Source organism: Acomys minous (genome assembly GCF_964271855.1).
Source record: "Acomys minous genome assembly, chromosome: 19".
Taxonomy (NCBI): Eukaryota; Metazoa; Chordata; class Mammalia; order Rodentia; family Muridae; genus Acomys; species Acomys minous.
Genome location: NC_140499.1, coordinates 60,857,935 through 60,909,303, shown reverse-complemented (window position 1 = coordinate 60,909,303; position 51,369 = coordinate 60,857,935). Strand labels below are relative to the sequence as shown.

Genomic DNA, 51,369 nt, shown 5'->3' with positions numbered 1-51,369 from the left:
AATAATACTAATACTGCTAATAATGAATAACCGTCATATCAGAAAGCAGACACTCACCGAATAAGACAGGAGGCTAACATATTACCCAGATTCTCCCCGCTAATATCCCACTATATCTGTTTTGAATGTACCTCAGGTATAGAGCATTTACGCAGTGTGTGTGAATGCCTGGGTCTATCTCCAGCAATGCAAAGAAAAAAGAGCACCCCTAAGCACCCTATGTGGCTGCAAATATCTTTATAAATGTTTGTATCTCCCTGATGGAATGCAGGGTCTACAGCCTAGAGGAAGGTGCACTCACATAGCTAACACCTGTCCGCCTTCATCTTTTCCAGATATATGACAAGAAATGACCACACACCCAGTCAGTTTGAAGCACCCTTGCCGCTTTGCAGGCAGCGTCCCTCTCCCAGCCCTCATCACCCAGACAAAGAGGATACGGGGCAATCCGGTCCCATTTGACGTTGAGCATACCAGAGACGATACCGAAGTCTTCAGGAGGGAAGGAATCATCAGATAATTCCACATCCAGTGCAGCACTGGAAAGCAGAGGAAACAAGGAGCGAGGGATATGCAACTAAGGCAGTTAGCCAAAAAAATCTACCCGCTGCTCAAAAGAAACCCCCAGGGTAACCCGGGTCTGCCTGGGTTTCCTCGCTCAGAAACACCAGAATCCCCAAATATCCTGAAGTGAATGTGCCCAAAGCTGTTCCTGCTTTAATTTCTGGATAGGGAGGTAAGATGAAGATGGAAAAGAAAAAGAAAAATGTAAGAGTAGCAATAAAAGTGCTCATGGGATCCAGGCGGTGGTGGCACAGGCCTTTAATCGAAGCACTCGGGAGGCAGAAGCAAGCGGATCTTTGTGAGTTCAAGGCCAGCCTGGTCTACAGAGAAGAGTCCAGGATAGTCAGGACTCTGTGTAACAGAGAAATCCTGTCTCGAAAAACCCAAAACCCAAAACAAAACAACAAGCAAACAAAAAAGTGCTCACGGGTGAAAGAATGAAGCTTGGAGTCTGCCAGAGGGAAGAGAACTGCCCGGCACATGCTGCGTCTGCACTCCCTTCCCCACAAGCTGAATTTGTTCCTGCCTGTTTGAAGCCCTTCCGGGCCCCCAAAGCAGAAGACTGGTTTATTTTTGTTTGTTTTTTTTGTTTTGTTTTGTTTTGTTTTTGTTTTTCGAGACAGGGTTTCTCTGTGTAGCCTTGGCCATCCTGTACTCACTTTGTAGACCAGGCTGGCTTCGAACTCACAGCGATCCGCCTGCCTCTGCCTCCCAAGTGCTGGGATTAAAGGTGTGCACCACCACGCCTGGCTTTTGTTTGGTTTTTTGAGACAGGGTTTCTCTCTGAAGCCCTGGCTGCCCTGGACTCACTTTGTAGACCATGCTGGCCTCGAACTCACAGAGAACCGCCTGCCTCTGCCTCCCAAATGCTGCGATTACAGGCGTGCGCCACCGCGACAGGCTTTGAAGACCGTTTCTTGTAGTTCACCAAGGATGCCTTCAGATTCAAAAGGCAACCCCGCCAAAAGTGAGTCCCCCATACATACACAGGCGTGCATTCACTCCCTCACTCACGGCACCCAACGCTGGAGAATTCACTCCCCAGAAAAATGTTCTCCAAGCCTACACGGAAGCTCAGAATCCAGAAAGAGCCATGCGAATCCCAGGCCGTTACCTGGAGCCAACATTGTAGATGTTATACTGCAGGGTCAGGTCCCGCCCTTCCACGGCGTATCTGTTCAGCAGTGATTTGGAGGCCAAAAGCCTGGCTCCTTCTTCTGCATGACTGACAGCTAACAGAGCCAACACCACAAACGCCAGCGACCTCATCTTTGAAAAAAAAAAGAGAAAAGTGAGCAAGTACGGAAAACACCGGCAGGCAGGCAGGCACGTTGCGCCGCCCCACACTCCGGCCCCAGCGCCACGTCCGCAGCCGTGGACCGGGGGAAGCCCAAGCCAGAGCAGTGGGCACCTCGCTTCCAGGCAGACCCGGTTACCGCGGACCCCCAGCACTCGTGCGACTGCAGGACTCACCGTGAGCACCCTAAAGGCCTCCCTGGGCCCCAGACAACCGGAAAACAACGTCAGCGTCCCATAGACCGGAAACGGATCTGGCCGGAGGCGCTGATGTCCGGCCCAGTGCCTTGTGGATGTTGTAGTTCTGGAACAAGCCCCACCTTCCCCTTTGTGGTGGCTGCCACCCCAAACGAGGGAGTTACCTAGAGTCCTAGGTTCTTTGCTCTGTGTCCTGCATTCTACTCCATCTCTCCTCTCCTCTCTCCTCTCTCTTCTCTCCTCTCCTCTCCTCCCCTCCCCCTCCCTCCCTCCGCCCCCCCTCCCCCTCTGCATCCCCCATGAATGCATAGGAAACCCTATGTTTATATAAGTAAACTAAACTTGAATAAACTGCATAGGTACCTTTTGTTTTTTGTTTTTTGTTTTTTGAAACAGGGTTTCTCTGTGTAGCCTTGGCTGTCCTGGGCCTGCTTTGTAGACCAGGCTGGCCTCAAACTCACAGCGATCCACCTGCCTCTGCCTCCCGAGTGCTGGGATTAAAGGTGTGCGCCAACACGCCCGGCTGTGCATAGGTACAATTTTTAAAATATATTTTATTAATTTATTCATATTACATCTCAATTGTTATCCTATCCCTTGTATCCTCCCATTCTTCCCTCCCTCCTATTTTCCCTCCCCTATGACTGTGACTGAGGGGGACCTCTTCCCCCTGTATATGCTCATAGGGTATCAAGTCTCTTCTTGGTTGCGTAGGTAAATTTTAAAGTTCAAAGACACTTTCCTTGCATTCTTAGGTTTCCAAGTCGGCTGCTCACTGCCTTATGTAAATAGCAGTTCATAGAGACAGCTACTAAACAGGGCCAGAGACACCACTCAGCAGATAAAGGCATTTGCCGCTAAGCCTGCCCCCCTGAGTTCAAACCCATGCACCCATGTAATAAGAAAGAAATGACTCTCGTAAGTTGTCTGTGTGCACCGCTGTATGTGTGTGTGTGCACAAGCCTTTATCTCAGTACTGGGGAGTCAGGGGCAGAATTCTGTAACTTCCAAGCCAACCAGCACCACATAGTGAGGCCTGTCTCAGAAAGAGAAAGAAAAAAATAATAATAATATCGAGAGCTATATAAAAAGATACCCTGGGGCTGGAGAAATGGCTCAGCGGTTAAGAGTCCTGACTGTTCTTCCAGAGGTACTGAGTCCAATTCCTAGCAACCACATGGTGGCTCATAACCATCTGTAGTGAGATCTGATGCCCTCTTCTGGCCTGCAGGTGTACATGCAGGCAGAGCACTGTATACATAATAATAAATAAATAAATCTTTTAAAGAAGATACTCCCCAAAAGATACTCAATATTGACCTTTAGCACCAAATGTACATACATACACGAACACACGAATATCACATATGCAAAAGAATTTTGTTCTTCTGAATCCTGTTTGATTTGCTGGGAATTGAACTCAGGACCTCTGGAAACTCTTAACCACTGAGCCATCTCTCCAGCCCCACTTTGCAGCACTCTTGCACCCAGTATGTGTTTACTGTGCCCTGGCACTGCTCTAGGTGCTGGGGAACTGATGTCAGGACAAGTAAGAATCTTAGTTACCTTCTTCCCACTGCACCACTTTTATACCCTGTGTGGTTCTCCCGGGATGCCCTAGGGTTGTTTGTTTGTTTGTTTGTTTGTTTGAGACTGGCCTACTCCTTACAGATATACCCTGCTTCTGCCTCCCAAGTGGAGGTGAGATTAAAGGTTTATGTCACTAAGCCCAACTCTGACTTCCCCCCCCCCCCCCCGACTTTTGGAGGCAGGGTTCCTCTATATACTAGAACTTGATTTGTCGATCAGGCTGGCCTTGAGCTCTGAGATCTGCCTACCTCTGCCTCCCAAGTGCTGGGATTAAAGGCATGTACCACCTCTGCCCAGAATGATTGCCTTCTTTTTGTTTTGTTTTGTTTTTCTAGACAGGGTTTCTCTGTGTAGCCCTGGCTGTTCGGGACTCTATTCTAAACCTGGCTTAGAACTCACAGCAATCTGCCTGCCTCTGCCTCCTGAGTGCTAGGCTTAAAGGCGTGCGCCACCACCACCCGGCTCCTAACACACTACCTAAACTGTATGTGGGGAGTGGGCAGTGCAGTAAGGCTAAGGGGAAGGGATTATTTTTTTTAAGATTTTATTTATTTATTTATTTATTTATTTATTTATTGTGTATACAGTGCTCTGCCTGCCTGCATGCCTACAGGGCAATTATAGATGGTTGTGAGCCACCATGTGGTTGCTGGGAACTGAACTCAGGACCTTTGGAAGAACAGTGGAACGGTCAGTGCTCTTAACCTCTGAGCCATCTCTCCAGCCTGGGATTATTATTATTAAACAGAGAAAATATCCAGAAGCATCCAGAGCAGGAAGAGAAAGAAATAGACTGGACGGGGCTGGAGAGTTAGCTCAGTGGTTAAGAGCACTGTCTGCTCTTCCAAAGGACTGGGTTCAATTCCCAGCACCCACATGGCAGCTCACAACTGTCTGTAACTCCAAGATCTGACTCCCTCACACCAATGCACATAAATTAAAAGAAAAAAAGAAAAAAGAAATAGACTGGCCATGGCCAAGGCTATCTGTGAGAGAAGGGGAAATGAAGAGACAGTTAGTAGTGAGCATGGCTGGGTTATAAAAGGGATGAATAGCTGGGGGCGGGAAGCCCCGGAGCTGGAGGGGGTTCAGGCGATGTGAGGAGGGGAGGAGGTTGTAGCTATGAGCACGGACCTTGACATGTGTAACAGTGACTTGTGATACTGAGGGAGCCTGGAGGCCAGCATGAGCTAACACGCACCACAGGTAGCCATGAGTCCCTCAGCCAGAGGCAAGGAAATGGTTTGTTTTGGCTGACTGTTGGGGGGTAATCTTGTGTGCACCGTGTGTTCAGATGCTGGTTTCTGTACCCCGAGATCTGGTTGCAGTCCAGACGTTGGCCCTGTCATTTCTATGAAGCATCTCCTGTCTCAACGTGGTGTGAAAACTGTTCTCCATCACTTATGCTTGGTTAATAAAGAGCCCAACAGCCAATAGCTGGGCAGGAGAGGATAAGACAGGAGCTCTGATTCCAGTGGGGGGGGGGGTTCTCAGGTGGAGGGGGGGGCGGGGCGGCGGGAGCGGAGTTAACATGAGGGATTCATTCGCGATGAGGACACAGATGAAGGAGGAACTACCAGAGTGAGACTCAGATGGCAAGAACAGGCCATGTATGTGCCTGGGAAGCACAGCCGTCGGGTTAGAACAGCACACCGTCCGCCCAGCTGTGGTGCCTGAAGCAATTATTAAACACAGCAGGTCTCCATGCCAGTATTTGGGAGCAAGGGCGGCAGTAGAAAAAAACAAAAACATAGTTTTACATTTGGCATCCAACATGGAAGGATTCTAATCCAAACTTTGGCATCCAACATGGAAGGATTCTAATCCAAACTTAGAAATCCAAGTTTAGAACGAAAGATTCAGGTGTTAGATAAAGTCACAGAGCTGGGACAGTGTGTGTGGTGGTGGCGGGGGTGGGGTGGGGTGGGGTGGGGGTGAGGGGGGGTCCCTTTAAGAGAGTGGACCTGGTGGTGATGCACACCTTTGATCCCCAGCACTCTGGCGGCAGAGGCAGGCGGATCTCTGTGAGTTCCAGGCCAGCCTGGTCTATAGAGAGAATTAAGGACAGCCAGGGATACACAGAGAAACCCTGTGCGGAAAAACAAAACAAAACAAAACAAAACAAAACAAAAACAAACAAACAAAAAAAAGAGGAGTGGACTAGAGTCTCAGGAAAAACAAACAAACAAAAACTTACCAAAGCTGCAGTACAAAAATGGGCCTGGGACAAGCTGTAGCAGATCACAGAAGCACGCCAGCCTCGTGGAAACCTCCTGCTGCACAAAGCAGCTCTAGCCAGATTGGGTGATAGGCAGAGTGCCTGAGCTGGGCAAAATCAGCAGCCCGTTTGAGGCCAGCTGCCTCCCGCTGGCACCACCTTCCCAGAGAGGGTGGAAGGTCAGAGGCGCTGGCCCAGCCCCGAGGAGCACGAGAGTGGGCACAGGACAGCCAGCCTGGAAGACTGAGTGGCAGGCAGAATCGCTTTCCCGTGAGCAGAAGGGCTGGGGCGAGGCCAACAGGCAGTGTCAGGTGCTAGCTGAAGAACAGAAAAGGCCTGGACCACTCAGAAGGCAGCAGGGCAACAAAAACAAAACAAAACGAAAACAAAAAACAAAAAAACTTGGTATGGCAGAAGGCATTCAAACAAAAGTACACAAAAAGAGTTAAGTAAAATTGAAAAGAATAAGCCACATAAAGATGGGAAAGAATTTAGAGAAAAGTAAATACTAAGTTAAAAAATGGTAAGATAGAGATAAATAAATGCACATAGAAAGTAAAGTCTCCAAAGAAAGGAGAGAGAAAGAAAAATAAGAAAAACTGTTCTGTAAATGTGCATAATAAAGTAAAATTTTTGAAAAAAAGGAGAGAGAGAGAATAAAAAGTAAAGTATTTCCTACGTTAAAAAATGAAAAACACACTGACAGGGCATATGAATCTCATGTAACTTTGTTACTTTAATCAGCATAGAAATGATTATATCTTCAGTTATGACTGCAATTTTACAGATCTTCTTTAAGAGAGATCAGAATAAAGCAAACTTAAGAGAAGACTAAAAGAAAGTAAACGCCAGACTGGAGGCCTGAGAACAGAGATTAGAGGAGTCTTTAAGTCAGAATTAAGAACTTTCAGAAGAATCCAATTGGAGCCTACAGCAGCAACAAAAAAGGTAGTTCCAGATGAGAGAACTCCACAGAGGCCGGAGGAATTAGAATGGCAAACCCGGGGCTGGAGAGATGGCTCAGAGGTTAAGCGCACCGGCTGCTCTTCCAGAGGTCCTGAGTTCAATTCGCAGCAACCGCATGGTGGCTCACAGCCATCCATAGTGAGATATGATGCCCTCCCTGGCTTGCTGGCACACATGCAGGCAAACCACTGTAGACATAATAAATAAATAAATCTTTTTAAAAAATAAATAAAAGAATACAGATTCTGCCAGGCATGGTGGTGGCATGCCTTTAATCCCAGCACTTGGGAGGCAGATTTCTGTGAGTTCGAGGCCAGCCTGGTCTACAGAGGAGTCCAGGACAGCCAAGGCTACACAGAGAAACCCTGTCTCGAAAAAACCAAAACCAAACCAAACCAACAAAAAGTGTTAATGTAAAAAATGTATATTACCTTTAAAGTTTATATGTGTGTGTATATATATATATTTTTTTTTGGGGGGGGGGAAATACTTTTGTGTGTGCTGCCTGTGTTACGCCCCTACAAGAGGTTACTTGGCTTATGCTTCCCTTTAGCATGGTCCCCTCTGTACACTTCAGGTCTTGTTCTTTGATTCCCCAAGTAAAAGGATTGCAGTCCTGCTGGGTCCAAAAAGCAAGGTTTCTCAGCATGTAGGGATGAGGTGGAGGGAGGAGGAAGGGAAAGGAGGAGGAAGAGGAGGAGGAGGAGGAGGAGGAGGAGGAGGAGGAAATGTATTTTGTAGTCCCTTAGGCCAAAACATGCAATGCTTACCCATCCACCACGTCCTAACCTACTCATGGAGCCTCTGAGCATCTTGGAAAGTGACTCCATCTGTGCTCCGATGAGCTCATGTGTCCTGCTAGAGCTTATTGGGTCTCATCAATCCCCGAACAGCTTGCTGCCACATGGCACAGAGGTCCAGAGGAGAAAGTAAAGCCTCAGGAAGAGAAGGAAGGCGAAGGGCCATTCAATCCAACGCTCCATCACTGGTTCGCGACCCAGGGATCCTTAGATACCTCCAGTGAGCTAGAAATGACAGTGTAATCCTTCCATTTCTTATGTGTGTGTGTGTGTGTGTGTGTGTGTGTGTGTATGACATATAGAACATGATGATTGCCAGTTTTCTTCTTTTTGGATATGTATTTATCCCTGCTGCATTTATCTGAGGGGCTAGAGAGATGGCTCAGTGGTTAAGAGCACTGTCTGTTCTTCCAGAGGACTTTAGTTTAATTCCCATTTATCTATCCGAACGTTTCCTAATTTTTTGTTTTTGTTTTGTTTTGTTTTTTTCTAGACTAGGCTAGCCTCGAACTCACAGCGATCTGCCTGCCTCTGCCTCAGTGTGCCACCGTCTTCCTACTTTTATAAGGACCAGACAAACTCCATTTTGAAAACAACTCAGCCGGGCATGGTGGTGTGTAGCTCTGTTTTTTAACAATTAAACTTTATTATACAATCCAACTGGCTTACACAAGAGGGAAAAAAGGTTAAAGGAAAAAAAGAGTGAACCTTCCGGTATCCGTTTCACAGGATGGGTCCTTAGGTGTCTCTGGCCTGCGTGCTGGTCCAGCCTGTTCACTGATCCCTCCAACCCGGTCTCAACCTGTTGTTCTCTCCTCTCCGCCTGCCTGTGTCATGTGCAAAGGGCGGTCCTCTTCTCCCATTGAAGGTTGATTAAAAAAAACAATAGTCCAGGTGGAGTCCCCAGGTCTGCTTCCTGAATTCCAGGCCCAGTATGGCTCCACTTAGTCTGTCACAAGGTATCCATGGGGTGCCCAAGGGTAAAGCCTGCCAAGATTGCTTTTACCTGTGACAAAGTTTACAGTCTTTCCCACAGTGGCACACGCCTTTAATCCTAGCACTTGGGAAGCAGAGGCAGGCAGATTGTTGTGAGTTCGAGGCCACCCTGGTCTACAAAGTGAGTGCAGGACAGCCAAGACTACACAGAGAGATCCTGTCTCAAAAAAAAGAAAGAAAAAGAAAAAAAGAAAGAAGGAAAAGAAAAAAGAAAACAACAACAACAACAACAAAAATGCATGCCTTTAATCCCAGTAATCCCAGAACTCCGAAGGCAGAGGCAGGCTGATCGCTGTGAGTTCGAGGACAGCCTATTCTACAGAGCTGACCAGCAGATGGTCTGGCACATAGCAACAGCCAATTAGGAGAAGCCAGGCCACTCTTTTCTATAGGTCAACTTGCCCCTATACCTATTACCCAACCATGAAATGCCAAGATTTGTAACTCTCTGATTGCAGCTTTTCTGCCCAAATGTCATCCAATCAGATATTGTAAAAACCATTTCTTTGTCTAAAACTTATAAAAACCCTTCTCAATTGAGACTTGGGGCCACTTCCTTGCATCTGCTGTGTCAGTGCATAGGAGGTGTGGCCTAAGCTGGAGCTTGCAATAAAGACTTCCTTGCTATTGCATTTGGACTCAGCTCTTGGGTGGTCTGTTCGGGGTTCTCTCGTGATTCGGGCATAGCGCTTGCTAACTAAAATTTTGTTTATTTATTTATTTAGACAGGGTTTCTCTGTGTACCCTTGGCTGTCTTGGACTTGCTTTGTAGACCAGGCTCACCTCAAACTCATAGTAATCTGCCTGCCTCTGCCTTCCCAGTGCTGGGATAAAAGGCATGCACCACCATGCCTAAACTTTTCTTTCTTTCTTTTTTCTTTTTCTTTTTTCAAGATTTATTTATTATTTATATAGTATTTTGCCCACATGTCAGAAGAGGGCACCAGATTTCATTATAGATGGTTGTGAGCCACCACGTGATTGCTGGGAATTGAACTCAGGACCTTTGGAAGAACAGACAGTGCTCCTAACCTCTAAGCCATCTCTCCAGCTCCCTAAACTTTTATTTCTAATAAGCATGTTCAGTATTTTAAAAGAAGATTTATTTATTTATTATGCATACAGTGTTCTGCCTGCATGTGTGCTTGCACGCCAGAAGAGGGCACCCAATCTCATTATAGATGGTTATGAACCACCATGTGGTTGCTGGGAATTGAACTCAGGACCTCTGGAAGAGCAGAGAGTGCTCTTAACCGCTGAGCCATCTCTCCAGCCCCATGTTCAGAATTTTTTGTTTCATTTATTTTTTGAGACAGGGTCTTTCTCCATAGGCTGGGCTATCCTGGAACGAGGAAATTTCAGAAATCCACCTGTCTCTGGCTCCCAGTGCTGATTAAAAGGATCTGCCACCATCTTGGCTTTTGTTTGTTTGTTGTTTTTTCAAGATAGGGTTTCTCTGTGTAACAGCCCTATCTGTCCTGGACTCGCTTTGTAGACCAGGCTGGCCTCACATTCACAGAGATCCTCCTGCCTCTGGGGGTTTAAGGCATGCACCACCAGGCCCAGCCTTTTTTTTTTTTTTTTTTTTTTTTTTGGTCTTTTTGAGACAGGGTTTCTCTGTGTTATCTTGGCTATCCTAAACCCTCTTTGTAGACAATGCTGGCCTCGGACTCACAATGATCCGCCTGCCTCTGCCTCCCAAGTGCTGGGAGCAAAGGCGTGCACCACTACGCCAGGCTTAATTTTATTTTTTGAAGCATGTCTCACTATGCATAGTTGGATGCATGGCCTGAAACATGGTAAGTAGCGCAGAATAGCCTTGAACTCATAGAAATCCTCCTGTCTCCTCCTCATTGCTGGCTTAGTTTTAATGTATGTGGGTGGTTTTGTCTGCCTGCATGTCTGTGCACCACATACGTGCCGTGCCCGAGGAGGCCAGAAGAGTGTTTAGGGTCCCCTGGAACTGAAATTACAGACAGCTGTGAGTTTCCACGCAGGCGCCGGAGCTGAATCCAGGTTCTCTGGGAGAAAAGTCTGTGCTCTTCATGGCTGAGCCCCCAGGCTGCTGTTTTCAAACCACTTTCTTATTGTTCCACCTAAAAGACACTCCAGCCAGTCTGTTTGCTTCAGTCAATCATTTCTCCAAAAATAAAAATTAAAAAAAGTTCCTTTCCTCCAGGAACTAAGCTCAGGGCCTTGTGAAGGTTAGGCAAATACTATCCACTATCCCCTTATCTGGAGAGTGGGTTTTAACCTTGTCTCTGCTTCTGGGTGCTAGGACTACAGGCCCATCCCACTGTGCTCGGCCTGTTCTAACACTTCCCAGGTCAGGGATGTAGGCTGCTTCTTACAGACACTTGCTTACTTTTACCAAGCACACACTAATACCTGGCCTTCTGATCTAAGCTCAGGTTAAGGGTCGTGGGGCTCCCTGAAGTTGGAATGTGGCAGAACACGCCAGCTGACTCTCAGTTCACCCAGCGTGAGTGCTGCATGTAAAAAGGCTCCTACTTCCTTTTAGCTCCCAGCTCCAGCCCTTAGGCCACAGCTCAGGCTCTCGAGATGACTTCCCAATTGTGAAATCTTCCAAGTCAAAGGCAGCACTTAGGACCAGCAATATGGTGCAGTAGGTAAAGATGTTTTGCAACCAAGCCTGATGACCCAACAAGTTTCTTTCTTTAAAAAAATTTTTTTTTTTAAATTTAGTTTTAATTTATGTGCATTGGTGTAGGGGTGTCAGATCTTGGAGTTACAGACAGTTGTGAGCTGCCATGTGGGTGCTGGGAATTGAACCCAGGTCCTTTGGAAGAGCAGGCAGTGCTCTTAACCACTGAACCATTTCTCCAGCCCCAACCCAGCAAGTTTCAATCTTTAGTATACACATGATAAAAGAAAAGAATGTAGCCGGGCGTGGTGGCGCACGCCTTTAGTCCCAGCACTCGGGAGGCAGAGGCAGGCGGATCGCTGTGAGTTCAAGGCCAGCCTGGTCTACAAAGTGAGTCCAGCATAGCCAAGATTATACAGAGAAACCCTGTCTCAAAAAACCAAAAAAAAAAAAAAAAGAAAAGAAAAGAATGTCCTCAGACCTCCACCTCCATATGTGCTTGACAACACACTTGTATATACACATGCCCACATAAGTAAAAATAACTGCTTTTCCCCCCTCTGAGACAGTTTCTCTTGTAGTCCTGGACTCACTTTGTAGACCAAGCTGGCCTCTGCCCCCCGAGTGCTGGGATTAAGGGGTGCACCACCATGGCCAGCAGGCATACAACTGCATTTTTAAAAAGGTGGCCTTTAAGAGCCTAGTTTCAAGCCAGTCTTCCGTGCTCCTTGATGCTTCCGAGCCTTTTCTTTTCCTTTACTGGCATTAGAATCTGCACTGGGAGCCGAGTGTGGTGGTGCACGTCTTTAAATTCCAGCACTCGGGAGGCAGAGGCAGGCAGATGGCTGTGAGTTCAAGGCCAGCCTGGCCTACAAATTGAGTCCAGGGCAGACAAGGCTACACACAGAGACTCTGTCTCAAACAAAAACAAACACAAAAGCAAAACAAAGAAACAAAAAGAATCTGCACTGATGGGCTAGAGAGATGGCTCAGAGGTTAAGAGTACTGACTTATCTTTCAGAGGTCATGAGTTCAATTCCCAGCATCCACATAGTGGCTCACAACCATCTATAATGAGATCTGGTGCCCGATTCTGGCCTGCAGGTGTACATGAAGTCAGAGCATTGTATACATAATAAATAAATAAATCTTTAAAATAATCTGCACTGAGAACTGGCCTAAAGCAGTGTCCCATTCTCCCAGAGTCTACTCAAAGTTTCACTGCCCCAAAGATAAGGCAAGTGTGGCAGCTCGGCCTGCAATCCCAACACTTGGACACTGATGCAAAGGGTTGCCGTAAGTGCCAGGCCAGCTTGGGCTACAGTGACACCGTCTCACAGCACCAAACCCAAGCCAAACCTCAGGCCAGTGGCCTCGCCTTCAGCCGGATTCCTCCTCCAGAAAACAAACACCACCACCACCGTAAACTCACAACAAAAATCACATTTTTTTATTTACAAAGGCCAGGGTGGGTGCTGGGAATAAGAGAGGGAAAGGGCAGGCATGTCTGAAGTATCGGGCCCTTCCCCGCCTGGAGCAGGATTCCTTCCCTTGCCTCCACCTCTCAGCCAGGGTCCAAGCAGCTGGACCACAGGGCAGAGAATGTAGTGAGAGCCTTCTCTCTCAACTCTGTATCAAAGGCAGCAACCCTCCCCAGCCCTCCCTCAGATAGAACTTTCTGGCCTACAGGGTACCAGCAAAGAACCAAAGGGCAGCAGCTCTGGAAGAGAAACCTCACTATGTTTTCACTAAAGCAGTAATGGTAGCAAGGCACCAGTCAGAGCCATCATCTTTAGAAATACCCAGGATGCTTTTTGGTTATCCAACACCCAGAGACCTAGGGGGCCCGGCTCTCTAACTGCTATATTCTTCCACTACTCTGGCCCTTGTACCCACTCATCTGTGTTGTCAAAGTGATGAGCCGGAAATCAACAATGAACACACACACCCCCAACTTGCACATGTGCACATAAACACATTTTCTATACTGCTGAGAAAGATCTGGAGCCATCAGATATTCTGGGGGAGTAGGGCTCAAAATACTGGTGCCTGAATATATAGGTAGGTTCTGGGTTCTTGGAAATGCGTATGTGTGCGTGCACACGTGTTAGAGGCAACCTGGTTCCTCTTAGTCAGACTGTTGAGCTCCTTTCTTCAATTCAAAGTTCATCAGTCTCTCTCTCTCTCTCTCTCTCTCCTGTCAGGCCTGGGCCTGGGTTCTCCAACCCAAAATCTAGACCCCAGTTGTCAATTCAAACCGCCAAGCCTTCAGCTCAGGCTGCCCCCCCTCCCCCAGTCCTGGCTTCCTCAAAACTCTCAGCTCTTACTTTTCAGCACCAGCCTCCTGGTCTTGTCTGTCCCTGGAACTCCTGCCAGTGCTGCTCACGGCCCCTCTGGACAAGAGGACAAGTTATCTTTCTGCTGCCTTAGAGTCCCAAAGGAGCCCATGGAAAAAGTGCTGGATGGACCGGAATAGGGGCAGAGAAAGAAAACCACTGGCACTAGCTCCTCTCCAAAGAGCGACATCCAAACACTGCTGGGGCTGAGGTGAGGGGAAGGCGGGGAAAGGAAGAGAGTAAGAGGACATGTAAGGCAAGCTAAACTCTAGTGGTACCGATGGAAGACTTCCTGGAAACCAGACGGGCCCTTCTCTCAGTCCCTGGGAGAAGGCTGCACACTGCCAAGGTACTTGTGGGCAAGGGGGGTGGGGTTGGGGTGGGGGACAACGGACGCAACTGTGCAAACTAAATAGCTCTGCTCAGAGAGGACCAGGAGAGAGGATTTCATGAGACAGTGACAAAATCAAACTCCTTGGACAGAGCTACGGGTTGAGCCCGCGCCTCTGAAGTCACCCTGCTGTTTGGAGAGGTCAAAGACAGGCTATGGAAGGTAGGGCTTGACAGAGGAGCCAAAGGCTGGCGCTGAGGCGGGGAAGGCAGGAGGCATGGGCCCAGGGATCAGGAGAGCTGAGACCCCAGGAGTCTCTCAATAGCTGCGTTGATGTCCCCTCCTGTGGCAATCAGGGCCTGCAGGTTGGCTTCACGGTTGACAAAGCCCATGGAGTTGAGCTGGTCCAGTTGCTGCTGAAATCTCACTTCTGGCATCGGCACCTGGAGGAGGCAGGCCATGGCAGGTGGGCATGGCCCCGTTCTAGGGCTAGCCCCTTTCCTCCTTCCTTTCTTTTTGAGAATATCTTGGTATGGCCTAGACTTGCAATTCTCCTGCCTCAGTCTCCTGAGTGCTGGGATTGCAGCAGGCATATAACACCATACTGTTATGCCTCCCAGAGGGACAGTTTGAAGTGTTCATATGATACCAATAGGTCCCAAATACCCCCATGGCCAAGGATGGCCCTAGTAACCTTTTATGTGTCATCCTGTGCCCCCTCCCCCTTCCCCCTCCCATTCCTACCCCCACCCCCATCACAGAGTCTTGTGCTTGGAATGAGGAAAGGTGAACTGCAGGATGAAGGGCAGGGAACCCCAGTTCCCAAGCTCGTAAATAACTAACAATAGGACAGACAACATTCTTCTTAGACTTTTTAAGTCCCTGGTATGCTAGGGTCAGCATGTTCCTAACCCTTCCCAGGAGATACTAGGCACACACTTGCTGCCCAGAGACACATGCAGGTAAAAAATAAATAATTAGGATGTATGCTAAACAGACCCCTCCTGACAGTCTTCACACAGACATAGTAAAGGTGGGAAGGGCCCCAGGAAAGACGGAATCTGCTTAACCCACCAGGAAACACAATTACTAACAGAAAACAAGCCTTTTCTTCCCACACAGTCATATAAATATCTCTTGGGAATGTTTTCCTGTAGGATGTTTGGGAAGCACATGGCTTATTACGACCAAGACTCTGCAAAAGGACTGCCGGTGCTCACTGCCCACAGTGTGACCTCGTGTGGGGCTACAACTGGTTTCTCTTGTCATGGAATTTGTACTGGAGGAGCCTTGGAGATCAGCCTGGCCCAGCCCTCCTGGTGTTTTACACAAACTTTTGTAGAATGATGTTTCCAGAAGAGTCACCGAGGTCAAAGAGACCCCAAGTCATCTCTGTGCCTGCCTAGGACTCCGGCCTTCCCTTTTCATCACCTACTGGCCATGCAAGTGAGCAGCCAGCTAACCTCTCTGCCCCATCTCCCTACCTGTAACATACTGATTCGGTGACAGCCTCCTGGGGGCAAATGAGCTCTCCTAGTCAGAGCATTGGGCATGGCACCAAGCACATGCTAAGTGCTGTCACTATTCTTACCCTACAAACTGCTGGGTGAGGGCGGCACACGTCACATCAGGGAGGCAGAGGCAGGCTGATCCCTGTGAGTTGGAGGCCAGCCTGGTCTACAGAGCAAGTTCCAGGATGGCCAGGGATACACAGAGAAACTGTCTCGAAACAAAACAAAAAGAAACTGTAGAAACCGAACTTGGGGACATATGGTACCTTGGCCAGGGATAATGAGGAGGCTAGGCCTCCTGCTGCCTCTCCTCCAATACTGATGCCTCTCAAGACGCATGGGCTGCTGCCGCCATGTACCTGTGAGCTTCCACTGACGCTACTCAGGATGTGTGGGCTGCTGCCACGTGTACCTGTGAGTTTCCACTGACGGTACTCAGGATGTGTGGGCTGCTGCCGCGTGTACCTGTGAGCTTCCACTGACGGTACTCAGGATGTGTGGGCTGCTGCCGCGTGTACCTGTGAGTTTCCACTGACGCTACTCAGGATGCATGGGCTGCTGCCGCGTGTACCTGTGAGTTTCCACTGACGCTACTCAGGATGTGTGGGCTGCTGCCACGTGTACCTGTGAGCTTCCACTGACGCTACTCAGGATGTGTGGGCTGCTGCCACGTGTACCTGTGAGTTTCCACTGACGGTACTCAGGATGTGTGGGCTGCTGCCGCGTGTACCTGTGAGCTTCCACTGATGCTACTCAGGATGTGTGGGCTGCCGCCGCGTGTACCTGTGAGTTTCCACTGACGCTACTCAGGATGCATGGGCTGCTGCCGCGTGTACCTGTGAGTTTCCACTCCCAGCCAAAAGCTGGATCATCTGCTGCATGAGCTGCTGCTGGGTGCTGGAACCCGCTGTGGGCGGAGACGTGGCTGGCATGCCCGGGGAAGAGGTGGGGGCCTCGGCCGCAGACCCAGAGTTGCTGCCTGCCGAGGGGACCGGAGTCCGGGATGTCCCAAGGGAGCCAAGGCTGGAGGCAGGAAGAGAGCAAGACTTAGGAGATGGCAGCCTAGAATAGGATGGGGAAACGGACATGGAGGGCAATGCTCGGAATCTCAGCACTCGGGAGGCACAGGTAGGCAGACCATTATGAGTTCAAGGCCAGCCTGGTCTATAAAGTGAGCCTAGGAAGACAAGGCTACACAGAGAAACTCTGTCTCAAAAATAAATAAATAAATAAATGGCTGGAGAGATGGCTCAGTGGTTAAGAGCGCTGCCTGCTCTTCCAGAGGTCCTGAGTTCAATTCCTAGCAACCACATGGTGGCTCACAACCATCTGTAATGTGATCTGATGCCCTCTTTTGGACTGCAGGTGTACACGCAGACAGAACACTGTATACATATAATAAATAAATCTTTAAAAAATCCCCCCAAAAATAAATAAATAAAATAATAAAATATAATAAAAATTAAAAAAAAAAAGAAAGAAAGAAAAAGAAAAGGAAAAGAAAAGAATGGAAAGGTGAGATCCAGAGGAAAAGCAGTCGAAACAAAACAGGAAAGCGGACCAAGGGACAATGGTGCAATGGTGCGCGCGCACGTGTGTGTGCATGTGTGTGTGTAAGAGGGGGCGGGAGAGGGAGAGAGAGAGGGAGGGAGGGAAAGAACCTCATTACCCCTCCTTACCTGGGTACCAGCCCAGGGGCTTCAGTCTGGAGTGTCTGCAGTCCCTGCTGGATCTGCAGCAAGGCTTGCATGGCCCGGGGATTGGTGAGGATGGACAGAGACTCTGGGTTCTGCATCTGTGGGGCAACAAGCAGAGAAGGGCAGCAGGAGACAGCAGGACAGAGCAAGTGAGTGCCCCCTTACTCGCGAGCCGTCAGCCTCCCACGTCCCCCTCTACGCCCCTCACTCACCTGTTGCAGAAACACGGGGAGCTGCAGGCGGAGCTGTTCCTGAAGTTGTGGATTCCCCGCAAACAGCGGAACGTTCACCATCATCTGCCAGGGCCAAGGGAGTAGGGAGGCCGGGGTCATCCTCCCTACACACGGTCCCGCAGCCCCATCCCTCCTCACACCCTCCCACTACTGCAAGAGATCTGACCAGCATTTCAAGAACTCTCAGAGTACTCCAAAGCCCATGTGGGACAGTGAGAAGAAATGGAGCTGTGGGGCTGGAGAGATGGCTCAGCAGTTAAGAGCACTGACTGCTCTTTCAGAGGACCCAAGTTCAATTCCCAGCACCCACACGGCAGCTCACAACTGTCTATGACTCCTGTTTCAGGGGATCTGATACCCTCACACAGATGTACATGCACTCAAAACACTAATGTATATAAAATAAAAATAAATATCTTTTAAAAAAAAGAAAAGAGGGCTGGAGAGATGGCTCACAGGTTAAGAGCACTGGCTGTTCTTCCAAAGGTCCTGAGTTCAATTCCCAGCAACCACATGGTAGCTTATAATCATCTATGATGAGATCTGGTGCCCTCTTCTGGTGTGTAGGTACATGCACAGAAAATACTGTATAATATATATATATATAAAAAAAGAAAAGAAAAGAAAAAGAAATGGAGCTGTGCACCAAGCAGTAAAGTGCGGAATAGTCACTGGAGCTACCTCCTAGAGTAGACAGTGCCTCCCCTGTGTGGTACGAGGCATGAGCTCCTGCAGCCCTCCAGCCAGTGGGGAAGGAACCGTGACTACCACCATGTGCATGAGAGAAGATCAGGAGGTTAAATAACTGGCTTAGCTCACACAGCTGTGGAGGCGCAGGCAGAACTTGGAACATGAACCTAGGCAGCCTGGCCCCAGAGACTTCCACTGCCACTACAAAGTGCACTCCCGTACTTCCTTCAGCCACCTTCATACCTGAGCAGCAAAGTCAGGGTTCTGGGCAAGCGTCTGCATCATGGTGCGCATGTAAGGGGCCGAGATCACGTTCTGCATGAGCTGGGGGTTTTCAGAAATCTGCTGGAGGAGCGCCTGCATTTCGGGGCTGTTGAACATCCCTACAACAAAAAGGGAGAAACAAAACAGGAAGAAAGGGGTCCAGATGGAAACCCGACACCTCACTTAATCTACCTTTTTCAGACACTGAGTGGTCAGGAAGCAGACAGGCCACAGTCAAATGGGCGCCTGTGCGAGGCTCCAAGTGCTCCTCAAGTGTAAGTGAGCTGTCCCATCAACCTGGCTAAGTGCTAACTGGCTAGAAACCAAGTCTCAGTAACGTCCCCCTGGTCTGTGCCTGCAATGGGCTCAGACACAGTGTGAGCTGGAGAGAACCAAATGCCGTGGAGAGCCATGGCTTTTAAACCTCCTTAGCAACAGATGCCTGTTTCGCAAGCCAAACCCCACTCAGGTACGGCTGTGGTAAAGCGGAGGCTGGGACAGGAGGCAAGGAGCTGCTGCTATCTTTTGGGTCTCCCTCCCCTGGAGATGGTCCGTGTCCCCCAATACTTAGACATAGTGTTAAACAACAGATCAAGAGCTAACTCTCCCTTAATAAGTAAGGGAACCAAAGCACACTGAAGGAAAAGGACTTTGCAATTTAAGTAGCTTCCAGGATGCAGCTCTATCAGGGGACCTACCAAAGGCTATCTCCAGAGCCCGTGTAACCTGGGCTCACACTGCACATCTTCCTCTTCTAATATTACATCTGGCTGCCTCTGGCTGCGTCCTGATCCTTCTGCAACCCCTCCCCCTAATCCTCTTCTCCCACTCTGACCCATTTACACTGGATGCGGAAGTGTTCATGGAGCTGGGGGTGTGGCCTGTCTTACCCATGAGGGATATGGGGCGTGGCCAGAACAAACCTTCCTCCTATGAAGGGCAGGGCCAGTTACCCCAGGCTGCTGAGGCCTTCTGTAGGTGTCATTCAGTCTCACCTGGAGCAGTGTGGCCCCCACTCAGTCCTGGGGCAGAAGGGCTGCCCTGGCATGACCCCACTAAGGTCCTTCTACCCTAGGACATACCTGACCCCAGGCTAGCCGCATTGATCCCAAAGGGGTTCGAGACTGTCGGGTGCACCTGGCTGGTCCCCGATCCTCCGGTGCCCTCCCCACCGGACCCGGGGGCCTGGGAGGTGGGGGGCGAGGGGCTCCAGGGGTTAGGGAGGGGCTCTCGATTCTCAGTCCGAAGAGGTTGGGAGGATGAGTTCTCGGAGTTCCCGGCCAGGGAAGAGAAGGGGTTGTTGCCAAACTGGGAGGAGGGAAAGGTTTCGGGTTAAGGACTGTAACCAATCAGGGGCAAGGGAGAGGCTCCCTCTCTGCTCGCACCTAAGAGCCTCCCCTCCCCAGGGAAAGGAGAGACAGGGCATCAGACACCCTCATCTATTCTCAGGGTTAGAGTTCCCAAAGGGCTAGCTCCGCCCTCACCCACGGCTGTGGAGGGCAACTGGCTGATGCTAGTGCTGGGAGCCAAAGCTCCATCTCCTCTGCTTGCCGCTGTGACCTACAGGTGCTCACATGCCTCTATCCTGTCCTGTAATGAGGTAGTTTTGCTCTTAGGGTAGTTAAGGGACAGAGGCGATGTGGGACTCACCTTTTCACCCTCTGCCCTACACCAGAAGGTGCTCAGTCAGGGTGCAGGCTCTCAGACCTGGCTCTCTCATTTGACTCCAATCTGTGCCCTAGTCACTCTGTTGGACACTTTGGCCTAATCCTAATCCCTAGACCTCTCTTCCCCATTGGTCCCGAGAGGCACGTGAGCCAATCAGGCACGTCATGACAGCTCCCGCTAAGGATTTGCGTTTTCTCTTCCCCTTGTCCGTTGGGTAGACACCCCCACCCCCACCGCCAAGTCTATCTCCCTCTTCCCGGACTGTACCTCATCAGATGATATGTTGCCCAAAGGTACCACCAAATCCTTTCTCTCCATGCCACTAACAACCAGGACAGCGCCCTGCCCAGAGCCCTGTATGCCCAGGGAGCCATGTGGGCCAAGGACTCCTGTACCCTCCTTCACCTGCTCAATTTCAGGGGCTCACTTCAGATCTTGAAGGAGGAGACAAATGAATACCTTAGCCCCTCCCACCTTTCCTGTTATTCAAATTGGGTCACAGGCTGACCAATCACGTCCCTGGAGCTGTGGATCCCAGACTTTTACAGATGCAGCTGGCCTCACAAAGCATGGCGGAATCTCTACTGATTTCAGATGACATTCTTGCAACCAGCCTAGTGTCTCCATCCCTTCCACGCTCTTAACCTGCTCTGTTCTTCCTGGTGCACCTACAGATTAAATCTTTCCTTGAACTACCAGAGTGACTGCGCCTGCCATTTATTGAGCACCTACTGTATACCTGGTGCATTTATTCTAATATAATATCCCTTTAATAAATCGGTTCCCAAAAATATGGCCCTATGACCCCTTGAAAGAACAGAAAGTGGCCAGCTGGACGTGGCAGCACACTCCTTTAATCTCAGCAGAGGCAGAGGCAGAGGCAGGCGGGACCTCTATGAGTTTGAGGCCAGCGTGGTCTACACAGTGAGTCCAGACAGCCAAGGCTACATAGAGAAACCCTGTCCCCAAAACCAAAAAACAAAACAAAATAAATAAAATACAAATAAAAAGCCAAGTGTGAGGCTGGGCGTGGTGGCGCACACATTTAATCCCAGCACTCGGGAAGCAGAGGCAGGCATTTGGCTGTGAGTTCAAGGCCAGCTGTGTCTACAAGTGAGTCTAGGACAGCCAAGTTTACACAGAGAAACCCTGTCTCAAAAAACCTAAAACAAACAAATAAATACATTTTCTTTTCAAGTGCATAATCTTGCCGACCATGATGACACAGTCCAAGACTTGGGAAGCTGACTTGGGAGAATAATTTCAAGTTCTGGGATGCCCTGGGCTATATAGTGAGACCTTGTCTTGAAAATATAAAAACAAAATCAGGGCTCACTGAGCATTTAATGAATACAGAGGCAGGAGGATCTCTGAGTCAGAGGCCAATCTTTACCTGGAGAGTTTCAGGCCACCCAGGCCTACACAGTGAGATCTGTCTCAAAAACAAAGACAGAGAGACAAAACCAAAGTCTGCAGAGACTGACTGGATAAGCAGGCCTAGGTGAGAAACCTCATTATTAATGGTCCCCTGAGCGATTCAGATATAGATGAGCCATGGACAATGTCTGAGATACACTGTACTGGGGTTAGCCTTTGACCCTAGGTCAGCCCCCTAGCCTTTGAGCCTCTGATGCCAGAGTGTATCAGAGCACTGTCCCTTGGACACCATCCTCCCCTTCCCTGGGGACCCCTGTTATAGTCTGACCTCAGTGAGTTGGCTGTCTCTGGATCTGTTCTGTTGGAAATGCCTTCAAAGCAAGGCCCACCCCACGGGAGATTGTGCGGGTGACCCGGTGTAGAGAGCCCCAGGGGTGCCTAGGTTGGGAGAAGGGAGTCCTGAGCCCAGCCGGCCCTCCTGTCGCTTGCCTCCTGGCCCCACCTGTTCCCGGGCAGCAGTAAACATGGGCTCCTGGATGTCGGTGTACATGCGGCGGAGCGCGTTATACCCTCCCGGGACACTCTCCAGGTTGCTGAGGGCCCGGTCCTGGTTCCGCATCATTTCCTGCATCATGGCTGGATTCCGAGCAAGCTCCATTGTCTGGGGAAGGGAAAAATATGAGATGGGGCCTGGAACCAGAGGACCACCAAGCTAGGAGGGACCTGAGGAGGGGGTCTGCCTGAGGAACGCAACAGTGGCAGGGAGCACAGCAAACAGATCCCCTGCCTCCACTCTAGTCTGGACTTCATCCCTGCCTCCCTGTGGCTTTTTTGGTTGGCTTAGGGATAGGGGTCCCAAATGAGGTTAGGGTAGGCAGCAGTTTAGCCCTCAGGCTCAGGGGATCCACAGAGGTGTCTGAGAGCATAAGAAAATGGGGATGTGAAGGGATACTGGGGTCCCCCCTGAGCCCACCCACCCCTACCCCCCACCTAGAAGTGTACCTGTTCCATAGTGGTGACTAATACTGGACAATAAATTATAGGACAAGAGATCAGAGTCCTGTAAAGCTAGGTCTAGAGCAGTCTAGTAAGGTGCATTTAAAAGACTGGAATGGAGGCCAGGCGTGGTGGTGCATGCCTTTAATCCCAGCACTTGGGAAGGCAGTGGCGGGCAGAGCTTTGAGTTTGAGGCCAGCCTGGTCTGCAAAGTGCGTCTAAGACAGCCAAGGCTACACAGAGAAACCCTGTCTCGAAAACAACAAAACAAAAATAATAAAAATAAAAAATAAAATAGGCCGGGTGTGGTGGCACATGCCTTTAATCCCAGCACTCAGATCGATGTGAGTTCGAGGCCAGCCTGGCCTACAAAACGAGTCCAGGACAGCCAAGACTACACAGGGAAACCCTGTCTTGAAAAACAAAACACCGCCACCCAACTCCCCTCCCCCCAAAACTCCACAGAAATATTGAAGAGCGTGCTTTTGTTTTAGTTTCAGGTGTAGGGACGTGGGGCTGCTCTGGACTGCCTACAGCAGGTGGCCATAATTTGCCTTGTGCTCTAGCAGAAGTGCGGTTTTGCCAACTGCAGATAATTTCTGTGATTGTGTGATGGTGGAATTCTGGGAACTTTTCAGAGGGTACCTAAATGCAAAGTCACCGAGAGGTGGGGTCCTGGCTGTTGGTCGTTTAGGGGGTTGTGGTTTGTTAGTAGCTGTGGTCAAAGAAGAAACAAAAGGAAAGAAATTAGATTCAGGGGGTTTCCTAATTCCACTCCTTGATCCTTATTTCTACATCTAGTGTTAGGGGGTGAAAAAAGAAGAACCCACAAAGCTATATTGAGGGGTTCCCTGGTCTTGAACATTATTTTTCTTTCCTGAATAACCCACTGTCTTCCTTTTTTTCCTTTAAGGATTTATTAATTCATTTTATGTATATGAATGCTCTGTCTTCCTGTACACAAGAAGAGGGCATCAGAGCACAGACATTTGTGAGCTGTCACATGGTTGCTGGGAATTGAACTCAGGACCTCTGGAAGAGCAGTCAAGTACTCTTAACCACTGAGCCATCTCTCCAGCCCATCTACTGTCTTCCTTTTGAGTCTTAGCTTACTGATACTTCTAGAAGATCTTCTATAAGAACCATAGTAGGGAGCCGGGCGTGGTGGCGCATGCCTTTGATCCCAGCACTCAGGAGGCAGAGGCAGGCGGATTGCTGTGAGTTTGAGGCCAGCCTGGTCTACAAAGTGAGTCCAGGATGGCCAAGCCTACACAGAGAAACCCTGTCTCAGAAAAAAAAAAAAAAAGAACCATAATAGGGTCATAAGCCCTTCCTTATTATGACACTATAGGCTTTTGGCATTGTCCCTTGGGTCATCTGGCATTGCCTGCACATCAGTCCTATTTCCCTTAGGTTGGGGGATGGTCTGATGTATTTTGATGCTAATTAATAAAAAACTATCCCACCTGGGCAGGGCAGAGGAGATAGGTGTACCAAGTACTAAGGTACCAGGGCTTAGAGAGAGAGGGGGTGGGCGGGAGAATCCTGGGAAGAAGAAAGACCACCATGAGGAGGAAGGAGAAAGACCCGAGGAGAGGAGGAAGGCCGCCATGGGTTAGATGGAGGAGGAGCACATGGCCGGCGTACATGGGGATTTGGCCCAGATGAAGAACATTAGCAAGTGTATGCGATTATGGATGGGAGGTAGCTGGATAGAAGTTATAGGGAGCAGATGGCATGGGATTGAGACAGGGATCCAATGCCTGCCCCGCTATGGGAGGTAGTCTGAAGGATTAATGTCTGCCCTGCCCCAAGTTAACTAAGGCTATTTTAAAATATAACGAGTGTCTGTGTCTTAATTGATTGCTAGCTGGCATACTGATAATATAGGTAATCTAAAAACAACACCTCAGAGTCAAGGAGCTGCTGGCCTCTGTCTGTTCATCACTGTAACAAGTGCTCAAAAGAGCTGCTCAAGTGAAAGAACAGAGGAGTGAACAAACAATAAGCGAGGGACGGCTGACACCAGGTCCCTCCCCCCACCGCCAGCATTCTCTCTACTCACCTGCCTCATGAGCTCAGGGTTGTTGAGCATGTGGCTGATTTCGGGGTTCCTCTCCATCAGCTGTTGCATCTGGGGGTTAGCCATGATCATGTGACGCATTAGGTCAGGGTTGGACATCATATCCTGGACCAAGGGGTTCTCCATGATCTGGGACAGCATCTCAGGGTTGGACATGAGCTGCCTCTGCATCTGCTGCTGTAGCTCCATGAAGTTGGCAGAGCCCAGGCCCAAGCTGCCCAGGCCAAGGATGCCCCCGAAGCCAGCTGTGGGAAGGAGCGCAGTCAGAACCCACCTCTCGAGCCCTTCCGAGAGCCAGCAGAGCCTGTGCATTTGGGTCTCCGGGACAGGCCCTGACTGCTTCTCACATGTCCCTCTTCCACTCACTCCCACAACACTAGCAAAGAGCCCTCTATAAAAGGCAGCGGCCCAAGCCTGGCGTGGTGGCTCACGCCTTTAATCCCAGCATTCCGCAGGCAGAGGCAGGCGGGTCGCTGTCAGTTCGAGGCCAACCTGGTCTACAAAGCGAGTCCAGATCCAAGACAGCCAAGGCTATAACAGAGAAACCCTGTCTCGAAAACAAACAAACAAAAAACCAACCAACCAAAAAAAGGGCAGCAGCCAAGCTGCGTACCACTGAAGAGAGCAGTGCACCAGCCACCTGCCTTTCTCTACTCTTCCGCCAGGACTCCCCAGCCCATCTCTTCTTTCACCCCTGAACTTGATTCCACCTCCCAAATCCTGGAAACCATCACAAACTGGTCCCCTCCCCACACTTTTGCTTAAGCACCAGCGTAAGACGACGTGCCTGCTTTCGTGGGACTTTGATCAGGGACCATCTATTTTCTTTATCTCTGTGCACCCCACTCCCCTGCCCAGTACAAGACTATGCTCTCCCCCCTAAAGGCTCACAGAGAATTGATGCAGTGGCACTTGGGGGCCCCTCTGCAGCCACTGGGGTGCCCCCCCCTCCACTGCCGGCATCAGCCGCACTGCCGGAGCTGCAGGGCTGGGCAGGGGCTGCGGGCGAGGCAGGTGTGGTGGAGGGTGCGGAGGCGGAGTCTGGAGTGGACGGGGGAGAAGCCGTAGCAGCCACTGGATCTTGTGCCCTGAGGACAGAGAGTGAAGAACCCTGCTTGGCGTCTGGTGCCGCTGCAGCTGGCTCAAGCCACCTCCAGAGCAGCCTTGCCCTCACCCTACCCCGAGGATGCAGGGCGGTGGGGTGTATCCAGGAGGGGAGGGGCTGGTGTAGCACTAGTCTTTAAGGCAATCTGCAGGTATTCAGTCAGGTTCACCTAGAGTAATTTTTATCTACCCACACCAGGCCTGGCCAACAGCATCTAGGCAGTTGAACAGGCGAGAGGAAAGCTGAAGCAGAGAGGTCAGCTCCTCCGTTCCTGACTTACTTCTGAGGGGTCTTGATGACCAGATGGACCGTGAGTCCATCCTTGATGCCGTGCTGGTTCAGTGTGTCTCCATCCTTGAGGATCTTGCCTGCGAAGATCAGGACCAGCTGATCCTGCTGAGCCTTAAACCTCCGGGAGATTTCCTCCTTGAACTGTGTGGTCAAGAGGCAGAGATCACTGTGGAGGCTGACTGTGCTCCACTGCGGGTGGGGGTGAGGGATGGGGGTTGGGGGGCTAGGGGATGGGGGGAGGGGGGCTCTATTCTCAACTCTACCCCTCTAGCTACAATAAGCGACAGTGAGATGCATCTGCTTTTTCCATTAGTTCCACGCTACAGACTCCCAACCCTAGAAAGCAGCTTCTGTGTGTACATACGTATGTATGTATGTATGTATGTATGTATGTACGTACGTACGTACTGACAGGGTCTATGAAGCTCTTCTTGTCCTGGACCACTCTACATAGACAAGGCTGGAGATCCGCCTGGTCTCTGCCTCCCAGTGCTGGGATTTTAAAGATGAGTATCAGAGAGTGGGGTAATGTATCCCGGGGAGATAGAAACTCAGGTCTGGACATCATTGTCTCTACTAGACACACTCTCACTCAATAAGAGCTGTTTTCCAATTCAGCTTTTCCGGGAGTACTTCAAATTCCTGCACGGGACAGCAGCAGGGGTACCAAAGGCTACACTGGGGCGAGTCAGGCTCTCTAGATTGTATCAGCTCCTCCAAAACCAAAACACAACACATACTCTAATTATAAACAGTGCACTTGCTAAGCAAAAGATCCCTGTCTTCCAACCAGATGGCCTATCCTAAGCCCCGCCTATGTGCAATTCTGGAGCAGCTTCGAGCAGTGGAGAACAGGGGCAATAGTCCCTCACTCATTCAACATTATTTTGTTGAGCACCTATTACGCTCAGTAAAATCCTAAAGAGCAGAAACCTGAACAACACAACCGTTTCGACTTGTGAGCAGGAAGGATCTATGCGGGGAAGAGAGAACACCCCGACCACGCGACGCTCCCGGGGGAGCACAGCCGCAGCTCGCTTCGGGCCGCACTGTGCCTGGGCGCCTGGAACCAGTCACCGTAGCGTACACTCCCTTCAGGCTTAGAATCCTTCCGGCGCCCGCAGGCAAGGTGTCCCTTCCCTCAACTCCCCCACCACGCCCCCAGCCCCGACAGCGCGGCCAAAGCCACCACCGCCCCCCCAACCCGCGCCACGCTCCCTGGACAAGCCACGGCAGGGCGCCCCCTACCCGCCTCTCCTGCCCTCGCGCCGCCCGGATTCCCCCCCAGGGCTCCGCCCCGGCCAGGGGCCCCGTCCACGGCGCCAGGCCGTCCCTGAGGTCTCCATCTCTGCGCTGACCTCACGGTGCGCTGCTCCCGCCCTCCTCCCTCCCGCGCCAGCCGTACTACCTCCTTCACCGAGGCTCGATCGCAGATCACGATCTCCTCCTTGTCCTTAGGGGTCTTGACGGTGACCCGAATCTGGGGCCTCGTCTCGGCCCCGCTCGGCTCCGCCATGCCGCCGCCCGGCCGCCCGCCAGCCCGCCCGGCTCCTCCTCCTCCTCCTCCTCCTCCTCCCGGCCCGCCCGGCCCAGCTCGGCTCCGGCGCCTCCAACTCCCCCTTCCCGCCCCTCCCAAAGGCTCTGTCGCCCCCTCCGGACAGCCGCAGCCACAGCGCCCCGGGCGGCCTGGGGGAGCACTGCAGCCGGGGCGGCCCAGGCCGAGCGGCGTCTGCAGCTGGCCCGGTCCTTGCTTGCTCGGGAGCCGGCCGAGGGCTCGGGAGGTTCGCACAAAGGACTTTCTGTGTCGCCGCCTCGTCTCCGTTCCCTTGGGGGTAACTTGGTTTTCTTGGGAGACGGAATCTCTGCCAGGCCTGGGGGTCGTTCCTGGGCTCAGGACGTCCCTAAGACCTCTGCAGATTCGAATAGCCGTGGCCTCCCAGGAGCCGTCCCGAGGGAGCCATTGCGGGCCACTTGGACCTGGAGTTTGCCTACGTGGCTTCTCTTGAGCCTTGGGTGTCAAGACAGCAGGACCCCACAGAATTGTGACTAACGTGCAATACTGCTTTTTTAAAAATGGCCAAGGATGAGCCTAACAGATACAGAGCTTTATTATTACTATTGAATCGCGGATTGGCCAGTAAGCACGAAGGCGCCCTTTTCGTCGAAGAGGTTAAAAGTCCTTCCAACGTTCCCACTGTCCTTGCATTCTTGCTCCCAACCCCCGCCCCTCCAGCCGCGTGGTCTAACTGGAAAGCTGGAAAAGTTCCCAGAATTCCTTGAGAGGTCACAAGAAACTACGTTTCCCAGCACCGCACCGCCCGCCCCCCCGCGAGGGGCGGGAATTGGGCGCGAAGACTACAACTCCCAGGCACCTCGTTGCTGAGCTTCGGAGCCACCGGAAGTGGCTGGTGTAGAGCAGCTGGCGACGGCTTGGAGTGTCTCGGTGCAGGTCAGGGTTAAGAGCCGCAGGCATGCTGCGCCCCAAGGCTTTGACACAGGTGCTAAGCCAAGCCAACACCGGAGGAGTCCAAAGCACCCTGTGAGTGCACTACAGGGACCCGAGCGGCGAGCGCTGGAGTGGGGCGGCGCTCGGCTGCCTGCTGTAGGGTAGGGCAGGAGTCTTACACCAGGTGGCTAGTGAGGCCGGCTGCAATTTCGGGAACCCTGCGTGCGTGAGGGCCCCGGGCCCCCCTTGGAAAAGGGAAGTTGACGAGTGCTTAGCTGGATAGATCCGCCTCAGACCCTTGCTTCCTAAAAGCGCCTGTAGCGGGAATTGGGATAGGAGCTCAGGCCTTTCACTCTTCGTGAGTTTGTTGCTATCCTGCTCCATCCTTGCCAGGCTGCTGAATAATGAAGGGTCGCTGCTGGCCTACTCCGGTTATGGAGACACAGATGCCCGGGTCACCGCGGCCATCGCCAGTAACATCTGGGCCGCGTACGATCGCAACGGGAACCAAGCGTTTAATGAAGACAATCTCAAATTTATCCTCATGGACTGCATGGTATGGAGTAAAGTAGGCTGCCCTCGAACTTGCAGCGGTCATCCTGCCTCTGCTTCCTGAATGCTGAGGTTGCAGATGTGCATCACTGCACCTTGCCAAATAAGTAAAACATAGATATTTTTTAAAAAGAAGGTGGGGGGGGGAAGGGAGTAGGGTGCAGGCATATGTGAGGGTTAATCTCACTGAAAAGGTGACATTTGCTATATCTGGAGGAAGATTGGAAAGGAGAAGGTGATAAGCCATGCAGTGGTCTGTTGGGGGGAATATTTCTAACAGTGCCAGACATGGATTATGCCTCTCGTCCCAGCACTGAAGAGACTGAGCAGATGGATCTCTGCCAGTATTTCTGACAACAGCAATTGCAAAGTAAAGATGGAGGATATCACAGAACGGGGAGAGGTTGTAGGTGATAGGTTTAAAGAGAGACACCTGGTTCTGAGCCTTCTGGACAGTGATGGTCCAAGTCATTGGTCCCCAGGGTGACTGCAGCTCAGAACGTTCTCCGTTGTAGTTCAGGCAGACCATTCCTTCTCCTCTCCTCTTCTTCCTCCTCCTCCTCCTCTTCCTTTTAGCATTGGAGTGAGGGTGTCGGAACCTTTGGATTTAGAGTTACGTACAGCTGTGAGCTACTTTGTGGGTGCTGGAAGTTGAGCCTGGGTTGTCTGGAAGAACAGACAGTGCTCTCTTAATCCTCAAGCCGTGTTTCCAGACCAGGCAGCCCGTTCTTTATACCCCTGCCCACCATTGCTGACTTCTACTGGGTGACAAGTCTAGGACCTGTGCAACAAGGCAGAAACGTCAAAGCCATTAACTACCGCCCAGCCATAAGAAAAGTATTTTACAGCTGAGTGTGGTGGTACATGCCTTTAATCCCAGCACTCGGGAGGCAGAGGCAGGTGGATCTCTGTGAGTTCCAGGACAGCCAAAGCTGTTACACAGAGAAACCCTGTCTTGAAAAACAAAACAAACAAACAAACAAACAAAAAATTGTGTGGAGCTCAGTGGTAGAGTGCTTTGGGGGTCCTAAGATCCAGTCCCAGAAAGGCACAATTTTTCTTGGTTTTGTTTTGCTTCAAGACAAGGTTGTTCTGTGTAGTCCTGGCTGTTACGGAACTCACTCTGTAGACCAGGCTGTCCTGGAACCCGCAGAGCTCCATCTGCCTCTGCCTCCTGAGTGCTGGGATTAAAGGCGTGCGCCGCGGCTACTCGGTGCAGGGTTTGAATCAGAACCTCGTGCACACATTGATACAGTAGAAGAAGCTTCATGAGGCTTTACTGCTCTTGCTCATTTGATGTATGTCACCCCTATGGGAAAAGAGGAGACATGGAAGTTGGGTTGTTTGGGGTTTTTTTTTCTTTTTTCTTTTTCTTTTTCTTTTTTTTTTTGGTTTTTCGAGACAGGGTTTCTCTATGTAGCCTTGGCTGTCCTGGACTCGCTTTGTAGACCAGGCTGGCCTCGAACTCACAGCGATCCGCCTGCCTCTGCCTCCCGAGTGCTGGGATTAAAGGTCTATGCCACCACGCCCGGCGGAGGTTTTCTTGTTATACTTTTTAAATGGATTTATTTTATTCTGTATGTACAGGGACTCAATGCCTTCTTTGAGTTTCCATGGGAGCACCGTGCATGTACACGGTGCACACATACAACACTGGGCAAAACACTCGTACATACAGAGTTAACTTTCTGTGAGCACAGTGTTGGTGTTGGGAATCGAACCTAAGTCTTTAGCAAGAGCAACACACAAGTCGGCTTATTGGATCTGGTCACTCACCTGTTCTTGGCATTAGAGAGAAAGCCCCCTGTAGGCTCTGTTTCTTAACAGTTAAACTTTATTAGACAACCCAACTAGCCTACACAAGAGGGAAAAAAGGTTAAAGGGAAAAAAGAGTAAGCCTTCTGGTATCCATTCCACGGGATGGGTCCTTAGGTGTCTCTGGCCTGCGTGCTGGTCCAGCCTGTCCGCTGATCCAGGATAACTTGGTTAGGAAGTGGCTGTGCAGAGCAGGATCCAGTGCCAGACCCCCGTGTCTCAAGCGCTGAGCAGTGCTTCCCCGTTGGATTCCTGCTCTGCCAGTCGTGGGAGACAGAGTGCCGGGGAAGGCAGGAACTAAGGCGTCAAGCGGAATGCCCCGGTGTGTCGTGTCGTCCCTTCCAGGAGGGCCGCGTAGCCATCACCCGCGTAGCCAACCTTCTACTGTGTATGTATGCCAAGGAGACGGTAGGCTTCGGCATGCTCAAGGCCAAGGTGAGTATATGCTTCTGGTCCAACCTTTCTGGGCTCAGCCCTAGTGTCTGTTGACTGTGTCCACTCCCTCCCTGCATGTGCCCCTTTCTGGAGTTCTCATATCTCACCTCCGTCCGTCCGTGTCTGGGAAGGGCCAGGGGCTGGGTGTTTGCTAAGTGCAGGGTGGAGAGCCAGCCTGGTTTGAGGGTCCCTCTCACCATACGCCCGGCATGGTCTGACTTGTGCTCTTACATCCCTGCAGGCCCAGGCCTTGGTGCAGTACCTAGAGGAGCCCCTCACCCAAGTAGCAGCATCATAGCAGTGTCACGGAAGCTGGAGTCAAAATGGATGGCGGTTGGGAGGGGCAGGGCCCTGGAAACACCTTACTGCACTGGGTACAGGAAGGTGTGAGTTTTGCTTTTTTCCAAATAAATTTCAACTCTTGCCTTGTGTCTCACTCAGCTGCTTTCTTAGGTGGAGGGACTCAGGATGTAGGAAGGAGTGGGGTATTCTGTATTCTGCAAAGCTGGGCTCCCTCATCTCCCCATCACTAAGTCTCCCAGTGGTTCTTGGCAGAGCGTCCCAGGGCCCTTAGCTTCTCCAGTGCTATGCCTCACCTAACTCCTGCTCCTGCTTTTCTTTTCTTTTTAAAACATGTATTTATTTTTATTTTATGTGTATTGGTGATTGGTGTTTTGTCTAACGGTGTTACAGAGAGGTGTGAGCTGCCATGTAGGTGCTGGGATTTGAACCCAGGTCCTCTGGAAGAGCAGTCTTAACCGTTAAGCCATCTCTCCAGCCCTGCTTTTCTTTTCTTTCTTTTTCATGCAGATTCTTCACCATTACATTTACTAATTTATTGTATGTGTGTACATGATAAGGTACATGTACATATGTGGGTAGGTATGTCCTACAGTATAAGCACGGCAGTCAGGAGACAACTTTTAAAAAAAGATTTATTTATTATTTATACAGTGTTCTGCCCGCATGTGCACCTGCCTGCCGCAAGAAGGCACCAGATCTCATTATAGATGGTTGTGAGCCACCATGTGGTTGCTGGGAATTGAACTCAGGACCTTTAGAAGAGCAGACAGTGCTCTTAACCTCTGAGTCATCTCTCCAGCCCCTTTATTTTTTATTTTTGTTTTGTTTTGAGATAGAGTTTCTCTGTGTAGCCCTGGCTGGCCTGGACTTGCTTTCTAGACCAGGCTGGCCTCAAACTCAGAGATCCACCTGCCTCTGCCTCTGTCTCTGCCCTGCTAGAAGATAGCTTTCATAAGTTGGTTCTTTCTACCATGTGGAGCTCAAGGAATGAACTCAAGGTAGTCAAACTTGGAGGTATCTTTATGTGCTGAGCCATCTCACTGGTCCTAAATTTTGTTTGTTTGTTTGTTTTTTGTTTTTCGAGACAGGGTTTCTCTGTGTAGCCTTGGCTGTCCTGGACTCACTTTGTAGATCAGGCTGGCCTCGAACTCACAGAGATCCGTTCACCTCTGCCTCTGGAGTGCCGGGATTAAAGACATGCGCCACCATACCCAGCTCCTAAATATGTTTTGTATTAAAATCATTCATTGTGTGTGTGCATGGAGGCATGCATGTGTGCCACAGTACATGTGTGGAGGTCAGAAGAGAACTTGGAGCAGATTCTCCCTCCCACCCTGCCAGTCCTGGGGCCAAACTCGGGTCACCAGGCTTTGGAGGAAGTGCCTTTACTCACTGAGCTATCTTGCTGGCCCCTAGTTAGGTTTCAAGAGGTAGGGTCTTGTTATGTGGCTCAGGTTGGCCTGGAATTCAACATAATGCAAGCTGGTTTCCAACTTTCAGCGGTCCTCCACCCCAGCTCCCCGGAGATTACAAGGCCAACCAGCAAGCCTGGCACTCCCTTGCAAACAAGGCGCCTTGCTGTAAGGCTTCAAGTCCTGACAAAGAGCTGAAGACCCCAGAAGGCCTCGGGGTCTTCATCTTCAGAGTCTGCACCCATTTGTCAACATTTTTAGCTCTTTCGGCCCTGTCTGGGAAGGGAGCAAGTCTGTGTACCTTATGCAGAGAAGAGTCCCGGCTCCACCTGAGTGAGAAATGCTGCCTATCCCTGGCCCAGGGCAGTTAAGGAGGGGCTTGAAGCTGCATGCTGGTGCAGCTCCCACAGATCCACACTGTGGAGAGATGCTGCATGGGAGATGCTGCACCCAGCTTGCATTTCTTGCCCCTGATGCCCCTAGTATGCGTTCTTACCAAAGACCGGAGAAGGGACAGCTGGAGGCCACTAGGTTTCTGGCCCGCCAGGTGTCTGTTTCTCTCAGTCCAGTGCCAGCTCCCCTTTTTCAAGCCCCAGAAACCCAGCAAAGTGCACTCAGCCCTCAGCCAGCAGCCTCACCCACTGTTACCTCTAGGAGCAGGCTCTCCCATTTGAGGGAGTGTGGGCACCTAACCTGTCTAACCTGTCTGACGTCATTGTAGCTCCACCCACCTGTGCCCCAGGTCCCCAGCCGAGCTGGCTAGCTCTTCCTGTTCCCAGCTTCCGTCCTCTCAGCTCTCACAGAGTAGCCTAACTTACCAGAACTGAGCCTCCGGGGCTCTTGCGGGCCTCTACTCCACCCTGTGTCCCTCACCCCAGTGAGTGGGGAGCTAGGAGCAGGTCTCTGAAGAGTTGAGAGTTGAGGCCAGTTAACCAATAAACCGACTTGTGACTTCTGCACCTGCCAACACTTTCACTTCATGCTGAGCCAAGATGGGGAACCGAAGAGACGAAGATTATAATTATGTCTTCAAGGGTAAGTTGGGGTTCTTGAAAAGGGAGAAACTCGGAGAGAGTGGGACAGAGGCTATTTGCAGGGGAGACAGGGGTCTCTTGGCCTTTGACCTCTTCCTTGGAACCCACCCCACCCCACCCCGAGCCCACTCGGATTCAGCCGTCTTTCTAGGAGAGAAAGGCTCCGAGGCGTATGGCGGGTCTGGTTACAGGTGCAGGTGCTCTCTATAAAGATGCTGATCATTCCTTCCTGTTGCCGAATGAGGTTTCCCTGCCCACTCCCTAATAGATGCTCAAATCCCTGGGAATGCCAGTCGGCGAACGAAGCCCAAGAGATAGGAGTCAGACATCAGAAAAGGCCTTGCAGAACAGAGGGAGAAAGTCATCTTTCCCGGCAGGTGCACAGAATGGAAGGGAAGCAGAGATGGAGCCATCTTTGGGAGTTGATACATTTGGAAGAAAACTGAGACAGTGTGATGATTCTGGGGCAGTGTGTGGATTCCACAGGACCCCTAGGCTGAAGTCCTGGCAAGGGCCTTTTGCACCGTCTTTGGACACAGATACTAGGTGCTGTGTTCACCGGGCTGCCCCTGAGAATGAGCATGCGTCCTTCCTGCTCTCTTATTCTCCACTCCTAGTGTTTGGTCCCTCTGAGGGTCTCCAGGCCACCTCCTTGAAGGCAAGGTGACCTGGTGGCACTCTCCTTTGCACCACACCCCACAGCCTCTCCCAACCTCAGCCCCACCCTGGGCCAAGCTGGGGAGCCTGTACTCCTGGCATTTTTCCAAGGAAGCTGGTGGGGCTGTGGCTGTGGTATAGAGACTCCCATTTGGGGAGCCCCTAGAAGGTTCCGTTCTCACAAAGTCATCTTTACATCCCTGGTGCAGTCTATCATTTTGAGTTGTCACATGGCCTCTCAGGCACTAACCTGTTAACACAGTTGGGGTGCCAGGGCCACTCTGGAGAAGTCTGGGATATTCTGTGCTGGCTATGGGTCACCATATAGGATGGTAAGCAGGAGGAAGCAGGATTGAGCAGAAGGTAGCCACCTGCCATGAGAGCTCAGAGCTAGTTGGAGAACAGGGAGCTTTGGGGTGCCCTTGGAATACTGACCCTGGGGTACCACATGGAGCTGTTTTAGGAGAGGCACACCATTCCATGTCCTTGAGGGCTCACCTCACTTATGCAGGTGCACTGTGAGCTGTCACCGCCACTGCCTTCACACCTTGCAGTGTGGGGGCGGGGCAAGTCCTTCCTAAAAGGTGGAGGCGGGCAGTACATCTGTCCACGTGTAGTACAGAGAGATGGACCTACTAGGCAGGAGCCTTGCTTGTCTATAAAAATGGGAACAGACGCCGGGTGGTCTTTAATCCCAGAACTCGTGAGGCAGAGGCGGGTGGATCTCTACAGAGCTAGTCCCAGGACAAAAAAAAAAGGGGGAATAGCAAAGTCTACTTAAAGTACTTAAAGGTTTGGGGTGGTGTCTGGTGGGAAGGCAGCACTCTTCTTAGCCATTGGCCTCTCCAATTTACAGAGGAGGAAACTAAGGAGAAGAGAGTTAAGTAGCCTACCAAAAAGCGGTCATAAAGGGAGGCTGGAGAGGTGGCTCAGTGGGGGAGAGCACTGTGGTTCTTGCAGAGGACCCAGGTTCAATTCCCAGTACCCACATGGTGGTCACAACCAGTTCCAGGGGATCTGACACCCCACCAGGCACGCTTGTGGTAGACAGACAGACATACAAGCAAGATGCTTATTCACAGAAAATCAATAAATCTTAAAACAATTTCAAAAGGCCACAACGCCAGTGGGACAGATGACAGGGCTGGGGACAGATGGATGGGGATGCTTCTCCTAGCAAAGGAAACAAAGGAAAGAAGTAACACACGCACACGTGCACACACATACACACACACACACACACACACACACACACCCTTCCTCTTACCTACAGAAGTGCCCCTGCCACCCTTAGCCTTAGTCTTCCATGTGATCATACAATACACTCAAGCTCCTCTTCCTCATCCTTCCGGCTCACATACAGACACCAGCAACTTTCCCATGCTCCCTAGTCCAGAAATGTGCACCCCCACACCTCCCATGCTTTTGTCCTAATTCATTCACATGCCCTGTCTTGTAACCTTTCCACATGTGCTCTGAGCCCAGCGCACAGCTGTTCCTGTTACTCTGTCAGGCCGCCCTTGCTGTCTCAGCAGCCCCTGGCTCAAACGTTCCTGTCCCCCTACCCCGCAGACAGACGTCCTGTGCAGTATGGCCAGCCTCAGCCTCCGCCTGGAAGAGACCCATTCTCTTGTAGCTTTTCTGAGCTCCGTCCTCTCTCCCCACTTCTTCAGTGGTGCTGATCGGCGAGTCAGGCGTGGGCAAGACCAATCTGCTGTCCCGGTTCACCCGTAATGAGTTCAGCCACGACAGCCGCACCACCATCGGGGTTGAGTTCTCCACCCGCACTGTAATGCTGGGCACCTCTACTATCAAGGCACAGATCTGGGACACTGCTGGCCTGGAGCGATACCGAGCCATCACCTCTGCGTGAGCCCAGGCCTGGGGTGGGGGTGGGGGGGTGTTGTGAAGACCCTGGGAAACCAGGACTCTCCTATGGACAAGAGATGTGGGAGAGGACGGGAGGAGGCAGGAGATTGTTGTGTGTTCCCTGGGGTGGAAATCACGGAGACACAAGTGCTGTGATTGGCCAACAGAGAGGATGGAATGATCATTAACACAAGTCATGGCCCCACTTACTAAGCCTCTCATGTGCGGGGGAGATACAAAGCACCTTATACCCGGCATTCACGCCTTTAATCCCAGCACTCCGGAGGCAGAGGCAGGCAGATCACTGTGAGTTCGAGGCCAGCCTGGTTTACAAAGTGAGTCTAGGACAGCCAAGGCTACACAGAGAAACCCTGTCTGGAAGAAAGAAAAAAAAAAGTATTACAGGAAGTGAGGTGCTATAATATAATCCATCCCTGTTTAAATTGGTGTGTGGATTAAGAGCGCCCCCTCACTTCAGCACAATGCTCTACTCCCCACCCCCTCCTTTTTTTTCCTTGTTTATTTCAAGACAGAGTTTCTCTGTGTAGTCTTGGCTGTCCTGGACTCTCTTTGTAGACCAGGCTGGCCTCGAACTCACAGTGATCCACCTGCCTCTGCCTCCCAAATGCTGGGATTAAAGGCGTGCGCCGCCGCCGCCGCCGCCGCCGCCGCCACCACCACCCGGCTCTAATCACCATTTTTAAAAATTTGATTGGTTGGTTGATTGATTGGTGGGTAGATGAATTATACTTGAAATTGAATTTATGGCTTCCTGTATACCAAGCACATCTTCTGTTTGGAGTATTCAGTTTATAAAGCCTCAGAAAACTAGGCCATCTGGCACCATATCCACAGTCTCTCCTGACCCTGTCAGGTTCAACTGTCTGAAATGTAGTCTATCATGTTTGGTGGAAGAGAGAATCCGCAAGAGACAGGAAGCAGGAAGCAAGAGTTATTATTACGGCGACACCCACCCTTGATTACTTCACCTCTTGGAAGACTTGGTTGATTTATTTATAAACTAGGAATAGAGCTGGGCGTGGTGGCGCACGCATGTAATCCCAGGACTTTGGGAGGCAGAGGCAGGTGGATCTCTGTGAGTTGGAGGCCAGCCTGGTCTACAAAGAGTCCAGGACAGCCAAGGCTACACAGAGAAACCCTGTCTTAAAAACCCAAAATAAATAAATAAACAACTAAACTAGTAATAAACCAGATATGGTGGTTCATGCCTCTAATGCCAGCTGAAGCAGAAGGATTGCCTTGAGTTTGAGGCTAGCCTGGGCTACATATTGAGTTCTTGTCTCAAAACAAAACAAGGAATAATCAGATGTCACTCAGTCTTTTTTAAAAATATTTATTTATTATTGTTATGTATTGAGTGTTCTTCCTGCAGATACACCTTTAGGCCAGATCACATTACAGATGGTTGTGAGCCACCATGTGGTTGGTGGGAACTGAACTCAAGACCTTTAGGAAGAGCCGGCAGCGCTCTTAACCACTGAGCCATTTCTCCAGCTCCGTCACTCAGTCTTAAGACAGCCTTTTGGCCAGGAGTGGTGGCACACGCCTTTAATCCTAACACATGGAAGGCAGAAACAGGTAGATCTCTGTGAGTTCAAGACTAGCCTGGTCTACAAGGTGAGTTCTAGGACAGCCAGGAATAAACACAGAGAATGCCTGTCTTGTGTGTAGGGGCCGGACAGCCTTTTGAACTCAGAAGCTCCCAAAAGAGGCTGCATGTCTGTAGGAATTCAGGCCAGGTGCTGGTCCAACAAACTCACCCTGGAAAGATGCCAGCAGACGAGGCCTCTAGATGAGGAGGTGTGAGGAAAACATCAAAGGTGGAGGATCCAGGGCCATACTTTTTTTTTTTTTTTTTTTTTGGTTTTTCAAGACAGGGTTTCTCTGTGTAGCCTTGGCTGTCCTGGACTCACTTTTTAGACCAGGCTGGCCTCCAACTCACAGAGATCCGCCTGCCTCTGCCTCCCGAGTGCTGGGCCCTCATTGGCATACTTTGAGTTGACACAGGCATTGGTGGGTGGGCAGAGCTGAAGTCAGGCAAAGGATTGTGGGAGCAAAGTGCCTTTGCGGAGTTGGAGCTGGTGGGGGTTTGGAGCAGGGAGGTGAAGCTTCAGAGACTGTGAGACCAGCATCCCTGCGGCACACACAGGCGCACACACACACACGGGAGCCTTGAGTGCCGTGCAGGGGTCAGAGTCCTCCCCGATCGCTGGCACACTGATGTCAGGCATTTCGGTGCTCCGGGGCTGAGCCTGAGAGCCCCATCTAGTCTCTGTCCATCCCTCCCTTGCACCCCCATGCAGGTACTACCGTGGAGCCGTAGGGGCACTCCTGGTATTCGACCTAACCAAGCACCAGACCTACGCTGTCGTGGAACGCTGGCTAAAGGAGCTCTATGACCACGCAGAGGCTACTATTGTTGTCATGCTTGTGGGAAATAAAAGTGACCTCAGCCAGGCCCGGGAGGTGCCCACTGAGGAGGCCTGCATGTTCGCTGGTGAGAGCTCAGTCTGACTCCTTGTCAACTGTCCATACGGTCAGGGCCTTGAGTGGTCTTCCCTCACACGGCTCACTGCTTTGGTCCTCCCTCGCGCCTCCTTGCTGTGAGACCATCTTCACTGGCAGTCACTCACAGTTGATTTTAAGACAATCTCACCCTGGAATACTCAGAGACACACCTTTGTGGGCTCCTGGTGGCCGTCTCCCCAGAAGCTCTCTGGGTGTAGCAGTCTGTCGGCTGTGGTGGTTTAGGGGACAGCTTCCAGCCTCCTCTTGGTCAGAGACTGCAGGGGGCTCCTTCTTCCTTCCTCCTCTCTGGATTTCTAGCTCTTTCCTAAAAGAGCCTACGTTATATAGATTGTATAAAGGATTAAATAAGCTACTATCTACCAAGGGCTTTGGTTATAGGAAAGAGCATTAGATCAATGTTGTTACTTGGCCTGGAGAGATGGCTCAGTAGTTAAGAGCACTGTCCGCTCTTCCAGAGGTCCCGAGTTCAACTCCTGACAACCACATGGTGGCTCGCAACCATATATACTGGGACTCTGATGCCCTCTTCTGGCATGCAGGTGTACATTGCAGGCAGAGCACTCATACATAAAATAAATACATAATTAAAGTCTTAAAGGGGGAAAAAAAAAGAGCATAAATGTTATTACTGTTGCCATAGCTCCACGACTAACGTGTGTTTCCCTTCCTGGCAGAAAACAATGGTCTGCTGTTCCTGGAGACCTCAGCCCTGGACTCCACCAATGTTGAGCTAGCCTTTCAGACTGTCCTCAAAGGTGAGCACCTACCCGCAGTGGGTACTCCACCGTCCTCCAGCCTCCTCAGAGCCACTGGTCCCACCTCCCTTCCCCCCACTCTTGGTTTTTCAAGACAGGGTTTCTCTGTGTAGCCTTGGCTGTCCTAGACTCGCTTTGTAGACCAGGCTGGCCTCGAACTCATAGCAATTCACCTGCCTCTGCCTCCTGAGTGTTGGGATTAAAGGCGTGGATCACCATGTCCAGTGAAAGCCTCCTTGTTTTTGATTTTTTGAGACAGGGTTTCTCTGTGTAGCCTTGGCTGTCCTGGACCTGCTTTGTAGACCAAGCTGGCCTCAAACTCACAGTGATCCTCCTGCCTCTGCCTCCCGATTGCTGGGATTAAAGGCGTGCGCCATCACGCCCGGCTGAAAGTCTCCTTTTTTTAATGGAGCTGAGTCTGGCTTCTGTGTCTACCCAGGAAGATGGACAAGACCAGGTATTAAAACTCCTTTGTTCCAGAGGCAGGAGGATCTCAGTAAGTTCGAGACCAGCCTGGCCTACAAAGCGAGTCCAGGACAGCCAAAATCACACAGAGAAACTCTGTCTCGAAAAACAAAACAAAACAAAAAAACGAAACAAAAAAAAAACTTTTTTCTAGCAAAAACTCTTTCCAGAGTGGACACCTGTGCTCCAAAGTGTGACATTAAACTTCTGGCCTGATTAATGCCCTTTGTCCTTAGAGATCTTTGAAAAGGTGTCCAAGCAGAGGCAGAACAACGCCCGGACCAGTGCTATCACCCTGGGTAATGTCCAAGCAGGGCAGGATGCTGGCCCTGGGGAGAAGAGGGCCTGCTGCATCAACCTCTGACTTCAGCCAGGGTCAGCACCGTGCCCCTGCCCTCAGCCTTTGGGTTCTCCGCCTTCCCTGCCCCCTCCCCCACTACCGCAGGACATACCCCTAATCCTCAAGCCCCTGTTCACAAGTACCCAGCGTCATTGTGCCCTACCACATGTCTCCATCATCTGTCCACACCCCTCACGGGCTCGGGCCCTCAAATAAAGCTGTTTTGTATCATGCCTGGCCACCCCGCTGCCTTCCATCTGTTCCTTGTCGGATTGGAATTGTCTGTGCTGCCCTCCCAACTTTGACTCTTCCTCCGAGTCCCTGATCCCTTTCTGTCATCCTCATCACATGCACTGGCCCTCAGGGCCTGCTTCTGGAGTTCTGTAGTCTGGGGAAAGTGCCAAGGGGGCCGGAGTTGCCTACCCTTTCCCTCTGCCAACCCCTAGGGCAGGTGGGGGTGGTGGTGGAAGATTGTGTGGAAGGGAGGGGTATTTGGAAGGCAAAACAAAAGAAACCATCCTCCAGCACCATCTGGTACCCAAAGCCCTGGTGCCAAGAACTGAGGTCACTCCAATGCCCAGGGCAAGATCTTAGGAAGCAGGCCAGCCTGGAATGTGTACTGAGGAGGGTTCCTAAGACTGGGAGGCAAGCGTCCCATCCAGGCTTTCTCCTGTCCCTAAACGGGAGGAACTGAACTAGGTAGAGTAGGGAGAAAGGCTTTTGTCTCTCAACCTCTTTTCCAGGGAGCCAAGAGATGGCTGTCCAAGCAGGGGATGATGGCAGGGAACCCTGGAGACAGCCACTCCCCCCCACACCAGAGCACCCCACTGCCATTGCTACCCAAGATCCAACTGGCAAACAGTGAAAGACAGAGCCTTTAAGTAATAATACTTTTAATAAAATTAACTTCTCAATAGCACATTTAATACATTAACCCTCCCCCCTTCTTGGTGTCTCTGCGTCGTGTGCAACATCACTCTGACTTGATTACGCATTGGGTCTATTTTATTTCCCACCTTTATTTTGCATTCGAAATCTTCCTTGGTGATTTGTACGAGTCACTAGATGCCTCAAATTAAGTCTGACCACGATCCTACTCTACTTTCTACAGTGGAGAGACCATCCTCCCTGCCCCAGGGCTTGTTTCCACCCAACCACCTGGCCCCCCCTAAGCACTCACCCTCAGGTAGGCAAGGGGAAATTCCCCCCCCCCTCCCAGATGCTACCATCTCAAACTATGGGAGGGTCCTAGGGCAAAAGGGCAAGAGGACTTCTAGTCTCTAGATGGGGTGAGAAGTAATACATCGGGGAGAGGGAGCTTGTGTTTGGGCTCTAGGGTCATGAAGTGGCATTGCCAATCACTGCTCTACTGCCTGCTCAAACTAAAGCCAACAGGCCTCTCCCCATCCTGATCTGATTGCCAGCTGGGGCTGATGGAAGGCAAGTGCTTAAAAAAATGCTTATTTCTCACATGCAAAAGCCAGGCTTCCGGTTTCTAGTGGGGAAGGTGATGTGATGTAGCCTTGTGGGTGATCCCTATGTGAACAGAGGGAAGCCGGGACACAAGGGTTTCTCTGGGGTCACCCAAGTTCCCTGCACACTTTTATCTCTGTACTTTTTTTTTGGAGGGGTGGGGTGGGGTGGTTTCTCCCAGGCCCGTAAGGACAGTACCTGTACCCTACTTCCTAAAGAGGAAGTCTTTCTTGGGATGTTAACTTTAAGCCACCAGGAGCGGTGGTGCATGCAGTCTTGGGCAACCGGAGGCAGCAAGATGGCTGTTTAGTTTAAGGCCAGACTGAGCTAGAGACCCTGTGTCAAAAAATAAAAACAAACAAACAAAATCCATTACACATGTGAAGGAAAACAGCACTTGAGATGGTATGGCCACTTCCATTGCTGCAGCGGTGCTGCCAAGTCTGAGGTGCCAAGCATCTGCCTATGCTCGTTTGTGGAATAGCAGCTACACTTGGCTCTTGAACCAATGTGGACTGAGGTGACTTCAATGACTTCCTCGGGGTGGCCTGGGAGAAGCGACCTTGGGAGGGTTGGACATCAGGAGCAGGGACGTCCCAACAGAGGGCCAGGCTCTCTCTGCCTGGCCTCACCTGGCTTCAGATGACCAGTGTGTACCCTTGCAAAGACTCTGGGACAGAGTCGCCCCATGTACTTGTTCCACACTTAAAAACCTAAGGATTCTCAGAATCAACCCCAGCAGACTGGAGGCTCCCAATCTTTGCTAGCAGCCTGCTCCAGCCCTGTCCCCAGGGGTAGGGTAGCTCAGGCACTGGCCTCTATTTTTTCCATACTTTTATACATTCTACTGGGCTCAGGGGCCCACAACGCTACTAAACTTTAAGCTATCAGTGTCCTCTACTAAGTAACTAGTAATTCTTTTTCTTTCTCTAGGATTATATGAAATAAATTTGAATTATTTTGTAGTATTCTCTTCTTTTAAACCCCTCAGTTTTTTCTTTCTCTTCTCCTTTCTCTCTCTCTCTTTTTTGTTTTGTTTTGTTTTTTTTTTTTTGGTTAAAAAAAAATCTATTACTCTTAAATCTCACACCTCTGAGGGTTTCCACGGGCCTGCTAGGCCTCAATTCTGGCTTTCCCCTCCTTACTGCCCCTGGCACGGGGTAGGGGAAGGAGGGGACACCCTAGGACCCTCAGTCCTTAGTCTCAAAGCTTCTTCCTGTCTGGTTAAGCCCTTCCTTTGTTTGGCTCTGCCGGCTCCCCTGAGGGGGAGGGGGAGGGGGAGCCCACAGAGTGAAATCCAATCTACTGGTGGGGCCCCCAGAAGGGACCAACTCCTCCAACCCTCTCCACCATCCATCCCAGGATGCTCCCCCAAGAAAAGCAAATGACATTTCTCCCCAAAAAAAAGTGGGGGGAAAAAAAGAACATAAACCCGAACATATATTAAAAACTTTTTTAAGCTTTAACTCTGAATACAAATGTATTTTTCTTCTCTCCCTACATATATTCTAAACCTTCTAGAGTTTTTTTTTTAAGGATCACTTTATCATAAAATAAAATATCCTTTTCATATAATAAATTACCTAATAAAAAGTCTTTTTTTTTTTTTTCATATTAGCCCAGGTTCTTTGCTACATTTATACGGTAATAAATGCCTTTATTAAAATAGAATATTAAATTATAAAGAACTGCTTTTTTTTCTTTTTTTGCTATTTTTGTTTCCTCTCCTCTGTTGGTCACCCATCTCACTCCCTCACTGCTTTCTGCTTTGTTGCTCGCTCACTTTTTGTTTTGCGCTGGTTTCTAGGAAAGGCTCACTCAGCAAGGGTGGGATTGGATCTGTGGAGCCCCTAGTGTAACAGTCTTTTGCCTTTGTGGGTAAGGAGTGGAGAGGGGGAGGGGTCGACAGACAGACATCCCTTCTTCCCACCCCCCTCCCATTCCCTGCCCCTGGGCAACCCAGGGTACCCATTTGGTTTGGTTTCTATTGTACAGACATCTCAAGATGGCTCACATTGGTGGAAAGGAGGGAAGCTGTCACAGGCCAGCTTCCTGGGCTGTGACCTCCTTCCTCTCCCTTCCCAGGCTGGTGGTCTGGAGGGGAAGGCTGAGGAGAGGCAAGTTAATTCACAACAGGCAAAGGAGGAAGGAGGCCTCCCTCTGTGCCGTCATCTCACGTCCTTTCTCCTCCCAGGAAGAATGGGAGCACTGAGCTAGAAGAGCTCAGAGCAGACCCACCCAACTATTTACAAGCATCTCCCGGGCCTCCCCCCCCCCAATCACCCATCCTCTCCTGGCCCGGCCAGCGGAACCAGGAGGTAGGAGGCTGCTGACGACAGACACAAGTGAGCAATTGGAGCAGCAAAGGGGTGCCAGACCTATCACAATACCTGATTCCTGTAACAGGCCTCACTGCACCCCAATCCTGCTTTGCTCTGGCCTGACCCTTCACCAAAGACCTGGCTTCTCTCCTCAGCCAGTGGGTAAGACAGAGACTTCATGATTTGTGGCTAATAAGGATTCAGTAATGGTTCAGCTAGGTACAGAGAGGTCAGGGAGTAGGCCACTGCAGGTGAGGGGGAGGGGAGCCCTTCAAGCCACATCTCTCCTGCCCCAGGACTTTCCCTACTTCCTGCTTTCCCTTCCTTTGGGCAGAAACCCCAGGATAAGAACTGCTCCCTAAGTGTAATGCCCATAGATGATAACAGCGGGGTTTCAGCCTTTTATGTACCCCCACTGTTAGAGTCCCCTCTCAAACTGTCAGAGGTTAGGGCTACATTCCGTCAAGAGTTAGAACAGATTCTTTGGAGGAGTGGGGGAGAGGACTTTCCATTACGTGAGGAGGAACCCGGGGGGCTATCAAAATGGTCTCCAGAGTCTCCCCAGGAGGATGGTATCCCCAAAGCTGGGCTAAAGTGGGGGGGGGGGGGAGAAAGGAAGGGAGACAGGGAAAAACAGGCAAAGAGGAGAAAGAAGGGACTGAAAATGACAGCTGGGTGTGGTGGTGGGGAGGTTCGAAGAAACAAAGAGAAAGAGAGAGGGGGAAAAAAAAAAAAGCAAAGGGCAAATCCAGAGGAAGTTGGGAAAAAGCCAAGCAAGAAGTTGGAGGCAAAAGAGAAGCCCTTCCTTCAGACCTCTCTAGCCCAGCTTTGGGAGACAGGTGAATTGTGAGCCCTTTAGTGACGGACATCCTCCTCCATCCAGATCCACACAGATCTTTTTGATAAGCCCTTATCACCCTAATAGTGTTGAGAACTCAGAATATGAGTGGGGAAGCGGGTAAAGGGTCACGTTAGGAGGTGGGAGGACCAGAGGGCTGGGGGTCACTAAGAGCGCCTCTAGTTACAGATGGCAACTCTCCCTCTTCCTGTGCTCTCTTATCCCTCCACAGAGGAAGGAGCAAAATGACACACAGATGGGGAGAAGGGAAAAGGTCAGGATGTCCTAGTGGCCACATCAGGCTAAACAAAAGCTTCTCTTAGCTGCTTCCAGATTTAAGGGTGTGTTGAGGTATCAGAGTTGTAACTCTAGTAAAATGTATGGTCTGGCCCCCTCCTAAAGGGTAACCAGAGGCTCTGAAAGTGGCCCCGCCCCCAGCCACTCACGCCTCCCCTCCCCCACCCCAGGGAGCGAATATTTCCAAGCACCTTGCCCTGTAGTCACTGATTTTTTTTCCAAAAGGTCCAGGGTGGCACCCTGCGGGGAGCTGGCCGAGGAGACCAGGGACAGGGAGCTTAGGAAAATATTCGGATGGCTTGCGTGGCGGTGATGTGGCAGACAGGACACTCCGGGTCCGTCCTCTCGCAGATGCGTACTGCACACTCCATGCAGAAAAGGTTGTGTCCACAGGGCACCAGGGCTGCCGTCACTTCGCTCTCAAAGCACACCATGCAGTCCCGCCCGCCGCCTGGGCTCCGCAGCCCGCCTGCCCCCAGTTTAGAGAAGCCCTGCAGTGGCTCTCCGGGCGGTCGCCGAGGAAGCCCGGCCAGCTGCTCAGGCCCGGCAGAAGTGGCTGGAGAGCGGTGCGCCCCAGGCGGGCCCGCGCGGGCCTTGGCTGAAGAGGAGGAGGAGGAGGCAGAGAAGAGCACCGAGGTGGGCGTGGCGTTCTCTTGGCCCGCCCACAGAGGGGGGCTCGTCTCTGCCACGCCGTAGTACACGTCCTGCTTGCCCACGCCGTAGCCCGGAAACAGATACCCGCCGTAGCCAAAGTCCCCGCCCTGCTCGCCCAGGCGCGGGGCCTCGAAGGCCGAGTCCACGCCGCACTCGCCGATGCAGCCCAGGCTGTTCTGCCGGAAGGTGGAGAGCGGCTTGCAGCCAGGCGCATGCACCCGCCAGGCGTCTGAGTAGCGGCTGTCCAGGGCAGCGTCGGGGCTGCCAGCCAGGAAGTCGCCGTCGCTGTTGTACTCGAGGATCTTGCCCGTGCGCACCGCGATGTGTGTCTCGATCTCCTCCCGCGCACGTTCCACGTTGCCTGGGGCACCGGTGATCTCGAACACCGGGTCGCGGTCCCGGCTGGGAGTGATGATGTACGTGTTGGTCTGTTGCTGGATGCGTTTGATGGTCGCTCCCTTGGGACCCACCACCAGTCCCACCACGCGGTAGGGCACTCGTACACGGATGGTCACCTGGCCCGGCAGAGCAGGGGCCACGCCAAAGGCGGCGCCAGATTTGTTGCGCGAAGCCCTTATCATGGAGAAGTGCTCGGCTGCTGAGATGATTTCCCGCCGGGCTGTGGCCACATCTTCTCGTCTCCCGGTCACCATGAACACGGGTTCCTCACCTCGCACAGGTGTCTTGATGTAGGTGTTGGTCTTGGCCCTCAGAGCCTTAATCTTGCAGCCTGGACAGAGTGGGAAAGAAATTCACAGGACAACGGGGTTTGTACTGGGACCTTCCCTAGAATCCCAGCCTCCCAGAAATCCTTCAGTTGGTCCAGAGACAGCCTGTGACCACACACACACACACACACACACACACACACACACACACACAGCCCACCCCAACTTGACCAATCGATTAACGCACTAGTTTCTCTTGTGTTCCAGTCAGGGGCCTTCCAAAAACATTCCTCCAACACCACCCTCCTCAGAGCCTTTGAGAAAAGCGGCTAACCCCAAAACCTCACAAACTCTTCCCTAAGCTTTGGCCCTTCCCTTCATCTCACCAACCTCTCTCTCAATCACCGCTCCTGATCTTTTTGCTCAAAACTCCAGTGCACTCATTAACAACCCACAGTCTACTCATGTGATCTCCATCCATTAAAAAGAGTCTGTCCTCTAGTTCACCTAGGGACACTGGCCACCGTGTGCTGTGACCTCTCCATGCCTTTTGCCCCACAATCTCTGTGATTCTCCACACCATGAAGAGTTCGCAGCCCCTGATGCTGCTGTGTAGGACTTGGGGGGAGGGGAGGACAGGCTGGGAGTGGAGGGGGGGGGGTCATGGAGTCAGAATTTCAAGGGAGGAAACGGTAGGAATATGCATCATCCAGAGGGCCTAACACCTGCGCTCTTGTGTTCCCTGCCCACGCACCCCCAAGGTAGGACTGAGGTGTACCCGAGACTGAAAAGACAAGAATTGAACATTTCTGGACCTGGTGCTCCTGCTTTGAAGGAGTATCAGGTTAGAACAGGGAGGCAGGGGAGAGGCAGGAAGAGAAAGGAAAGTGAGACAAAGAGAAGGAGGGGAAGGAGAAATGCCTGGTCTCAGGCTGCAGATCGGTGGCTGGGGAGACCTGCCTGCCCTCACAGAACCTCACAGCTTCTTAGCCCCCACCCCCAGACGGGGAGTTTGCGTCTATGTGCATAAGGGTCCCAATGCAACGGGCAGAGTGCCCTCACCCCAGCAGTCCTGTGGGTGGGCAGAACACGCCTTCACACACACGGCTCCTCTCCTATCTCAAGTTTCCCCAGCACACAGACTGGACATTAATACACACCAGCACTTTTGCCCCATTCTCCTAAGACAAAAACCCCAGAGCTCCCCAAGCACACCTCACTGCCGTGTGCCCTTCCTGGTCTCCCAGACACTACACCCATCCAAAGCCAAGCGCTCAGCTCACTGTTCAGACTTGGCTCCAGCCCTCAACTGCAGGCCTCTTGGGTGAGCTTGCTTTTCCTTCCTCCTCCCCAAAAGTGTCTTTTCTAACCCTCATGGATTGGTGGGACAGGGTGGGTTAGGGACATATCTTTAACACATATTAGGAAGGAAAGGTTGCCCCCCCCTTCTCTTCAGACCTGTTGGCAGTTAATAAGTCCCTACCTGTCAAGCCCACATCTTTGCTGCTTTAATTATCCGCGGACAAGGGTGGACGGACGAGGGTTCTATTTCTGAGGCTTCGGAGGATCTAAGGAGCTCAGTCAGTACTTTCTGCCACCTCTACTTACATGCCATCCGATGGGCACCTGGGCCCTGGCTCTTTGGTTTGGGATCCAGAAACTTCAGGAGCTACGTGTCTTTGAAGTTTGGGGAGTTTGGGAGGACAAGCCCTGGTATAAGGCAGACCAAGGTGAGAAGTCTGGGGCTGGGCAGAGCAGAGCCCAGACGCCTCACCATCTTGGGCTCTGCAACCCTGAAAAGAAGTGTCTCCAGAAGGGAAGGCCAGAGTGAGAGAAATGCTAAAACAGCAGCAGCAGGGGGGAGGGGGTTGAGGAGGACGTCCATACACTTAGAGAACAGGGAAGGGAGGACAAGTGTTATTCTACTTTTATAGCGGATAGATGCATTTGCCGAGGAGACGGAAGAGTAAAGGGACCCCATTATATCCTGGTGCCTTCCAAGTCCTCATCCAAGTAAAGATATTATTATCCCCACCCCATCCCAGGCTCTGGATCCCCAGTGTCTGACAAGGAGGGGGGAATCCAACTTTCTAAGCCAGAAGCCCCAAGAGATGGAGGGAGTGGTAAGTCCCCTCCCCCACTCAGCTCTCCATTCCAAATCCTTCAGCCCCCAATACTAGGGTGGATGGAGTGGAATATGGGGTAGGGGCCCCATCCCGCCTCCCCTCCACTGTCAGGAACTGGCCTCCTCCTTCACTTCCGAGGAATGCAGCCCCTCCATTGTTCCCCACTGTGGGACAGCTCCTCCCCCACTCCACCTCTCAGCCCAGCCCCTTTGCAATATCCAAATCCCGCCCCCCCCATCCCCACCCCGAAACCGGGAAATGGAAGGGTCCCTAAGATCCAGGCTGCTCAATTTGGGTACTTACCAACACTCCCACCCACCCAGGGATGCTAGGCATTAGAGGGTGTGGTAATGTACCGCACCCCTCCCAGCACACCCAGACACGCACCCACGGCCAAATTTCCAGGTGGAGATTTTGCACCCCCATCGCCGACATGCCCTTTTCTGCCCTGTCTGTCCTGTCCCACGCGTTCACTCAGAGACTCCTCTCCAGACCCCTGGCTCCAGGCCGTGGCCAGCCCAGAACAAAAGCAAGACGGAGAACAGGCCCACGCCAGGGCTTGTACCTCCTCAGAGATACCCCTCCCCAAACACAAGGACTCTCCAACTTCAGCGTGTAAGCGACCACAGGACCCCTCTCTGCCAAGGGTTCCCTCACCACCTCTCCCCAGACTGGGACCCTCCCCTGGGCCACACCCCCTTTCATTCCTACACTCAGCCCAACAAAGAGACAGATCCTCAGTCAGGCTTCGCGTACCGGGTCTCCCTCGGAGTCTCCAACTCCATCGGCAGAAGGTCCCAGGAGTGCCCCCTCCCCAGTCTACAAGCAGATACCAGAGTAGGGGCTTCCAAGTGATTGCACATTCCGTCAGTCCTTGCAGCCAAGAGCCGACACCCCCTCCACACAGACCCCGGGATTGGGAGCAGCTCCCCCTCCCCTTTCTTCTCTTAGTTCCAGGATATTTCTTTGTCTACGGGCGGAGCCCCAGGGGAGGAAGGGTCCCGTGAGCCGTCCCGACTAGGGGTAGCAGGGAACTTTGTGGCACTTGGAATATGGGCAGGGGGCGGGGCCCCCTTTGTCGGAAAGGGACAGAGCCAGAGGCGGGCAAAGAGGGAAGCGATGAACTTTCCGCGCCGGAGACAGCAAGCCCCCACTCCAACCCTCGCAGTGTCCGGACGCCCGCTTACCTTGCCTGCCCACGATCTCGGCCACGTGCTCGGAGGTGGGCACCGGAACGCACTCCGTGGTGTTGCTGCTGCCCTTCAGGCGCAGCTCGGCCTCTTTGTAGAGCGCGCAGAGCTTGGCGTCGTTCGCCCCTTTGGGGGCGGTGGGGGGCTGGGGCGTCTGCGCCGCGGGGGCCGCGCTCGGGGCGGCCGGGGCCGCCGCGGGCGGCGGCGGCGGGGCCGGCTGCGGGGGGGCGGCCGGCTGCGCGGGGGCGCCGCCCCCCCCACCTCCCCCGTCCTCGCCCGCCGTGGGGGCGGGGGGCTCCCCCAAACCCAGGAGGCAGAGTTGATCAAGAGCCAGCTGAAGGGCGCGCTCGTCTTCCAGCAGCCCTCGGTCCTTAGCGCTTCCCCCGAAACATCCTAGTTCTCCAAAGCCCCCATTTCTTTCCATTATTCCAGATACCACTAGACTAGGCATGGCGAAACAAAAGCTGGGGGAGAGAGAGAGGGAGAGAGAGAGAGGTGGTGGAAGGGAGAAGAGAGGAGAGGAGGGGAGGGGAGTGGAGAGGAGGGGGTGTGTGGGGAGGGGGAACAAAGAGCTGGGGAGGGGGGAAGAAAGCGAGATAGAAAGATAGACCCACCCCTAAGCCCCCCTCCCCAAGCACCCTGTAACCTGACTCCCCTCGCCCCAGCCCCCGGTGGGGGTGGGGGAAAAGAAGCAAAACCAAGAAAGCAGATCTCCTCTCGCTCCGGGGTGACGGGGTGGGGTGGGGGGCTGCGGGCCCTAGCCCCCACCCCTCTGCCTCGGACCCTGAGTCTCTACCCTCCGCCGAGCAGACGCCCCCTTAGGCTCCCGCACCGAGCCCCAGTCCCGGAGCGTCGCTCAGTGGCCCCCAATAGAGCCCAGCCCCTTCCAGCGCTCAAACTCTTTTGTTTTAAATGAACTGGATGGAGCAGCATGGAACTGACGGGAGGGGGGCGCGCCGGGGGCGCCCGGGGCATGCCGGGAGTTGTAGTTTCCCGCCCTCGGGCGCAGGGACGAATTCCTCAACCTGGGCAAGAAGGGGATGTGTCCCTCTGGCTCTGCCCGCCGCTCGTGGACAAAGCCTCGAGTGGGCTGGAAGTCGTGGTCCGGGAATTTTCAGAGCGGGCGGTATGCGGAAAGGGAGCTGGGGGTGGAAAGCCGTCTCTCCCCGGCCCCGCGGGTCCCGGGCCTCTTTCTTATGGTAATGAGGGCCGGGCGGAGCGGCCGCGTGGCTGCGGTGTCGTCCCTCCTCCCGCGCGCGATCGCGGAGCCCACGGGCTCAGGCCTAGAGGAGATCGCTCGCAGAGCAGACAAAGCCCGCGGTTGCTACGGTGGGAGGAGCAGGTCTCTGTGCTG

The 51,369-nt window shown here is 51.9% G+C and overlaps 5 protein-coding genes across 6 annotated transcripts in view; 2 read left to right on the top strand and 3 right to left on the bottom strand.

Annotated features, from left to right (window-relative positions):
* The window catches only part of SSR2 (signal sequence receptor subunit 2), an 8,449-nt gene extending 6,254 nt beyond the window's left edge, over positions 1–2,195 (bottom strand). Inside the window, exons 1-3 of the mRNA XM_084769887.1 lie at positions 2,038–2,195; positions 1,679–1,833; positions 441–539 (exon numbers count right to left, since the gene is read on the bottom strand). Of these exons, the coding sequence (XP_084626013.1) occupies positions 441–539; positions 1,679–1,833 (254 nt within the window). The 5' untranslated portion in view covers positions 2,038–2,195. The remainder of the gene's footprint in view (positions 1–440; positions 540–1,678; positions 1,834–2,037) is intronic.
* Positions 2,196–12,656: 10,461 nt separating this feature from the next.
* Positions 12,657–28,052, bottom strand: UBQLN4 (ubiquilin 4). The gene is made up of 11 exons (XM_084768751.1): positions 27,224–28,052; positions 25,805–25,956; positions 25,311–25,507; positions 24,402–24,664; positions 21,843–22,001; positions 19,378–19,603; positions 18,275–18,414; positions 17,321–17,404; positions 17,091–17,206; positions 16,248–16,434; positions 12,657–14,343 (listed from the first exon to the last, which is right to left on the bottom strand). The coding sequence occupies exons 1-11, from the start codon at positions 27,329–27,331 to the stop codon at positions 14,191–14,193; spliced, it is 1,785 nt and encodes a 594-aa protein (XP_084624877.1). The 5' UTR covers positions 27,332–28,052; the 3' UTR covers positions 12,657–14,190.
* Positions 28,053–28,181: 129 nt separating this feature from the next.
* LAMTOR2 (late endosomal/lysosomal adaptor, MAPK and MTOR activator 2) lies at positions 28,182–31,486 on the top strand. 2 transcript variants are annotated; one of them, XM_084768754.1, is made up of 4 exons: positions 28,182–28,354; positions 28,655–28,817; positions 30,893–31,063; positions 31,305–31,486. In XM_084768754.1, exons 1-4 carry the CDS (start codon positions 28,287–28,289, stop codon positions 31,359–31,361), a joined length of 459 nt encoding a protein of 152 aa, XP_084624880.1. In that variant the 5' UTR covers positions 28,182–28,286; the 3' UTR covers positions 31,362–31,486. The 2 variants fall into 2 exon arrangements, with proteins under 2 accessions (XP_084624880.1, XP_084624881.1); XM_084768755.1 differs by having other exon boundaries at positions 28,189–28,354; positions 30,974–31,063.
* Positions 31,487–33,525: 2,039 nt separating this feature from the next.
* Positions 33,526–40,681, top strand: RAB25 (RAB25, member RAS oncogene family). Its single transcript, XM_084768753.1, has 5 exons — positions 33,526–33,813; positions 36,143–36,338; positions 38,663–38,856; positions 39,563–39,643; positions 40,345–40,681. The coding sequence occupies exons 1-5, from the start codon at positions 33,771–33,773 to the stop codon at positions 40,470–40,472; spliced, it is 642 nt and encodes a 213-aa protein (XP_084624879.1). The 5' UTR covers positions 33,526–33,770; the 3' UTR covers positions 40,473–40,681.
* A 2,723-nt stretch (positions 40,682–43,404) lies between these two features.
* Positions 43,405–50,913, bottom strand: MEX3A (mex-3 RNA binding family member A). The gene is made up of 2 exons (XM_084768752.1): positions 50,013–50,913; positions 43,405–46,761 (listed from the first exon to the last, which is right to left on the bottom strand). Exons 1-2 carry the CDS (start codon positions 50,464–50,466, stop codon positions 45,656–45,658), a joined length of 1,560 nt encoding a protein of 519 aa, XP_084624878.1. The 5' UTR covers positions 50,467–50,913; the 3' UTR covers positions 43,405–45,655.
* Between the last annotated feature and the right edge of the window lie 456 nt (positions 50,914–51,369).

Coding starts and splice junctions, on each gene's coding strand:
- UBQLN4 (XM_084768751.1), bottom strand. CDS start 27,331: ATGGCGGAGCCGAGCGGGGCCGAGACGAGGCCCCAGATTCGGGTCACC. Junction 25,508..25,804: donor GTCATCAAGACCCCTCAGAA/GTAAGTCAGGAA, acceptor CTCTGTCCTCAG/GGCACAAGATCCAGTGGCTG. Junction 18,415..19,377: donor TGCGGCTAGCCTGGGGTCAG/GTATGTCCTAGG, acceptor TTTTTGTTGTAG/GGATGTTCAACAGCCCCGAA.
- RAB25 (XM_084768753.1), top strand. CDS start 33,771: ATGGGGAACCGAAGAGACGAAGATTATAATTATGTCTTCAAGG. Junction 33,814..36,142: donor TTATAATTATGTCTTCAAGG/GTAAGTTGGGGT, acceptor CCACTTCTTCAG/TGGTGCTGATCGGCGAGTCA. Junction 38,857..39,562: donor GGAGGCCTGCATGTTCGCTG/GTGAGAGCTCAG, acceptor CCTTCCTGGCAG/AAAACAATGGTCTGCTGTTC.
- MEX3A (XM_084768752.1), bottom strand. CDS start 50,466: ATGCCTAGTCTAGTGGTATCTGGAATAATGGAAAGAAATGGGGGCTTT. Junction 46,762..50,012: donor CGAGATCGTGGGCAGGCAAG/GTAAGCGGGCGT, acceptor CACTCTGTCCAG/GCTGCAAGATTAAGGCTCTG.
- LAMTOR2 (XM_084768754.1), top strand. CDS start 28,287: ATGCTGCGCCCCAAGGCTTTGACACAGGTGCTAAGCCAAGCCAACACC. Junction 28,355..28,654: donor GGAGGAGTCCAAAGCACCCT/GTGAGTGCACTA, acceptor CATCCTTGCCAG/GCTGCTGAATAATGAAGGGT. Junction 31,064..31,304: donor TCGGCATGCTCAAGGCCAAG/GTGAGTATATGC, acceptor ACATCCCTGCAG/GCCCAGGCCTTGGTGCAGTA.